This window comes from Salvelinus fontinalis, chromosome 5 (genome assembly GCF_029448725.1).
Source record: "Salvelinus fontinalis isolate EN_2023a chromosome 5, ASM2944872v1, whole genome shotgun sequence".
In the NCBI taxonomy this organism is placed as follows: Eukaryota; Metazoa; Chordata; class Actinopteri; order Salmoniformes; family Salmonidae; genus Salvelinus; species Salvelinus fontinalis.
This window is the reverse complement of record NC_074669.1, coordinates 25,831,795-25,903,883: the sequence shown is the minus strand read 5'-3', so window position 1 is coordinate 25,903,883 and position 72,089 is coordinate 25,831,795. Positions and strand designations below refer to the sequence as shown.

Below are 72,089 nucleotides of genomic sequence, written 5' to 3'. Positions count from 1 at the left end.
CTCCACAGTGTGAAGACAGATAAAAAAATTAAGAAAAGTGTCAGGCCTAATAGAACTACCAGGACCAATGAGTTTTACTATCAGTAAACGGTAGCCATGTTGTTTCTCTGAGGACTGAGAAGAAGGCAGTGGACCTGGAAGGAATTGGAAAGGGGGATAGTTTTGCATTCCTCGTGGATGAGAAGAAAGAGCACGTGGATGAAAGAAGCGCCTGGAGCGTCTTCTCAGCCCATGGCTGGTCCAGTGCTAAATCACTAAAGGTGCTGCAACACCGGCACTACTGCCCAGACCAAGGTGCCAGGTCAGTCCAAATGATTCAACTTGATCTTCAGGGCAAATTTTTGTTTGTGTTAACAATCCATTTTCCCTCAACCAAACCCTGAGCTAGAGGACACAAAATGCATGGGTTTGGGGTTTAATTGGTCTCCCGTACACGTTAATACATTTCCTAGAGATAGAAATAGATTTCCTAGAAAGAAAATATTTACAATATGTTTGAGCAGGCATCTTAACTACATGGTGTAGAACGTTTATTTCAGTGTTTCAAGAAGATTAAGCATCCACCCTCAACCTTGAACCCTTGGGCCAACCCCACCATCACTAATCACATGAGCAAAGGGGTGGCATCTCCAGGCTACAGCTCAACACAGAGAGAGCACATGACTATGGTGCGTACAGCACACACGCACGCACGCACGCACGCACACACACACACACACACACACACACCCTGGGAAATAATCTGTCATGCTCCCAGCAAACATGGGAGGGAAACAGGTCAAGGTTCTTCTAGTATTCAACAATAAGATACTGTTCTTTAACAAAGAGCAATATGGCCAACAGAGACACAGCTGAAAGGAACAGGCCAGACTCTGTCGAGAAGCTCCCAGGATGCCTACACCCCTGCTGGGGTGAGCAGTTTGCCAGTTATGCCCTCTGGGGTCCCATCCCCCAGTTAAACATGGAAAATGGTTTAAGTGCAAGTCTTTTAATATAGAGCTCCGCATACCGATATATGTGTGTCAGTGACTGATGAGTGAACATCTGACTGTATTTGTCCATTTGTGTCAGATAAACTCCCTGACTTTTATTTGAGCAGTTTATCATCAGTGAGAAAGAAAGAAAGAAAGAAGCATTGGGGCGATTCCACGCCAGAGTGACCGGAAATATTTTTGGTATCTCAGATTGTTCTGGAAATTCTCACAGAAACTTCATTGAGAGAAAGGTTGTTTGACATGCTTTTTACATTTATATCACACTTTTTAGGAAATCCTTATGAAAGTGACCATTTTAGGCCCATTAGACCTATACGTGCCTCCAGTAAGACCCTGTGATCTGTGAACATGAGGTAGACAACATCCTTGGTGTCATTATGCTCCTCATAGGGAGCTCTAAAGTATGCCTTGATTCTGCAACATATATTTATTTATTCAACATAGAAATTCTCAAAAGTACCCTTTTTGATTGCTTCTTTTTAGACATGTTGTCTGGAACAATATACTCTTCAAACACGTTGAATTTTGAAAGTGTGCTCTGTGGTACCTTTTTATACATAGACAATTGACATGACATGTCATTAACTGATCAGCCCTCCTTTAGGATTGCATATTCAGCAAATCACCAGCTGAGGGAGTTCTCTTTGAATCCATTTTCCCATTCACTGTGTTGATAATCTCGGTTTTTTATTTTTATTTATTTATTTTACCGTTATTTTACCAGGTAAGTTGACTGAGAACACGTTCTCATTTGCAGCAACGACCTGGGGAATAGTTACAGGGGAGAGGAGGGGGATGAATGCGCCAATTGTAAACTTGGTTCTTGGTTAACCAAGAACTAAAGTTTCAAGTAATTGGTCAGCTGCTCAATTAAGTTCAGGGTTCAGATGTGTTAAGAGAAGGGATTAAGAGATGCTAGAACGAAGAGCAGAACCCGAACGAGGAGCTCCACCCTCTCTCTTTTCAAGTTATGGACCAAATACCCCCCCCCCCCCCCTTCTGAAATTGGAAAGATGCTAAATTGTGATTTGCCCAAATAACCAGTGACAAAAAATCCAAACATCGGAACTACTGCTCCTCGTTATTCCACAAATCTCATTTCTTCCCAACAGATTCTACGATACCAGTTATGTTTATGTAGATCTGTCCACGGAGATTACTGTGTTGGTGGTGAATAAAATGTATTACAACTTGAAAATAAGCGGAGCCCGCTCTGGAAATGTTATGTACTTGTAGAGTATATTGTTCCAAACAATATGTCTTCATTCCAGACAATGTCTTTGTTCTGTTCTGAGAGCAAAACGGGGTGCAAGTCAATATTAGAAAAGTGTTCCTGATGTTTTGTGCACTTAGTGTATGTCTGATTGTGTGAACTTTGACCTCTGTTACATGGAATTCATGGAATAACACATCTGACGAATAGAGGAACTGTGTTCTCAGGTGAACTTCAGATGATCAAATGCTCACCTGATTTGTGAGGCATAATTTGGCACTTGACCTCTGACCTTTAATTCCACCAACAAATAGCTGTTGACTGACTCATGTCGGTCCATGTTATTTCTGAGGGAACAGCTACTCATCACTGTTTGTGGCATCATAATGAGAACATGATCTATAGGTGAGGTCAGATATATTCTATGTATAACATGGAAATTACATTGTGCTGTGGTAAATAACTAGTAAATGGGATTTGCAGCCAAAAACAATGGATATACAGTAACTGGTCCTAGAGAAAGAAAATATCTGACTTTATTCACAAATGAGAAATATAAACTGTAAATGATAAAGGGAGGTTTACGTTTCACAATTGGATATTGTTATCATCTGATCTGAATACAGTGCTAATTCTCTTACTGCTGGCACTCCATACAGCCAAAAATGGAGTTGATACCTGGAAATGTGTGTCTTGAACAAAGGGAAATATGTTTAGGCATGAGTTTAAGGATAGAAAGAGGTGTATGGCAAATATAGCCTAGATAAGGACAAAACTGTACTTTGTCTAATGCCTGAATTGTCCTGCCCAGAAGCAGGGTCTCACATGATAAACCAAGATAGGGTTTTACACCAGTCATAAGATAAGCACTCTTTCTCATCTGTTTATATTAGGTTCTACCTCGCAGCAATATGATGACAAATATATCACTGTACTAAATCAGCAGTTCTCTCCTCTCCTTCTCTCCCTCTTCCTCTCTCTCTGTATAGTTGTGTGTGTGCCTCTAAGAGAGTAAGAGAGAAGAGCACAACTTTAGTTACATTTACAACAAATCCTTAAATAGAATCTCAAAATGATTTTACATCATAAATGAACTCAAAGTCAATCCTACACAATTATCTTTATCTAAACTATAACAGATATGAGTAAACTTTTTGGATATGGTCTTAAAATACTTTTCTGTTTAAGACTAGTCTATAATTTTCTTTCCATCGGGCAACTGGTTATTGCTTCAGGCCTACTGCGTATGTTCCAATCCCCTTTTGTGTCTAAAAATGCATTATTCATTAAGTGAGCTAATATAATAGTGTATAAATCCTGAAATTGTTATTTTGATATTGCCAAATGACTTAAGAAAGTGATAGGCCTATGGACACTCCATCCTCCAGTTGTGAGTGGTTTTTTATTTTGTTGGGGCAGAGGTTTTGATCTAAGTGATAAATCAATGGAAGTATCACTTACAGAGATGGTGTTTTAATCTGGAAATGATACCTCTGTTAAACAAAAGCCTGGCAAAGCACCGGTCCACGGAGACGCATCTGTAACAGGATACGCGCCTTGAGGGACCTGCCGGGGCCAAGAGACGAATCCATTTTACAGCAGAGCAGTCCAAACAGTAAGTAGGCTCTCCTCACGGAGAAGAAAAGTGCAGGACAGTGGAGGCCGGCCACAGTAGTTTACTCAGCCGCCTGGCTTCGAGTTTCACAAGAGAGACTGATGTTACATATCAAACAAGCCAAAGAGATTAGTAATCTAATTGTCTGGCACTCGCTCATATGGCCAAATACATAAAAATCTGATTCCCTCTCACTCTCATAAAGTAAAACATTATACAATCAAATTTCCCTCTATTTCTTTCCCTCTTTCACCCACTTGGCCAGCTGAGTTATGGTCTGTAAGGTGTCTCACCAAGCATTGCTTACTGTTAAAACAGATCCATATTTCTCATTTTAAATCAGATCCAATACCAATTCAATAATATACATTAGAGGAATGACGTTGGTATCTTCTGGTTAGTTTGCCTTTGGTTTTGTTTCATTGACAGAAATGTATGAGAGCTGCCAAATTATTTCATAGGCCTACCATACAAAATCCAGAATGCTGTTCATTGACAACAGTTCAGCATTCAACGCTTTTGTTCCCCCAAGCGCATCACCAAGCTCAGGGTCCTGGGCCTGGACACCACCCTCTGCAACTGGATCCCGGACTTCCTGACAGGCAGACCGCATGATGTGAGGATTGGCAACAACACCTCTTAAGTCAGGGGCCCCCCAGGGATGCGTCCTCGGCTCTCTGCTGTACTCCCTGTTTACCCATGACTGTGAGGCTAAGCATGACATAAACTTACTGATGACACCACGGTTGTAGGCTTGATCACTAACAATGACGAGTCCGCCTAAAGGGAGGAGGTAACTGAAATGGCATTGTGGTGCCAAAACAACAAACAACCTCTCCCTCAAAGTCGGCTAAACAAATTAGTTAATTGTCGACTTCAGGAAGCAGAGGAGAGGACACGTCATGATCCACATCGACGGGAGTGCAGTGGAGAGAATCAGCTGTTTTAAGTTCCTCGGCGTCCACATCACCGAGAACTTGTCATGGACCAACATGTCAAGAGGGCGCAACAGCACCTCTACTTCCTAAGGCGGCTGAAGAAATTCGTCATGCCCCCCGGTCCTCTCCAAATACTACCACTCCACTATCGAGAGTGTCTTGACATGCTGCATCAGGGCCTGGTAAGGGAGCTTCTCAGCCAACAACCGCAAATCCCTCCAGCGGGTGGTGAAGACGGCCCAGTTCATCACTGGCGCCATGCTCCCAACTATTCAGAACATCCACTCAAAACGATGCCTCACGCAGCATAATTAAGGACCCAACACACCCCAGCCACGGACTGTTCCCTCCCTTACTATCCCACAGACGGGATCGGAGCATCCGGTCTCGGATCAACAGGCTCAAAGACAGTTTCTATCCACAGGCCATCAGACTGCTTAACACTTGAACTGGATTGACCACCGGCACTGACTCTCGGTATCTTAGCAAACATGCAGTCACTCACTCCATCACGCCTGCACGCGCACGCACGCACGCACGCACGCACACACACACACACACACGCCGTGATTGACTCAGTGTTCTATCACTCATGGGAACACTACGTCACCACCGAGTCTAAGGGTAAAGCTCAAAATTCTAGCCCTTTGGGTGCTGCCATAGAGTTTCATTAGAAGTGCCCATCCAAGAAGGCTCAAGGTTATTGGCCCCAGATAAAATGACATCAAATCACGTTATATCGACAGTAGCTTTGATTTGACAAAATCTTAGCCAGCAGTCATCGTCATGAATCAAGTCGACAATCTACTGGCAAATCCTTTTTAATCCTTGTCATATGAAGAGAAATTATCGATATAACGTATCGGTGCTCATCGGCCATTGGAAATTGCAAATTCAACAATGAGTGGTTTGGAAGAAATCAGCGGCTAACTGCAAGCGTTGCAAAGCAATCATTAGCCTGCTATTCAGTGGAGTGGCTGTGTGCTCTCAAATCTAAGATGAAGGGTCTCTTTTCCTAGTTTAAAATTATAAACATTCAGCATTGGCCATGGTGTCAATGAAGCATAATTTGTGCTGCGCTCTAAACAGCTATTGACTCGGAACTGCAAAATCTGACCTTAGTGAGTTCAAGACAACTGGGAACTCAGGAAAACGAGCTACAACTGGGAATTGTAAATCGGGGACTCTGGCCTCTTCTAGAGCTACGACCTGAAGATCACTGACGTCATCATGATTCAACCTTTTTTCGAGTTCCCAGTTGTCTTGAAAGCACCATAAATCCAGAGAATGCCAAACTTTGTTGGCAAAGTTTGATGACAAAATTTGCCCCCAAAGGATCCTCGCGCCACCTTCTTGTTCAAGTCAGCACAGCACAACAAGGTGAGTCCAAACTTGTCTTGTATGCTGCTGCATAAATTATCTAATATGCCAGGGAGATATGTATGCTGTAGCTAATTAAGTAATACTAAGTGTATGTTGTGTAGTAAGCTGTTGGTATGTGCCTCACCCTAATAATTTGGTATATTTTAATCTCTTAGTTTTGCCTACTTATCTGACTTGATGGTGCACATGTAGTCTATAACCTGTTTTTGAGAAATGTAATCATCCAATATTGTAAGAGCTTTCATTGTCTGCTTATATGCCCCCTTTATCCTATGGTTCTGACTTGTTGTGCAGGGAGAACACTGTAAGAACGGCCCATGTTCTGAATTCTGTCGCTGTACATTTGAAACGTGCTGAACAAATGGTTATATTGACTACGCCCGTCCTAGCTCGCTCATTAATGTCTTAATCGAAATTACGGATTGCCTCTTATCCGCTCGTCGTCCCCTTATGCCATAGTTTGTACATCTCAATTGTCAGTAGACACCACATTTAAGCAAGTCAGCCATATCAGCTATGTTTTTTTAAAAGACAGTAAATGAGGCTGAATGAACTGTTTCGCTGCCATTCAAGGCTCTGCTGATAGCCAGGTTTTGTGTTATAGTGCAATTAATGTATTGTTTAGTGTTGTGTTGTGTAGTGGCCTTGCTGGCATGCATCTCATATTATATATTTTTTGCCCCACCAAGCTTTAAATGTTAAAACCACCACTGCACGAGAACATTAATTAAATCACCTAAACTTCTCAACGTAGTTATTTTAACCAGTTAATCCAATAGTAAAAAAATGCAAGTTAAGTTTAAAATTTGCCCTTTTAATATGTTATATGCTACAGTACTGTAAACTACAGTACGTTAGGTTTTTTTTTTTTACATTTGGCAATACACTTGCAATACGCATCAAAATTGACTGATAATCTAATTTCCGTCATTTATGTACCATGTGTGATTAATTAAAGGTTTGATCACTGAAGACATCTTTCACAATCATTGATGCAAAAAATAAATGTATTGTTCAGATATAATTACAACGTAGATGTACTGTAATCAAATGAAACAAATTAAATTAAAGAAACATAACGTTTAGTAGGCACTAGATTACATCAAGCCTGTCTTGAGTATTTGTCCTCATCCATGGTCTGAAGGAGGAAGGCACTTCCATGGGGATGGAAATCATGCACCTTCCACCTGTATTGTAATCATGAATTGTATTTACAATATAGTACTGCACTTATGTATTGTAGTCATCCTGTGTGGCCCACACGAGTTGTGGGTTTGTTTCCCACTGGTCATATATGAAAATTTATGTGGACTCACTTGTCACTTTGGATAAAAGCGCCTGCTACGTAAATGGCATATGTTACTGTATTGGCCCCACACAGGAATTGTGGGTTCGTTTCCCACTGGGGTCACCTATGAAAATATGTGGACTGTCACATTCGCTGGAATAAATGTCGGACCAAGGCGCAGCAGATGTTCCACATTATTTAGTAGAAAGTGAAACTAAGCAAAGACAAAAACAAATCAACAATTAACTAACAACGAACCGTGACTACAGAGATGCTACGTGCACTAACTCAAAACAATATCCCATAAACACAGGTGGGAAAAATGCTACTTAAATATGAGCCTCAATTAGAGACAACGATAGCCAGCTGCCTCTAATTGGGAATCATAGCAGACACCAACATAGAAAAACTAAACTAGAAAACCCCCCAGTCACACCCTGACCTACTATACCATAGAAAAACAAAGGCTCTCTATGGTCAGGGCGTGACAGTACCCCCCCCACCCCCCCCACCCCCGCACCCTCCTCCAAAGGTGCAGACTCCGGCCGCAAAACCTGAAACAAATGGGGAGGGTAGGAGTGGTGATTAGTGTCGGTGGCGGCTCTGGTGCAGGTCATAGCCCACACTCAGCTTGTGGATCCGCCAGCATCGGGGGCGGCTCTGGTGCGGGACGAAGAACCCGCTCAGCTCGCGGAGCCACCATCTTCGGTGGCGGCTCTGGTGCGGGCCGAAAAACCCGCTCATCCCATGGATCCAGCCATGGACCTGGGCTGAACACTGCCTGGACTGGACCTCGGTATCAAGGAAGGCTCCTGCTATGGAGCGGAACTGGACGCCGTATCTGGACTGAGCACCGGCGCAGGAGAAGGCTCCGGCCATGGAGCTGGACCGGACGCCGTGCCTGGACTGCGCATCGGCGCAGGAGAAGGCACCGGCCATGGAGCTGGATGTTCCGGACCGGGAATCGTCTCTGGAGGTTCCGGACCGGGAATCGTCTCTGGAGGTTCCGGACCGGGAATCGTCTCTGGAGGTTCCGGACCGGGAATCGTCTCTGGAGGTTCCGGACCGTCGCCTGAAGCTCTGGACCGGAGACCGTCGCCTGAAGCTCTGGACTGGGAAGGCGCACTGGAGGCCTGATGCGTGGGGCCAGCACAGGTGGCACCGGACTGGTGACACGCACTTCAGGGAGAGTGCGAGGAGGAGACACATGACGTACCGGACTAGAGAGGTGCACTTGAGGCCAGAAGCGTGGAACCGGCACAAGTTGCACCAGACTGCTAACCGGATCCTCTGGTCGGATGTTGTGCAGAACACACTTGCACAACATCTCTCTCATCTCACTCTTCTCCCAGACTGGCTCTGGTTCACTCCTCGGCTCCGCTGACCACCCTTGGAGCCCCCCCCCCCCAAAAAAAATATTTTCGGGCAGTTTTTTTATTTTTTTATGTGGCCGCGAACCCCGGCGTCGTCGCTGTCCTCCCTTCTCTCCTGTCGTCTGTTTCCACGGCAGGCTTTCGTGTCTTGCCAAGACTTCCTCCCAAGTCCAGGATATTCTCTCCTTGATCTCCTCCGAAGACCAGGATGCCATCTCCTCCCGGGCACGCTGCTTGGTCCCGTTGTGATGGGATATTTTGTCACGATCGCTGGAATAAATGTCGGACCAAGGCGCAGCGGATGTTGAGTTCCACATTATTTATTAGAAAGTGAAACTAAGCAAAGACAAAAACAAATAAACAATAAACTAACAACGAACCGTGACTACAGAGATGCTACGTGCACTAACTCAAAACAATATCCCATAAACACAGGTGGGAAAAATGCTACTTAAATATGAGCCCCAATTAGAGACAACGATAGCCAGCTGCCTCTAATTGGGAATCATACCAAACACCAACATAGAAAAACTAAACTAGAAAACCCCACATAGAAAATAATAACTAGAAAACCCCCCAGTCACGCCCTGACCTACTATACCATAGATAAACAAAGGCTCTCTATAGTCAGGGCGTGACATGGACTCTCTAGTGTCACTGGATAAAAGCGCCTGCTACGTAAATGGCATATATTACTGTATTGGCCAATGCAATTTTAATAAAGCTGTGTGAAAAAAGACCCCATCAGTTAATTTTGTAGAAATGTTTACTGTATAGGGGATGCATTTGGTACATACAGTACATCTCTGATCTTGTCACTATCAGATTTTTTTTAAATCTACTGTAAAATCATAATAGTCATCATCATAATAGTGCATTACAATAAATACCATACTTTATATGTTTATACTTTACAAACATACATTTTCATGTAGTTCTCAAACTCTGTAGTAGACAAACTAATTTAAAATAGATAGGTTTACCAAATTCACATAGAGATATGTGTTACAGATCTGTCATTCTCAGTCTAAGAAGCTGTAGATCTGTTTATATATGTGCTATTTCTATGCTTTCCATGTTTAAGTTTGTCTATTACTTTTGGTTTTGTAAACTGGCTAGAAACAGCTAAAAATACACTATTTTTGGTTATAGAAAATATATTTCACAGCGGTTTAGATGGTACATGGATTCTCTTCACGATACTTGCTATTAAAATTTTTGCAACCAGGAAATGGTGGAGCGATTTCTGCATAGTGCATCTTTCAGTAATAGTAAAATGTATTTTAACAAGTGGGAAGACAATCATATCAAAAATAATGTGACCATTGCATTGTGATGAACAATTACTTTATATAAACATGTATTGCAATGTGAAACATGTATGTCTAGATGAAACACTGATTAAGTTTGGTGAAAAAGGGATTGTATGATTTTGTGTGTTGTACTTAGTCAGTTGAAAATGTGCTTAGAGTTTTGATGCAACTGCCTTTTTGATGATCTGTTTTGGGTTTTGTACTAAGTGTTTGGAAAATGAAACACATACTTATGAAAATTGCACCAAAGCGATACCATATTTTTTTATTTCTCCAAGCAAATCAGCTTTTGCACCTAGAAAACATAAACAGTATAAACATAAACATTATGGAGAAAAGTACATTTGACCAAAATCAATTTGAGATGTTCAAAAGTTCAAAACAATACTTTTTGTGTGGCAAAACAATATATACCACACACATCAGACACACAACATACATTTTCTGAATTAGGTGTCTCCTTTCCAAGAACTGACCATTCACTGACAGTTCATTTAAAAACATACTTTTAAATGAGACCCCTGGTTCTCAAGCATTAAACTGGAAATGCTTTTTGTATCTAAGAATGACTTATGGAATATCTCCCTCTGGTGGAGTTACTTGACATTCACACATTATATATAGTATTAACACAGATAGAACAATAAGCCAGATGTTTTACCGGATGTATAAATCTGAAGCTATCTGGTTGGCGTTTCCGAGGAAGCCCAGTGGCCGGCAGTGGGAGAAGATGGAGATAGTTGGATTTTGGCCTACAATCTGCAAATTGTCTCAACGATTGAATATTTGATCTCAATACAGTTTTCTGTTCCCAAAACTAGAATATGTTACGAACAGAGTGGACTACATTTTGTAGACTTTACCCTTTACCAAAGTTTTTAAAAAGTGTGTTGTTTAGGAGTGCAAGAGCGAATTGAGTTATTGCACACATGTACATCACAGAAATGCAAATACAAACTAGAATGCACCAATAGGATCTCACTAGCTCACGCTGGGCTCTGCCCACCTCTTCGCTTGTTCTGCCCACTATGAATCATTTGCTCCCATTGGAAACAACAGGCTGTGGTATATATTTGGTTAGTTATTAAAAAAAAACTTTGGTATTAATACCGATTGTTGGAAATATTATTTTGATAAATAAACAATACAACAAAAATATATATAAGAAATGACACACTACATTTTTTTCCCACAAATCATGCAGTTATGATTATACATAATCGGCATGACTATAACTATGGATTTTATCCCTGAACTCAATGGTGGGATTATCATGCAACCTAGTGGCCTTCTCTGAGACTGCATTTAGTGTAGCTATTCTGTTTATGAAATTGTGTCATGGGGGTTTATTATGGGGTGGAGACGACAACACTACTGGGCTAATTAATAATCAATGTCAGTTGCACCAGAATTGTGTGTTGGTTGTTGTGTTGTGTAGCCTAGCCCTAGTAGTCTATAGTTTGTCTTTGTATAGGAGGCGACGAGAGGAAACGTGGAGACAAATATGTTTGTATGAAATGAGACTCCTCCAGTCGTGCATCATTAGGAAAATTACGTTTACTGGGGTGGAATCCCAATTAAATGTGTAAAGTGATAAAAACGAATTTAGCTAGTCGTGCAAGACATTTTATAGATAAAAGGATAAGTAGCGTACTGTTTTTAAATGTGTGCATGCTTTCTCCAATCGAGAAAACAACATACTCTTGTGCATCCTCTCTCATAGTAGGTAATGAGGCAAGCATACTCCTCCACCTACTAACGAATTGACCCTCGACCACTTGACCACTTATCGGGTTCTGAGTTAGAGAGAACAAGCACAACTGGTGGCAAGCCGTTAGAAAATCGGAAGTGACGTCAGCCAGGTAAACTAACCCTTGACCCCTTCTCTTACCTACCAAACCATAATTAGAAACCGCCTCTATAAAAAGGTATCGTTTAGTTTTACCAGTTTTTATCATGGAGAATGTTGTGTGTGCGTGTGTGTGTCAAACAAAAAGAAAGAAAGGGAAACAGATTTCCAAACAAGAGACACTATTAAATCATTTATTGAAATATAAATCATCTGAATGTACATAATGCATAATGAAACATTGAAACAGGAGGATCATTTCCGGGTATTGGTGATAACTACCTATAATTACAGATACTGTACCGTGGATTATACTTCATACCTGTCTTTCACCAACTTCTTCCACTCTACATTCACAACGCTGTTGCCATAGAGAGGGAACCTTCCAGAGCCAAACCAAGCCCTTCTCTCAGCAAAAAGCCCAATCATTTCACACATCAAATACAAGGAAAATACAAAAAAAGTGCTACAGTTTTAATGTGATCACAGAGAACATCACAGTCGACGGTAGAGACAGACGAAAGCAGTGAGGACAGCTGGTAGGAAATACTACAGGACTAAACATTAAACATACACGTAATGATGTATGTTGCTGACATCACGTTATGTGTTGAAAACTAGTGTATTTAACATTGATACAACACATGTACTTTTGTCTTTGTACAGGACAGCAAAATGGCTGTACATACGACTTCAGCTAAATCACTGCTACCAATCAGAGCAACACATGCATAACGTCCTCTCTGATTTGGAAGATGTACCAGCTCCTTGGCTTTGAGAATCATGAGATCTGTCAAACTGTCAAATCAGACGACTATGGTGTTTTTCCTCACTTGTTCTCTTCCTTTATCTGCAGTGAATAACGCTCTGTGTTTATTATTAACATCAATTCATTACTATTATTACAATGGCATAAGCTTGAAAACAACAATTATTCTTGCATACTGTACTAATGCACATAAATGTACTTTGGCCCAGGTTCAATGCCACTCATACTTAGCATGAGTTCATTTTACAATTTGAATAAACAAATTCCCATTTCATAATTTACATAATGTAATGGATTATGTTCTATGGAGTCTAGTTTTGGAAGATAGTTGTATTCTTAATTTCAAAACCCATATCATCACCTTCTTCGACGCAGTATTAAAAAAATACATATTTATATATATATATGCGTGATAAAAAGTTTTTTTATTTTTATTGAACTGCTGCACTTATTTAGCTATTGACAACAAATGCTGTATAATTGCATATAAAAACATATACATAGTCCAGATGTTGTGCTTTTTAATCAAAGTATTACTACTGATTGTGCCAGCATCAGATATATTGTAGTTATAGATCATATGCTGCAGGTAGGTGAGTTGTGAAGTAAAGCTGTCTGCTGTGTAGCTGGCCTCGTACTGCTCTGTTTGCTGGCACTGGTGTGATGTGGTTTAAATAGTGGGTCTGTCTGTAGTGGTTCTGCATGGCCGAGATAAACTGCTGTTCATTCGGGGTCTTTGATTTTCACGCCTGATCCATTCTGATCCCTCCATCCATCCTTGCTTATGTTGCTGTTCGGAATGCCCATTACAGTAAGGTTCTATACATTTATATAAAAATCTATCTTCCTCCGTATTCTCCTCATGTGCTCTTAGTCCCATCCAAAACTGACCTTCTATCGAGACTCAGTAACCACAGGATAGTGGCGAGTCCTCAGTGTCCCAACTATCCATCTATCCATCTATCCATGCACGTCCCTCCAGCCCCACAAGGGGTGCTTTCTGAGGAGGGAACAGAAGGCATACCATGATCTAGCCACAGACTCATCCAAGCAGTGAAGTGGTTTTTCTCTGTCCTCCTAAGAGGACTGGAGGTGTGTGGGGCGGGGGATGAGGTGGGTTTGAGATAGGGGTGGCGAGGACGAGTGGGTGGTTTAAGGGTCTATGTTCAGGTGTCTTTCCCCCCAATATCCCTCTCTCTTTGGCAGGCTTTAGGTTTCTCCAGGCCTGTCACAGAAAGCTGTCCTCCACCAGCTCTGAGTCCAGACACATCTCATCCAATAGGGTGATGTCCTCCAGGGTCTCTCCTTCTCTCTTGGCCAGCGTGGAGCTGGAGCCCGTCTCTATGGCACTCTCCTCAGATGTCTGAGAGCTACACAGGACAGAGAGGAGCAGGTTAGTGTTACTAAACAGCTAATGGGAGTGGATGGGGTATAGTATACAGGAGTGACCATGGGTTAAATAAGACGTGTATCTCACTTGCTGGATTTGCTAGACAGGACTAGCACATGTTTTGGTGTAAAACAGTGTTATCAATCTGTACCACTTATAAGGGTCTGAAATGAAGATAGACATGTCTGACACTGAGGTGGTAGCATACCTGTGGCGATTCCTCTTGCAGTACTCGTCATCAGACAGGGGGTCCAGGTCAGGGAGGGGGATGATGTAACCACTGTCAGAGCTGAGGCGCTGCTCGTCGAAGCCACTCTCCCTGTCTTTCGACTTGCCCTGGTTCTTATAGGTGATCCCAACGTAGGTGTCGTCATTCTCCACCTGGACCCTGGTCACTGCCGGGTGGTCACTCTTCAGGAACTCATGGTTCACCCTCTCGAAACACTGCACAATCAGAGAAAGAGAGGGCACAATGAACATCAACCCATCTAGCAGCATTGGAGCAGAATGTCTACAGTACCATGCAGAAAACGTCGCTATACAGCTAGCTGTTTCTAAAGCCAAGAGCACTGTGCATATAAAGGAAATACTTTTGGCCTGTACTAGTCAGAGTTATTTAGTGCTCTGGTAACTCCCATATAGTACCTCCAAAACAGCTGCATCAGCTTCATAAATCACAAAACTCAGAAATCTGATGAATCCTAAAACTGATATAACACGTGAACCAGTTCAACCAGCTGTCATTGGTATGTGTGTTCTCACTCAGTCAGTCTGTTAGCCTGGTGGTGAGACCCATACAGTGAACCACATTTCCCACCCCACCCTAGCCCAGCCAACCTCAATCCGAGGTGCTAAAATGGGAGCCAGCTTCTCCACTCTCCTGGGCCATTAAAGCAGAGTAGTGGGGAGAGGAGGAGGTTTGATGTGCCACGTGTGGCGTGCTGTTTAATATGCTCGTTACGGTTAGCCTAGCCGGTGGACGAAGGCGAGACCTGGGAGCTGGGGCTGCTGTTGCTGCGTCACTACAGTGGTTGGGGCTGGCCACTGACCGCCAGCTGAAACATTAGCATTCTAATCACCGCCAGGGCTGGGCTTTAACACAGCGGAAATGCACAGCGCCCACAGAAAAACACTCGACTGGCAGAACCCACAGAAACACACTCGACTAGCAGAGCCCACAGAAACACACTCAACTGGCAGAGCCCACAGAAACACACTCAACTGACAGAGCCCACAGAAACACACTCAAATGACAGAGCCCACAGAAACACACTCAACTGGCAGAGTTCAGGGGAAGTGGTTGGAGTTTGTGAGTCTGGTTTTAGATGAACTTCTACACTTTATTAGTAATGTAGCACTATAACATGACCCAATGCTGGGGGAGGAGAAAGAGGATGGTTGACACACTTACTCCGCTCCTGGTGAAAAATAGGATCGGTCAGGTAAGGTAAAAGGGGGATGAGACTGATAGAAAGGAACATAAATGATAAGAGTGAAGAGTAGGTTCTAACTTCATAGGTCAGGGTCAGAAATGAAAGAGACAGGGAGATTAGAAAGCAGGTGTGAGGAACCCTGTTAGGGGCCGTTAGGTCAGAGGTCATACAGTAGAGACACCCACCCTCTTGTAGCCGGAAGGCAGCAGTGAGGCCACGCTCTCACTCAGGCTGAAGAAGGAAGGCCTCTTCTCAGGCTCACTATTCCAACACTTCATCATCATCTCATACCTGGAGGAGGGAAAACACACTAGTTAAACAGATAGAGCAGGACAAACAGTGCAGGGAGGAACAGCATGGTATCATTTAGTTAGAGTCATGCCATGGCATTGTACATCACAGTTTAGTACTGTGCGTTCGACTTTTACAGCAGTAGTACATAGCCTTCCGAAGTATTTTCATGTTATCTAATCCAGTGTTTCAAAAAGTGTTTTGTCATAATAATGTACACAACACAACATATAATAATTATATAAAAAAATATATGTACATACACATCAGCGGGGGCGTGCTCAGGTTTGGCCATCCTGTAGCCACTCTTGATCTTGTTGTAGAAGCTGGAGTCCACTACCATCCCTGGGTATGGGGTGCCACCTTTAACACAAACACACTGCCATCAGTACACCAGCAAACACCAGTACCACTGTCAACACACTGTATCTACACACTGATCTGGAGTCAGCCGTCTCGCTAACATGCTGCTGTTAACGTGTCACTGAAAAAGGTCAGGGGTCAGCTGAGCTTCACCTAGAGAGAAGATCTCCCAGAGGAGGATGCCGTAGGACCAGACGTCACTTAGGGTGGTGTACATGTTGTCAAAGATACTCTCAGGAGCCATCCACTTCACTGGCAGGAAGGTCTGTGGTCAACACAGAGCGCAGACGGATAAAACACACTGCACTCATATAAAGGACAATACAATAGTGGACCATACTGGACTGCTAACATGAACAAGCAGGGGACAAACCACCTTCACAGATACATGTTTAAGCTCATCAGGGTACACAAACAGCCAGTATCGTCCTAGAGGAATACTCACGCTGCCTTTGGAGACGTAGTTGTTGTCGTGCATGATGTCTCTGGCCAGGCCAAAGTCACAGATCTTTACTATCTTCCCCTGAGAGAGCAGGACATTCCTGGCAGCCAGGTCCCGATGCACACACTACACCGCAAAATTCCGCATTTCATTCATCTCAATTCAATCAAAACACACATCCTTTCCTTTAATTCTCTCTCACCTCCTTGTGTTTGAAGGGTGGCTTTATGGCAACAAGCCAGCCTAAGACACGGCCTTGACTGACCACTCCGGCCCAGAGTATATTCAAGGATAATAACTAGGAGGCTGTTATGAGGAGCTTATAGCTGCTTTGTACCCAGTGTAATTCCAGGGTGTTCTATATAAAGACCTGGCCTGTCTCCTGAGCAGTGAGCTCAGCCTTCACAGGGCCGCTTATCACACAACCCCTGATTTAGCCAACCTCTTGGCTTTCACAGCTGTCATCAAGCACAACAGCAGCCCACAACCTGCCTGCCATCATTACCGTGGTTACCCATGAAATGTACAGTGTTGACGTGGCAACCGACCTACTCCCTGCTGTGTACCAACAGACAGGACAGAACCAGCTTGCCAGTGGCTCCAGCTTCTGCTAAGCCAATGGAATCATGTCGCCACCACTTCCTTCTTTAGTTGCTAAGTCAGACCGTTAAAAGATGGATATGGTTTCCTAGGCTCACCTCTGTGTCTCTAGTTGATATCGTTACCTGTCTGTTGGGTAGCTATTCTATTGTATGACATCATCCCCAGCCCACCGCACTGAACTAACATCATGTTACCAGTCCCTCTGATCTACAATCATTCCCAGCCCTTGGTCACTCACGTTCTTAGAGGATAGGAACTCCATGCCTCTGGCCACCTGGTAGGTGAAGCTGAGCAGGTCTGTGGTGCTGAGGCCCTCGTTACCATCCCCTGACAGCATGTTGTCCATCTCACTATCTGGATCAGGAAAACACACAGACACACAAACCCATTTAACTTTAGTCGGTCTATGAGTGAGTGAATAAAGTGTTTGTATGTTTATGTGCATGTAAATATAGAACTGGTTGCTGTAACCTGTTTATTCCTAATGGCAGGGAGAACGATGCATTATTATGTGTGCTACAATTACCCGCTCTATATGATTACAGGCCGGCCCAGGCAGGCCTACATACTGAGAAGGGTGGACTCCTCAACACAACCAGCACTGACTTAAACCCTGCACGTCAGCCAACGCAGCCAAGCCACACGGCGAGAGGGCAAGGAGAGTTAGATTAAGAGAGGAGGAGCAAAAGGGAAGAGAAAGAGGCTGTCAGACTGTGTACTCACCACCCTTCTGTGATGGCGGGTGGTTGTATTCGGACCTCTGGATGTCGGAGTACTTGGAGGCATCACTCATCTCCAGCATGGGCACATACTGCGTGGTGTCTGCCTGCTTCATGTCCATGTAGTCCCCTTTACCACTCTCAAAGGACAGGATCACATAGCTGCATGGTGACAGGGAGGGAGAGAGGGAGAAGGGGAGGTTGGGAAGAGACCAACAACAGCCATGTTGGTTCTCTAAGAAGGCCCAGTGTACTGTATGTCGTGAGGTTCCCTACATAGAGGGTGTGGTTGATGGTCAGGGTGGTTGAGATTAAATCATGGTGTGGTCACACTCTGAAATGTGGTCATTGTGAGTCATCCGTCAACACAGATCAGCAAACACAGACGAGCTGAACAGAGACCATTAACAGGTGCCAAACAAGAGTAATGTGATTAGCCTGAAAGCCGAGTACCACTTCAGACACAAATTTGATTAGTGGAAGACGCCAGACAACCCCCTCAGCCATGAGAAAGCCTGGGGTAGGGTTACGTTATGTTACTGAGCGAGTGCAGTAAAGTGTGCAGTAAAGTGCTGTGTCAATGAGACAGAATGACTGAGTGGGGTAAAGGAGGAGCAACTGAAGAGAGGGACACACGACAGAGGGGTGGGTGTGTGTCTGTGTCTGTGTTTCCTGGCCTGTGTGTGAGTGTGCGCTCCTGTGTATGTTTTCGGAGCTGATCCTATAGCCCAGCTAGCACACAATGTTCTGAGAACCATATGATTCTTAGAGCTTGGTTGAGAGCGTGGTTGTCCTATCGTTAAGTTGCATACAACCTTCTGTGATTGGTGCAGAATACCCAGCTAGCACATAACATTCTGAGAACCATATGTTTCTTAAGTGGGGATTTCAGTACTTCAGCATAACGCTTCCTACAGGTTTCATCATGGTTCTATTTAAAGTGACGTTCTGAAATTGTTCAGAGAATGTTAAGAAACAATGTTCTTCTGTGAGAATTTCAGTTATTCAGCATAATGTTTTCTGCAGGTTTCCTCATGATTATATTTAAAGTCATGTTCTCTGAACATTAAGAAAATGTTCCATAAAAAACACAAGAAACCATTAGTAATGTTCAAAGAACATTCTAAGAGTGTTATTTAAAACATATACATTCCAATCTCAGCGTCAACAAGACTCTCTCTATCCTCTGTGTTCAGGAGTGTTGGCCCGCCCACTAATTGGCCACACCTAATCTTAATGAGTGCTTGTTTCCTTTGAAATGGGATCTGTTTGAATAGACTAAAATGAACAGCTTTGTATGAGTAAAAAAAATGGCATGTTTGCGCCATCCTAGTGGCGCAGTGACTTATTCCATGGATAAAACACACAAGATCATAGGTTTGAATCTCACTGACGCCGTGCCACAATAAACATTTTTATGTGTTTCCATGATTAATACCTAAGCAAATTAATTTCCATGTGTCTTATCTGTTCAAAACCGTTAACCTAACCTAGCAAGGTTATTAATTCTTATTGAAACATGTTCTCAGAACGTGATTTAATTACCTTCAAATAACCCATAATTTATGTTCTCAGAACGCTAATAAAATCTCCCAGGAAAACTGTCAGGGAATCACAGTAAAATGTTCTCAGAACCTCCCTACAACTTAAAAATCTACATTCCCAGAACTGGCTAAATGTTCACTTTCCTTTCTCAGAACGTTAAAAAACATTCAGTTTTACCAGTCAGGAAACGTATGGGTTCGTTCCCAGAACCAATGCGAAACCAAAAAAGTAGGTTGTCACAACTTCCAAGGAACCAAATGTGCTAGCTGGGATGTCTGTTTACCTCCTGCTGCTCTCGTCTGCAGGGTTGATGCCAAAGATGTCCAGGTCTTTCTTGGTCTTCTCTGGGTGCACGCTGATGAAGTTTTCTCTGTTCTTGTGCAGGTAGTTGACAAGGTCTCCATAGAAGCAGTACTCAGTGATGATGTAGGTGGGGCCTGCATGGGAACAGAACAAAGAGATAGAGACACAGGCGTCAGTCTGCTGGCTAGTCTTATCAGAGGCTCGTAAAGGCTAAAAGCAACGTCAAGAGGGCAAGCTTTAACACTCATAAAAATCCTATTAAAATACCACATCCACCATCGGCTCGGAGAGAAATGGCAACTTCCCTTCTTGGCTATCAAAACTGTGTGTGTGTCTGTGTGTGTGCATGTGCGTGCGTGCCTATAAGCATATGTGTGTGCGTTCATTTGTGCGTGTGTAGTCACCTGACTTGGTACAGGCCCCAAGCAGGTTGACGATGTTGAGGTGAGGGCCCAGGTGAGTCATGATCTTCAGCTCTGACATCAGGGCCTGTTTCTCACTGGAGCGGGCCGTGGCTGCAACGAGAAACAAATCAATCACACCGCAACTGTCAGTCCATCACACACAATCAATCAACATCAACAACACCCATCAATGCCTGCAATTGTTTCATCAATCACAACGTAAGGGAGCACACACACCGCACCGAATGTGGATCTGCCGTGCAGATGTGTGTGTTTTATGGACCACCCGCTGATGGACGTCTGACTGACAACATTTTCATGTGATCCTACGTGTAGAATCGGTTTGCACTCAGTTGACAAATTACGGCCGGCACTCCGTTCAGAGGTGCTAAGTACTCTCGGCCGGCAAAGGCTACCGGTGTGTCTGAGCCTAAAGGTATTGTTGTGACTCTGATGGTGTTCAAGGACACAGCTCTCTCCAGGCAATCTCCACAGGCCTTAATGATCCTCTCTATAGCTGTCTGTATAGCTGTCTGTGGTCAACTCACGTTTCAGCATCTTCACGGCCACCTTCATGACAGGCTGGGAGCGGCTGAGTCCGTATGCAGTTCCCTCCACCACCTTCCCAAACGCCCCGGAGCCCAGGATACGTCCTGCGGACACACCCAACATGGCATACGATCAGTTAACATGGAGTGTAAACAAATACACAAACGTAGACAGGCAAGCAAACAACAACAACACACACACACACACACACACAGACAGACAGACAAAAACACACGTACACACGTCTGCCTCTGCCCTCTCATCAGTGACTTCCCCAGGTCCCCAGTGGTTGAGATTCTCTTTGATCAGTGAGTCACAACCCAAACCCTAGGCAGCACGTCCCAGCCACCCCTGTCTGCCAGGCCAGATGGCCTTATCACATCTTCACTTCAAAGACCAGAGGGAGACATCCAGACCACAGCCTGACCAGAACACGACCATCAGACCATGGTGCTGTGACACTCTGACCACCCGAACATGGTGATGTGACACTCTGACAAGAACATGACCACAGTAAGATCACAGAGAGAGGAAGCAGTGCAGCCGACTCACCCAGTACGAGCCCATCGCGAGAGAACTCCCATCTGGAGTCATAGGGTAGCTGCATGGGGTCCACGTAGATGTACTCATGGCCATCAGGGCTCACTGACTCTATCACCCTCCAACGGATCTCATAGCGAGGCTTCTGTAGGACAGAGGACATAGCAAAACAGATCAGTACCTAAGTCTCTAGGACACTTAAAGTGTAGATGAATGATTTAATGATTCGGTGAGTGAGTGAGTGAGTGAGTGACTGAGTGAGTGAGTGAGTGAGTGAGTGAGTGAGTGAGTGAGTGAGTGAGTGGGTGGGTGGCTGGGTTTGTGCTTGTGTGTGAGGGGCATTGATCATCTGCTGTACCTGTTTCCAGATAATGACCAGAACAATGAGTGAGATGATGACAAAGACCAGCAGCACCAGGGCAGCAGCAGCTACAGTCAGCTCTGAGTGAGGGTCTGTTCAGGAAGAGAACCACCACACACACATGAGATGGAGAGCACAACATGGAGAATGCCACAGAGAACAAAAATAACATGGAGAAATCAATGTAAGTCAATATGGGAATGTTAGTTTGATGAATTGAAAACCCCCAAATGAGGTCAAATATGAAGAACTTCAACATGGCAATCCAAATACCCTATTTAAATGGTATAGTTCAGCATGCAGTCTCACATCCAATCAGCCAAGCCAGTGGGGCTTCAAAATATGTGTTGAAGGGATTAAGGAGATGGGCAGGGTTGGGGAGGGGGGCACAGCTGGAGGGGCCAAATGGCTTAAACTACTGGAGATTCACTTTTCACAGTAAAAGTCTCCCAGGCTAACACACAGCTGCACAATGACCGTGTGGGACACGCTGCCCCACCACAGATAGCTTTACCAGACAGCTGCCTCAACACTGACAGCCCAGCAAAGTCTCTTCAATGCTTATCACTTTTAAAGTGTCACAAAGGGAAGCAACTACAGGAAGAAACTAGCTAGTAAAAGAGGAGACTAGCGGAGGGAGAAAATATATCGCAGGCAAAATGGCAATCTAAGATACTGTAAATCTATTCACCACTCTGCCAACCGTGTTTGTTGTTTAACTGAAGGAGGAGGTAAGTGTGACTTGATGAGTGTATGTCTCACCTTGTGACACCAGTTTGACCTCCCTGCTGACGGCGGCCATCTCATTCCTGGCCAGGCAGCGAACGGCCAAGGTGTTCTCCAGATGCCCAAACATCACCCGACTCTCCAGCTGTTTGTCCTGGTCCATGTGCGCTTCCACAGTGATCTCTGTGTTGTTGGTAGGCAGGGGCACCCACTGAGACGAGTCATTGGCACAGCTGGACAGGGTAGGGAGGGAGGGAGGGAGAGAGGGAGGGAGGGAGGGAGGGAGGGTAAAGACATGAGACCAAATGATACCATGACATTGTCACATTGGGCATAGCACCATATGAAGTGGCCAGGTAGAGGTGAACAATGTACAGTAGGTGTATGTGAATTGTAAGAAAGAAAACGGGCTATTGTTGGACTGAAAGAGATAGAATGGAGAGATGAAGAGGAAGAAGGCAGGGTCGTGAGAGTGGGCCCTTACTGTTTTATGTTCATGCAGATGAACCACTCCACCTTAGGAGTGGGCATGCCTCCAGCGATACACACTACAGACTGGCCTGTGGCTGAGCCATGGTGGAGGTCCTTCAGGTCCACAATGACTGCAGGCACTGGACACAGACAGAGGGAACAGGGAGTCAGACCACAATACAGACACAGAGAGAGGGGGAGCGAGAGAGAGAGGTGGGTAAAAGAAAGAGTGTCAGGGAGTATGGAAGCCCTGTTAGTCAGGAAAATAAAGGTAAATCCAAATGAAGTGATTGGAGCATTCCTCTGCTTCACCTTTGACCTGCAGGCTGAAGTTGTGGCTGTGGGTCTGGTTCCCGTTCTGCACTCTGATGGTGTAGTTCCCACTGTCCTCCTCTTTGGCCCGAATCAGGGTCAGAGCACTCTGGTACCTACAGAGTCCAAACAACATGTATGATTACACTCTAATCATGGCAACCAGAACCAAATCTCATGAGCACGCTGTTAAGTCTGTCACGAGAGACTAGTCCCACTAACATCGCGCAACAACACCAGACCTTAATATTAGCCATCTGATCATCCTAGGTGAACTGGGAACCTGTCATTGGCCACAGAGTGTTGTGTGCAGGATGGTGGTATATCCTATCTCTTCAGTCAGTGTTGAATAAAGTCAGAGGAAGTCTCACCTGATCTTGCTGACCTGGACATGTTATTAGCCAATGAGTGTAGTGTGCGAGTATTTAGGTGTTGTTGAGTGGTGTCAGAAGAAGTCTTTCTCACCTGGTCTCGCTGACCTGCCGGAGGCTGGTCGTTATCTCAGCTGCCACGTCGTTGAGAGGGAGGCCATCTTTGAGCCATGTGACCTGAGCGCTGGGAAAGGAGTCAATGTCAGCCTGGAACTGTCTGACCTCATCCAAATCTGCTGACTCCTGTGAACTGAACGCCGGGCGCAGCGACACGAATGGCCTTTCTATCAGGACAGAAAATGGAGATAGAACCATTAATACATTATGTAAAGGTTACAGGTAGTTAGAGCAATCTACCAGTTATAGCAAGATGTTGAACCAAGATTATTGCCTTGATATTAGGTAAATAAACAGTGACACAAACGTACCATAGACAGTGATGGCCAGCTTCTTGGTCTGGTTCTCGTTGCTGATGATGTCAGTGATGGAGCAGACGTAGATGCCGCTGTCTTTGGCTGAGGCCTGGGGGACAGTCAATGTGTACTGGATCTCCTGGTCCCTCTTATTCTCACGCACCGACTTCAAGCCCCGGGCCGCCTGACACACACACAGACACACAAAAGTTAGACCCATTTATAATCAAACAAACAAATGCATTTTAAAATGAGTCAACGAATTTCCTCTCCAATAAGAGAAAAATAATTATGTATGTGCTTTTGTTTACCAGTTTTCCAGGGTACTTCCAGTGGTCTTCCAGTATCTCAGACCCCCGGGCCACACAAATGACAGTGATGGTGTCTCCCACCAAGAGGGCTGTCTTCTGGGCCTTCAGCTCCACACGCAGCTCCGACCCCCCTGCCCAGCCGTGGACAATGTACTCCTCACTGAGGTGCTCCTCTCCGTTGACGAGGGCCTTACAGACGTAGGTTCCTGCGCTGAAGAAGCCCACGGCACCCCTCTTGCTGTCGTAGACCGCCATGGGCACGGCCTGCTGGGTATCAGCGTTGACCAGGGTCACATTGGCACCGGGGTCCGACACGCGACACGGGATCTCCATCTCATCGTGACCATTCAGGACGTGGTTGCCATAGGGCACAAGCAAGGGTACGAAGGGCACCTCTGGATCTGAGGAAGTGAGAAGAGGGCATGGTAAGTTTCCTATAATTCAAATTGCTAGCACAGATTGAACTCCAGCACCACAGTGCTGTCTTCCCTATACCTGGAACATATATGTAGATGCTGCTGTCCTCTCCCTCCTCAGTGGAGTTCCCTCCTTTGTAGGAGCAGATGTAGAAGCCAGTGTGCCCTGCTGTCGCGTTCTCTACGGTAACCGTGGTGATGAACAGGCCGCTGTTGTCCTCCTCGGTCTGCTCTGATAGGTAGACGGGCGTGTCCCAGGCCAGCTCTGCCTCGCCTCTGCAGGTCAGGGTGAAGGGGGTGTGGAGGGGAACAATCCACTCCTCTCTCTGGGGGAACAGCACTGGCGCTGAGGCTGGCTGGAACAGTACTGGGCCTGATTCTGGAAGACACACACACATAGTCAGACATATTGTCAGATATAGGACGATACTGAGATAATACACACACACTGACGCATTCAGTTGCTAACACATTTGAAAACATAGAAACATAAATGCATGTTCACACACATGTAGAAGTGCATTTTCACTTGGCTTGAGGTTATTCTCACCTTTCACTTTGAGGGTGAAGGAGAACTGGTCAGTGTAAGCGCTGCTGAGGACTATGATGGTGTAATTCCCACTGTCCTTCTCTAGTGACTGCCGAAGAGTCAGAGTGCTCTGATAGCTGAGAGATGGGCAGAGAACCACATAGCTCAGTGCAGCACACACCACACAGAGCTCCATAGACACACAGACGCACAAACACCGGCGTTGTTATATACAAATGTTATGATCTTACTGGTTGCCCGCCAGACGTCTGGTCTTGGTGAGGAAGTAGCTGTTCTCAGTGATGGTGATACCGTCTTTCAGCCAGGTGACTTTAGGAGCAGGGAAGGCTTCAATACTGATGGTGAACTCTGTCTCCTCCATCATACTGACAAACTCCACCGCTCCGATCCCACTGTGGTCCAACATCACAAAGGAGTTCTCCTCTACAGAGAGGGGTGCAAAAGAGAGGAAGTAGAAGAAAAAGAGAGGAATAGAGGGGGGACACCCCGAAGGAAGGACAAGAGAAACCGAAAAAGAGAAATGAAAGTCTGGCACACATCTGTTGAAGCCATCCCATAAAGCATCGGGGCTGATGATGAAAGCAGAGGTGTGCCTCGACTCTACTGTAGGGAGACTGCAGAACCCCTTCCCTCTAGCGCCTCATACTGACACTGACAGGCAGGATGAATTAACTCTACGCATTAATGTGAATTCAATGAGACTACTTTCAAAGAGTCCAACCAAGTAGCAGCTGGATTCAAATACATCTTAAAAAATCCCAAGTCGTTTCTGTTTAATACATCTACAACTAAGTGGTATTGGTAATAAATATAAATGTTTTTGAAGGATAGGCAATGTCTTAAGACAAAATGTCTACAATGCATGGTTTGACTGGTGATAAACATCACTCATATTTTTCCAATAAGAATTTTGGATTGGCCATAAGGATGAGCGAGCGTACCGAAGACAGTGACAGCCACCATGTTGGCTCTGATCTCTCCATTGAAGTTGTTGGTGATAGAGCACTCATACACCCCACTGTCCTGAGAGGAGGCTGCTGGGATACTGAGAGTGTAGACCACTCTATCAGGCAGAGTCTGCTTCATCTGGACTGCATCCACAGCCTAGATAGAGGAACAAGAGGACAGGAGATTAAAACCACTGTAGACACAAACACACACACACACAAACACATGCACACATGCATACACACAAACACACACAATCCCCATCTCTAGGAAATAAAATATATTGTCTCTACTCTTCTGCGCCTTTTTACAGGTTTAGTGTTAAATTCTGTATGTCAGAGCAGCATGTCTCTCTATCTGTCTGTGAGCTGATGGTTAAAACACGTGCTGGTCCACAGGAGATAAATCAGGACCCAAGGCTTTTAAAAGCCTGTAATTGCAACTGAGACTAAAGCCAGGAGTCAGAAGTCCTGAGTTCTAGTTACCCCAACTGTCTCTGGAAAAGGGCTTAGAGTAATCCCACCACTAAAACAGACGCTCTGTCACAATGCAATGCAGGGATTACCGAACAGTACACACAAAGAGAGTGTTGCACACGTACATTTTAATCCACATAGACACTTCAGACAAAGTCTCTATCCACTACCCATACTACTATCATATACACTGGCACACAAACTTAAATGAACTAAATTACGCATGACTATACACACGAATGGACAAACTCGCATTACCTCATATAAACATGCCATTGACCTAACACACACTCAATGCTCAAACACATCCACACACATCCTAAGTTCACTGGGGTTACGAGGAGGTGGGGCGCATATCTGTTCTACACATCCAGAGGTCACAGATGTCACGTGATTCACTGTTTCCCCTCCTTTGAACTTCCTCCTTCCTTCTACCCATTTGCCCTGTTTTTTAACAAACAACTGTCTCACTCCTTCCCTCTGTCTGACTGAGAGAGAGCTGGGGTTATAGTACCATGATGCACCATTTGGCTCCAGCCCTGGTAATGGACACGGCGCTGAGATACAGCTGTACTTAGTGACACATACCTTTAACAACTAAGGCCCATCCATCCTCAGAGTTATGTTACGCGGACCCACACTGTGCCTGAGCCCAAGCCATTCATCACTACAAGAAGACTGGGGAGATGAATCAGACGTAGTGACACCAAGAGGGATAAGGGATGAAAAGAGAGAAGGAGAGCTGGATCGAGAGCCAGAAGGAGACAGACTAAGGAGGAAAGAGAAGTGGGCTACGGAGAACGGACGACAAGGAGATATAGATATTATTAAAAGGGAGGTAAGAGAGGAGGCTAACACGGGAGAGGAAGTAGAGGAAAGAGGGAGGGTGTGGGAGGAGTGACAAACACCGACAGACAGAGAGAACGAGTGAGACGGAGAGAGGGATAAGGTCCTTGCCTGTTTCCTGGGGTGAAGCCACTGCTGCTGGTAGGGCAGTCCTGGAGGTGCCACACAGGTGATGTTGAAGGGTTCCCCCAGTCTCACTGCCTCCTCGCTGGCCTTCACCTCCACATGGAAGTCCTCCATCTCTGTACAGACCACCACAGGAACAATACGGTCAACGGGGACAATATGGTCATCTACAGGTCCCTGCATGGTCAACTGCTCCCCCTGACAGCCATGAGGTCATCCCCCTCTCAGAGTTCACTGCAGGGTGATGCCATCACACTCTCTCCGTCTGTCTGACAACAACCCTGTGTAGTCATCTCCCCTGGTACTAATGACATGATGTCATTTCTTCAATGCAGTCAGATCACCCCACATCTCTCGCTCTCTCTCGCTCTCCCTCTATTTCTCTCTCTTTGGTAAACAAAGACAGTTTTTGAAATAATAAAATATATGCCATTTAGCAGATGTTTTTATCCAGAGCGGCTTATAGCCATGTGTACATACAACCACTGTGATATGAAAACTAAGCAGCGCAGCCAAATCATCCACATCTGGACTTACGTTTGTTGTCCTTCACGGTGTAGATGTCACTGGTCGTGGTCACGCCGTTCACGGTGGTCTCACAGACGTAGAGTCCAGCGTCCAGGTTGCCAATGAAGCCGATCTTGTTGTCATAAGCAGCGTCCACCTCTACTCCACTGGGAGCCCTCTTCAGGACCACCGGGGAGTGAGGGTCTGACACCCTGCATGGGATGATGGTTTCACCAGGATAGACTAGAACTACCATGCTACCTGGCTCCTCAGGCACGAACGGAACATTGGGATCTGCACAAGGCAAAACAAGGTTATTCAGTCAGAAAACTGCAAGCTATGGGAAGTAGAATAGAATAGAATAAAGTGATGGTGCATGGAAATGACAACCATTTCCACCAACTTTACCTGGGACAAAAACGTATATGACTGCCTCATTGTCTTCATCATACTCTTCATCGCCCTCTTTGTCTTGGTATATGCAGGTGTAATATCCGGTGTGTGTCACGGAAGCGTTATAGATGAAGAGCGTGGCCGTGTAATATCCAGGCAAAACAAATGTGTTGACGGGTAAGGGCTCGACCCAGGCAACGGTCCTTTTACTAGTGCAGCTGATGTTGAACACGGAGAGCGGCTCGAGAACAAACTCATCTTCAGTTGATACAATGGTCGGTGGCATCAGTCCGCAGGTAACTAAAGGAAAGGGCAACAGTTCACTGAACGTCCATAGGGTAATCAATACAAAACAATACAGGTTTTTAACAGTGATAAAACTAAAAGGCAGGTTGTTTTGATTTGCAACGGAATCTGACTAATGAACACACCCAGGGGTGTATTCATTACATCTTGGAACAGAAACCATTTACTGTTTAAGAACCAAAATGAAGCAAACAGATCAAACGGAAAACAAAATGAGGAGGGACCTACCTGAATTTGTCCCAATATAAACTCTAGTTTTCGTTGCAAAACATTTTCCGTTTGGAGTAAATGTTTTAATGAATACACCCCCAGGTGATAGAAAGGTTTTTACTTATTTAAATTAGCTTCTTACCTGATAACAACCCAAACAAGACCACCCCAATGATGAGACATGTCTTCATTTCATCCATGGTCACGGATGGTTAATTCAGCTAGAAGAGTGGAAACACAGGCAGGTCAAACATGGTTCCACCAGATGTTGCAAAAACAAAACTATCAGCCTAAGCGAAGAGAAAATACATTGACTCATGGTAGAAGATACCTTTGTCTTTTTGGAAAACATTGCAATTTGATCAATTAAAATCAATAGGTGGACTTTTATTGCTCCAGCACATCATTTAGACTGACTGTCTTTCTCCTTATTCCAGTTGTAACTGTGGCATGCCAGGTCTTGTAAAGGGCACAATGAGTCAATGATTACGCTGGTTTGTTCTTGGGAGATGTTTATTAAAACGTTGGATATGGTTGAATAGCATAGGGGCCAAGGTTAAAAATAAATTCAGGCACTGAAATCGCTAGGGGGCGACATAGTTCACGTTTTGCTTGCATCAGGCATCTTCTGGCTGTAAATCCGTTCTCCAGCAGGAAAGTTCCTTTGTTCCATGTCATCTAGAGGAATATTATATTTGTGTGGCTAGGTAGGCTACAACCTTGCAGACTGTATTTGTCTTCTCCATACAATGCACATTGGTAGCAGCAACATGAGCTGGATGTGCATTAGGCTATATAGAACTACAGAAATTGTGTGCTCACATTCTCTTCTTATTGCTTTGAAGTTTTAAATCTGGCCTTCTCTATTTTCCATTTGATTGATTTACCTGCCTAATCTAGCACCCTTAATCAACACATTGAAAGCACTACAAACGTTTTCAAATAGACCTATATTTGTTTGTGTCTACAAATAGGCTTGATTTCTTCACTGCAACTGAAAATCTAGACATTACCACCATACACTCTTAAAAATAAAGATGCAAGTGGGAACTAAATAAGGTTATTGAGAGCGATGCAATAGGGGAACACTTTTTGGGTCTCTGAAGAACCATAAATGGGATGGTTCTTTGAAGAACCATAGAAAAATCCAAAACCAGAAATGTTTCAGCTCTCCAGAATTGGAATTCCTGTCGGGGTTTAAACCTTATTTGCATATTTCCCAGGGTGCCTTTCAAGGGAATTTTAGAGTTACCAGTACCACCCATGAATATGTTTGCTAGTGACAGAGACATGGTTGTTGCATTCATTCCTTTTCAGGACTGTGGCTTTCACTAATTGAAATCCTAAGTAACTATGTTATCATTAAAATTGTAATAGTTAAGATAATTAATATTCATAAGGCCTTCTTTAGAGGGCCTAGTTTTCCCCTAACACAGCAGCATAAAGCTCTTAGTTTAGAGGCTGCATCAGGCCTGCATGTTACATCATGATACCTTGCAAAGAGATGTGCAATTCCTATTAGAATACACACAGAATGGTGATATTTTTTGTTGTTTTTATGACTGCTAGGGTTGGATAGACTTAGACATGACATTATGAGACTACTACATCTAAACTGTAACAACCATTTCAGTAATGGGCGTAATAAATACAAGTAACCGATTAGAATAGTTTAGAAAAATGTATGTTATTCATATTTGAGTAGAACAAGATTAATAAATCAATCAATGTACATGCAAAAACATAGATATTGAAGCAAACAATTTGAAAAATGAACCTGCAATATAGTATGCTGGGAAATATGATAATGATGCGTGTGGTTTTGGTTCAACTCTGTATTGTTAACACCAACACCAACACTCTTCTACGCCACTGAATGTTAATTTAACCCTTTACAGTGTTAATGTAACTCGTGAATTAACACTAGGAATGTTACACTGACAAATCAACACTAGTTAACACTGGCCAATTGTCTGTGTGCTATGAAAGGGACACATCTGCAGGCTTCAGTATATTTAAATAACATTTTAGAATTCCAAAGAACTGTAGATGCCACGTCATGAACCCCACACTTAAGTCAAAGGTTATTTATCGTGCAAGAGTTTTCCAAGGAACCTTAAGAGCTGAGGAAGAACCATTTAAGAACATTTATTTGTTTCAGTGTTGGCTTGTAAACCAAGCAACTCGACCAATATACGTTTTATGGCTGTTAAATAACTAATCTAGGTTTAATCTAGTTTGCCGTTTGGTCATGTTCTGGTCAACAGACATTTTCCTGGTCTGTGTGTTATCTGTCTGTCTGTCTGTCTGTGATGTTCGGACCCTGAATCCCATCAGAAAATGATCCGAGACAGACGCAACTCCAAGCTCTAACACTGAAAACATTGGAAACATAAATGCAGTCTACCAGTTTTACTCTAATCTATTCTTTGTTTTAAACAAATTTGTGACTATAGGATAATTATTTAAAATGATCTACTAATTGTTCTAATCTCCCATTGGGGCGATTAAAATAGTCTACATTATTTTTTATCCATTATCAAAATACCATTTGTCTTATAACAGTTTGCTGCTACTTTGACTGTAAGAGAGTTGTTTGTGCGAATCCGCTCTGTCTCATCCCGGACTGGCTAATTATGACTGGCAAATCAAACCCAGGGTTAGAGGGCCTATAATTAAGAGCCCCCTCTGAAGAGAAGTCTGTAAGACAAACATTAGCGTGGGAATCCTGACTAATATACTTCCGACACTTTTGCGCACATCGTTGGTGTAGGACATTTCCTATCCAGCCTGTTGTGCAAATGTGCCGCTTGTCCGCTGGTTCTCCTCTCCCCTATTTTCCTCACCCCCGCCTACAGTACAGTCCCAACAAATGTGCAGCCTACCAAACGCGCCGTTCTGGGCTTGACACTTTGGAGCAACAGCTGAGGGAGGGATGTTCAGCTCACTGTCCTCCACAGACACTTAAACTGTTAAATGCAATCCCACATGTGCAGAATTGATTTCCATGGGAATATAGCAGAGAGATGTACAAAGATAGCATTTCGAAATGAAAAGGGTGGTTGGGGCATTGAGGCAAGCAAGGCAGTGAGTTTCACTGATGAAACACTTTAACTGTTCAATCTGTTCTAAATTTGACTTTCGTGCAGCGCTCAACTCAATTATTTAAATCTTAAGAAATATAGTGCATCATTCAATTGTAATCTAATTATGAATACTTTTCTTGGTGGCAATATGCGTGTAGGCTATTTGCATTTTGTTGTCTGGCGCACTGAAATTACATCCAACCAGGAATGGGGTCCCCATTACACTACTTTTTTTTGTAGTGGGTCTCAAAATGACTCTTGTGTCTAACTTAAAATCCGATCGGCTACAGCCTGCTTCCCATCTCATCAAGCAAATCCCAATGCACATTATTCCATTTAATTCCACACATTCCAAGCGCAGAAACGAAAACAACTTGAAATCCACTTTCCAATGTGTTTCCCATTAGATGAGAGGGCAGGCAGCGCTGTCCCACAATGGAGGCTCAGTTCTCGAGGTGACACCTCCAGGAGTAAGGCCGAAATTGAGCGCTTTTATCCATTCGAGTTTGCAACATTTCTCCGCTCGTCTTCCGGAGGTGAGACCATATGTTGCATGGTAAACTGAATCCCGTTCAATGATGAAGTAACACATAGCCTGCAAGCTAATGCATCTTCAAAGTTTAAACACGAATTGTGAAATGTTTCCTCGTAGCGAAATTAGGATAATGAAAGCCCCCAAAGTGTGATGGATGGATCCGGTCTGATGAATAATTTCTTATCAAGAAAATTGTTCCCAATGTTGTGCCATAATAAAAAGCTAAGCTATTTTGTGAAATTTCACAAAGAATGACATATTCAACTAGACGAAAAGTGGTCCGGTTTAGTAACTTTTTCATTTTTTCAGTAAAAAATTATCTAAATTAATAGGATTCTTGAGAAAATTAAAGTTTGCAAAAATGAAAAAGATTAGCTAATGTGTCTAAAATACAAACCTTTTAAATTCCCTTGGACTTTTGCGTCTCGATGATAAATCCCAGTAGAATTAAATCAGGAGCATAAAATCACTCCGGTGAGGGCTCCTCTCAGTGAAGGCTCCTCTCCTCAAGTGTGTAGTAGTAGTAATCCTATGGCCACGATCCTTCACTCTGGGAGCTAGCATATGTGCACCCCTCCGTCTGCATCCACGACCGCGCTCACAAATGCGCTTGAGCTACAGCGACCTGTAATTGATTCAACGTTACAGTCCATCCTTCCCAAAAAAAACTAATCATCTGGCTCAAAGTAAATAACTCTCAGGAAATGACCCCCTCTACTCCGCTCCAGCATGGGGTTCCTTTCAAAATAAGAGTCCTAGCTGTTTTCTCAGTAAGACTGGAGCGGGAGTCAGATTTCTCTGCTATGTAGTGATGTAGGAAAGGGGGAGAAATAAGAATCCGGTATAAAGACTATTATAGAAGGAAAGCACGCAATATACATTTGAGTTATCAAGCGACATTTAAGGATGTTTGCGCAAAGACGCAAAGGGAACAGACTGTCAAATGTACAAATGTGACCAGGGTTGTTTTATGAATTATTAAGATGGCCTATGTTTAAAATAAGTCAAATAAATGTGATTGTCATACACATCTAATTAAATAGTAACAATAGTATACTAATAGTTTGTATTTGGAGAGTTGCGGTCTAACATTAGTGTAGCCTAGAGCTCATCGGCACTTTTCAAAACCCGAAACTTGGAAACATGATCGTCCAAGCCTCCATAGCGCATAGGGGGCGCTCCAACACCATGAACTACACAACTCAAATCTCTCTCTCTCTCTCTCTCTCTCTCTCTCTCTCTCTCTCTCTCTCTCTCTCTCTCTCTCTCTCTCTCTCTCTCTCTCTCTCTCTCTCTCTCTCTCTCTCTCTCTCGCTCTCAACCACAAATGTGCTTCATTTAACTCTCAGATAGAAAAACTTCCAGTCATTCTTATTTTTTGGGGCAATAGCTTATAAAGAAAAACAACAAAATTATAGTTGCTTTGTTGGCAGATTTGGCACACCATTGCCTCTGTTTACGGACTCTGTGAAGGTGATATGTGACTCCCTGCCTCACCCCCGAACATGAAGCTCTCCTAACAGACACACAGGATAAAGGGTCATTATGAATTTATATCTCACTGCACTCAGCGATACGGAGCCAGGTCAGATGACCAGGCCGGCTGACCTGGCTTCTCTCTCAGCGGCACTTCCAGCGGTGCCCGGCCCGCACCGCAGCGCTTCCCTTGCAGAGAAACACATCTCTCCAGCCGCTCAGCACGATGACTTCCACATGTTCCTGGCTTAGACGAAGAATCGCAACAACAAAAAAACGGTGTACCTTTTTCTCCAAACAAAGAAGTCAATATTTTGTGCCTAAAACGTGTAGAGATCCTTACTGTTGGCTCTCATTTTCTGTCACACTCTACAACAACACATTCAAAACGTCAGTCCATTAAAATAGTAAGTTAATTGGGATTTTCGGAATTGTGATTTGTTTGAAGCAAATTGGCTATATAAAAAAAACTGAACCAATGGATTGCTGCACAAATCAGTTGGATACCTACACTATTAGGGTTCATGTGTAGCCAATTGCTTTCAAACATTTTCATGCGTAGCCTATATGGGCCAGCCAGAGCTCACTTTCTGACAATCTCTCGTCTAAGTTATTCATTTCTTTGATCAAGATTCAGAGACAGTATCATGGCTATAACCAGTGTTACTTTTTCCAACTCTGTAAAAGGTCAGCTGACCCTTGAGGATGCTGTTTGTGATAACTGTTTCTTGCATCAACTCATATCTATCAAGTTGTGTTTGTAAACAGGTATAAGGGTGTTCTCTGGATATATGATTACATTTAGATGTTGATTCAACATTCCACATTTCTAAACAGGAGTGGAACGTCATGTATGGCACTAATGCGCAACTGTCATGTCACACACAAACACACACACACACACACACACACGCACACACACACACACACACACACACACACACACACACACACACACACACACACACACACACACACACACACACACACACACACACACACACACACACACACTTCCCAGCATTACCTAATACATAATCATTATAGTCTACACTTAGTACACCAAACATTAGGAACACCTTCCTAATATTGAGTTGCACCCCCATCCCCTTTTGCGCTCAGAACAGCCTCAATTTGTTGAGTCATGGACTCTACAAGGTGTCGAAAGCGTTCCACAGTGATGCTGGCCCATGTTGACCCCAATGCTTTCTACAGTTGTCTCAAGTTGGCTGGATGTCCTTTGGGTGGTAGACCATTCTTGATACGCACAGGAAACGGTTGAGTGTGAAACACTCAGTTGCAGTTCCGGTGCGCCTGGCACCTACTACCATACAGTGGTGGAAAAAGTGCACAATTGTTATACTTCAGTAAAAGTAAAGATACCTTAATAGAAAATTACTCAAGTTTTATTTTTTATTTCACTTTATTTAACCAGGTAGGCTAGTTGTGAACAAGTTCTCATTTACAACTGTGACCTGGCCAAGATAAAGCAAAGCAGTGCGACACAAACAACAACACAGAGTTACACATGGAATAAACAAACATGCAGTCAATAATACAATAGAAAAAGTCTAAATACAGTGTGTGCAAATGAGGTAGGATAAGGGAGGTAAGGCAATAAATAGGCCATAGTGGTGAAACAATTACAATATAGCAATTAAACACTGGAGTGATAGATCTGCAGAAGATGAGTTTGCAAGTAGAGATACCGGGGTGCTAAGGAGCAAAATAAATAACAGTATGGGGGATGAGGTACTTGTATAGGCTATTTACAGATGGGCTATGTACAGGTGCAGTGATCTGTGAGCTGCTTTGACAGCTGGTGCTTAAAGTTAGTGAGGGAGATATGAGTCTCCAGCTTCAGTGATTTTTTTGCAGTTCGTTCCAGACATTGGCAGCAGAGAACTGGAAGGAAAGGCGGTCAAAGGAGGAATTGGCTTTGGGGGTGACCAGTGAGATATACCTGCTGGAGCACGTGCTACGGATGGGTGCTTCTATGGTGATCATTGAGCTGAGATAAGGCAGAACTTTACCTAGCAAAGACTTATAGATGACCTGGAGCCAGTGGGTTTGGCGACCAATATGAAGCAAGGGCCAGCCAACTAGAGCATACAGGTCGCAGTGGTGGGGCTTTGCTGACAAAGCAGATGGGACTATAATAGACTGCATCCAATTTGCTGAGTAGAGTGTTGGAGGCTATTTTGTAAATTACATCGCTGAAGTCAAGGATCGGTAGGATAGTCAGTTTTACGAGGGTATGTTTGGCAGCATGAGTGAAGGATGCTTTGTTGCGAAATAGGAAGCCAATTCTAGATTTCATTTTGGATTGGAGATGCTAAAATGTGAGTCTGTAAGGAGAGTTTACAGTCTTAGACACCTAGGTATTTGTAGTTGTCCACATATTCTAAGTCAGAACCGTCCAGAGTAGTGATGCTGGACGGGCGGGCAGGTGTGGGCAGCGATCGGTTGAAGAGCATGCATTTAGTTTTACTTGCATTTAAGAGCAGTTGGAGGCCACGGAAGGAGAGTTGTATGGCATTGAAGCTCGTCTGGAGGTTAGTTAACACAGTGTCCAAAGAAGGGCCAGAAGTATAAAAAATGATGTCATCTGCGTAGAGGTTGATCAGAGAATCACCAGCAGCAAGAGCGACATCATTGATGTATACAGAGAAAAGAGTCGGCCCGAGAATTGAACCCTGTGGCACCCCCATTGAGGCTGCCAGAGGTCCGGACAACAGGCCCTCCGATTTGACACACTGAACTCTGTCTGAGAAGTAGTTGGTGAACCAGGCAAGGCAGTCATTTGAGAAACCAAGGCTGTTGAGTCTGCCGATAAGAATGTGATGATTGACAGAGTCGAAAGCCTTGGCCAGGTCGATGAATACAGCTGCACAGTATTGTCTCTTATCGATGGCGGTTATGGTATCGTTTAGGACCTTGAGCGTGGCTGAGGTGCACCCATGATCAGCTCAGAAACTAGATTGATTAGCGGAGAAGGTACTTTGGGATTTGAAATGGTCTAGTCTGTTTGTTAAATTGGCTTTCGAAGACCTTAGAAAGGCAGGGTAGGATAGATATAGGTCTGTAGCAGTAGAGCGTCTCCCCCTTTGAAGAGGGGGATGACCGCGGCAGATTTCCAATCTTTGGGGATCTCAGACGATACGCAACAATTTCGGCTGATAATTTTAGAGAGGGTCCAGATTGTCTAGCCCGGCTGATTTGTACAGGTCCAGATTTTGCAACTCTTTCAGAACATCAGCTATCTGGATGAAAGATACATTTTATTTTACCTTTATTTAACTAGGCAAGTCAGTTGAGAACAAATTCTTATTTTCAATGACAGCCTAGGAACAGTGGGTTAACTGCCTTGTTCAGGGGCAGAACAACAGATTTGTACCTTGTCAGCTCGGAGATTCGAACTTGCAACCTTCCAGTTACTAGCCCAACGCTCTAACCACTAGGCTACCCTGCCGCCCCAAATGGGGGAGGCTTGGGCAAGTTGCTGTGGGGGGTGCAGTGCTGTTGACCAGGGTAGGGGTAGCCAGGTGGAAAGCATGGCCAGCTGTAGAAAAATGCTTATTGAAATTCTCAAAAGTAAAAGTGAAACTCACCCAGTAAAATCCTCCTTGAGTATAAGTGTAAAAGTATTTGGTTTTAAATATCAAAAGTAAATGTAATTGATAAAATATACTTAAGAATCAAACGTATGAATCATTTCAAATTCCTTATATTAAGCAAACCAAACAGAACCATTAAAAAAAAAAAAAGTACATTTACGGATAGCCAGGGGCATGCTCCAACACTTAGACATCCAACACTCCAACACTTAGACATCATTTACAAATTAAGAATGTGTTTAGTGAGTCCGCCAGATCAGAGGCAGTAGGGAAGACCAGGGATGTTCTCTTGACAAGATTGTGAATTGGACCATTTTCCTGTCCTGCTAAACGTTCAAAATGTAACAAGTAATTTTGTGTGTCAGGGAAAATGTAAGGACTAAAAAGTACATCATTTTGTTTAGGAATGTAGTGAAGTAAAAGTAGCCAAAATATAAATAGTAGAATAAAGTACAGATACCCCAAAAAACTACTTAAGTAGTACTTTCAACTATTTTTACTTAAGTACTTTACACCACTGCTACCATACCATGTTCAAAGGCACTTAAATATTTTGTCTAGCCCATTCAGCCACTGAATGGCACACATACACGATCCTTGTCTCAAGGGTTAAAAATCCTTATTTAACCTGTCTCCTCCCCTTCATCTACACTGAATGAAGTAGATTTAACAAGTGACATCAATAAAGGATCATAGCTTTCACCTGGATTCACCTGGTCCGTCTGTCATGGAAAGAGAAGGTGTTCTTAATGTTTTGTATACTCAGTGTATACTGTAGCAGTGTTTCCCAAACTGTGGGGCATGGTCAGAACGGGGCCCGGAGTTAAAATAAATAATACACGTTTTAAGTTTATTTAAGGAACTCAATCAGACTTTCAACTTACTCTGGACAGTTGTAATAGTACAATGCACAAGGTGCAATTTCGAAATTGGATAGTGCATCATCAGTTCCTCTTGTCATGTCAGTCATTGCAGACCTTAGAGAGCTATTTATAACTTTTCAGAAATGTCTAGATCAACTGACTTATGTCAGCTAATGTTTTTGAGATAAGTGTTTTAGCCCATTGATTTTGTTGTGATGTTTGAGTTACTCAGATATCACACCGAACACACATAAGACATGGCAAAAGTGTTCAATTGCAAGAAATAACCTTTAATACTGCAAAATCTTCTCTCCAACCCATGGAAAAGTGTGTAGAATTGCAGGGAATGAGCTTTAAAAATGAAGAAAAAAATCCATGCCATGGCAAAATGTAGGCCTATGGAATTCGAGGATATAAGCTTCATTAAACCTGAAAATTACAGATGTTCCCCAATGATGGGGCCTAGGTGAAAAAGTTTCTGGACCCCTGGTCTATAGTAATAATTTGGAAATGTAATTCATGAATTGTGTCACCCAATAACCAACTGGGGATCAGGACGATAACATTAATTGACTACCAACAAGAAAAGATTGCATACTGTGAAATAAAGGAAACACCAACATAAAGTGTCGTTATAGGGCATTGGGCCACCACGCGCCAGAACAGCTTCAATGCGCCTTGGCATAGATTCTACAAGTGTCTGGAACTCTATTGGATGGATGCGACACCATTCTTCCATGAGGAATTCCATCATTTTTTTTTTTATGGTGGTGGAAAATGTTGTCTCAGGCACTGCTCCAGAATCTCTTGAGATCTGGTGACTGACACACAGAAACACACACATTCGCACCCTTTAAACCCCCAATGGTCCTTTGAGACCCCACTTTCAAAGTCACTGAGCTCTCTTCTAGCCATGGTAGCCAAAATAATGGGCAACTGGGCATTTTCATACATGACCCTAAGCATGATGGAATGTTAATTGCTTAAATAACTCAGGAACCACAGCGGTGTGGAAGCAGCTGCTTTCAATGTACTTTGTACCCCTCATTTACTCGTGTTTCCTTTATTTTGTCAGTTACCTGTAGCCTACTGACACTGAGAAGCAAGCATCCACAAGGGGGCATTCAAATGGTTTTGGTTTCAACTGGAGGCTTTTTGGTCAATAATTGACCACAAACTGTTTTTCCAGACCTGTTTTAGTGTCTGAACCCAGCATCAGTCAAAATGACAGTTTCAATAGCCTGTAATACTGTAAACCCATAGAAATGAATAGGAATAAGCTATCTATGGATGTGCCATGTGAGACTTCTAAACAGCAGTTTAGGAGAGCCCTCTAAGTTCCAAAGAGATTGCACTACTTAGGCTATATGAAGACAAAAACATTGTTATATAGAGCTATATGAAAGGTCCTAATCAGTGATATATAAGGTCAAATGGATATTTGTGTTGTCCCTGGGCAGAATATATGTCACTTAAGGCATACATCTGCATATTTTGAATTAGGATAGGCCAAAAATATGTATCTTAATCACCACAGAAATGTGAAGATACACACCCTGTTGAAATCGACATTGCCGTCTTAAAACGTAATGCCAGAGGAGCAATCTGCAGTTGCTACATCCATTCTTGGACTTAGAAATGAATGATATGTAGTTGCCTACCCATTGATTATTGAAGAATATAACTTATAAATTCCCCATTAGCTTAGTTCAACTGTCGCACCCCAACAGAAACCAAAATATAAGTTTGTTTTAATCCAATGTTTGTTAACAAAGGACATTTAAACAGATACTACATAACTTAAAAACATGGTTTAAACTATAATTTTGATATCATGGTTGGTCAGTCCTTACATCCATAGCTCTGTCTATGAATTTGAGAGTTGTAACATTTCTCCGACCCAGTCCCTCAGATTTTTACCGATACAGGGGGGGACGCTCTTTGTTATTGTTTCAACTGCTGGTTGCCGCTTTAAGCTTTTTGTAAGGTAATTCGTAGATAGACCAACAAAACTCATCTAATCTTAGGCTGTTTCAATCAGCAATGCAACTTCACTTTCAGACATTCAAACACATGGCTTTTCCGTAAAATTAGGCATAGTCTACTGTCTCTAGAGCATATTCAGTGGTCATTGCATGGTATAGGGTTATCTGTCCCCTCGAGCGCTGTCTAGCTTGCTGAAACGCGCCCTTGCGACTGTAGGGGCTTTCTCGTCGTTTCACACAGTGGTCCGCACCCAAAAGGTGCAGCCCATTCCATTCCACTCCCATTCAAACACAAATATCCTTATCTTAGTATTCTAACAACATGAAAATGACTTGTGCATACGTCATATTTAGCTTAAAAGGTTGGTCCAGATGACCTCAGAGTACACAATGAATGAGTCAAATAGAGATTTGAATAACTGAACTTCAAATTACAAGAGAACCTGCTAAAAACGAATATAGTCCTGATGCAAAATCGACCTCAAAACGTCAAAGAATTACATTTTCATATCAGCCAACATTGATGTTTAAAAATAGCCCAGGATTTTACAAAAATACCATGTATTTAATCCTACCCCTATTGGCTGAAAGTAAAGTCGCTCGGTTGTGTTGATTTGTGTTGATGAGTGTTGCTGAGCAACCTGCATTTGCACAAACAGTGGAGGTGACACAGTGACTTAATTGTTTGTTCAAACTCGGGGGGGAGTCATACTTGTTCTGGGTATTTGCCATCATTCTGCTGGTCCCTTTTTCTTCTTTTCACTTTCTCTGAGTTAGGCTATGACAGGGCCCTGAAAGAGAAAATGTTGCAATATGCATTGTTCTTCATTTTGAAAAGGTATTTTGTTATCTTTAGCCGCAGGTTTATAAAAATTGTTAAGAACAAATTCTTATTTTCAATGACAGCCTAGGAACAGTGGGTTAACTGCCTTGTTCAGGGGTAGAACAACAGATTTTTACCTTGTCAGCTCGGGGATTCGATCTTGCAACCTTTCAGTTACTAGTCGAATGCTCTAACCACTAGGTTACCTGCCGCCCCTTTCAATCACCCATGTGGGTATATGCTCTTAAAAACCAAGGAGTAGATGCCAAAAACTTGGAGCGTGTCAAGTGTCTAAAATAGAACCAAGTTTTATCCCAAGTTCTATTTTAGCACCTGGCTACGAAGACGCCCGTTGACACGCACAAGCAGTTTGGATTAAATGACTGAATAACATGTATGTGTACATTTATTTTGCAACGCTTGCACACACATCTTGGGCGGTCTGGTCAGCATGTAAGGGTTAAGGTTTGGGTTAAAACCAAAAATAACAAACCAGTGTCCACGACTAGGAGTGCAACAAGCTATCACAGTCTCATGTCAGATTTTAACATTCATCCATGTTTCTCAAACATCAAATTCCAAATGTCAAAAGTGAAAGTGTTTGGCTTCTTCTCTGAATCGTTCCAAGGTTAAGGTTAGGCATTAACTCTGAATGACTAAGGTAAGGGTTTGGGATAGGCTTAAAACAAAAATATCAAAAACAACTGTCTATTGCTGGATTCAAATATGCAAACATAGGCAGATGCTTGCACCCATCCACCATGCCTACTTGAAGGTAACAGCACTCACTGTTGACCCTAGTGTCTGGTTTCCATTTCATCTCACAATGTCCTTTAAACATGGATGGACATAGAATACTGAGTTGTATCATGGGTAACCTGCCTGGGGATCAATCACACAACCTTCTGAACCAGAGTCATGGGATAGCGCCCTTCCACCACCCCTGCCCACTTGATGGTAATGGCACTCATTGCTGCCCCTAGTGGCTAGTTTTGAAGGCATTTCCCAACGTATAACGCAAACATCTAGCAACCCAAAGGTTGCCAGTTTGAATCTCATCACGGACAACTTTAACATTTTCGCTAATTAGCAACTTTTCAACTACTTACTACTTTTGATCTACTTTGCAACTACTTAGGCTGTTAGCTAACTCTTCCCCTAACCTTAACCCTGTTAGCTAACTCTTCCCCTAACCTTAACCCTGTTAGCTAACTCTTCCAATAACCTTAGCCCCTTTAGCTAACCCTTCTCCTAACCTTAGCCTGTTAGCTAACTCTTCCCCTATCCTTAACCCTGTTAGCTAACTCTTCCCCTAACCTTAACCCTTTTAGCTAACCCTTCTCCTAACCTTAACCCTTTTAGCTAACCCTTTCCCTAACCTTAACCCTTTTAGCTAACCCTTCCCCCAACCCTAAACTTAACTATTTAATCTAACTCGTAAACAACCCTAACTTTAACCCTAACCCCTAGCCTAGCTAACATTAGTCAGCGAGCTAATGTTAGCCACCTAGCCACCTAGCTAGAATTCTTAACATATCATACATTTTGCAAATTCATAACATGTAGTATTTTGTGAAAATTCGTAACATATAATATGAATTGTAATTCGTAACATATCATATGAAATGGGTGATGGACATCCACAAATGAATACATACCATATAAAACGTAACATATACTAAATGGAGTGTTTGTGATTTATGTACAGATTAATACGAAATGCTCTGAGACCAAGTTGCCTCAGAATATGGATATTCTTCCAATTTCGACTTCAATCTATTCAACACAATCATTAATTGATTCATATCATACATGGATAATTAATTAATGTAGGCCTATCATGCTTTTAATCATGCAAGTTTAGAACCCAGTAAACAAGTGATTAATTTATGTAAACTGTTGTATGTCTAAAATAAATTAGACAATAAATTCCGAGTGAAACAAATGGGTGATTTTATCCATTTTAATTAAAATGTGAGATATTTTAAATCAATGTGGCAACTACTTAACATATTACTTAGATATGCACATTAACTGTATAAATAACTTAATAGCTCGCAACTTCAAATTGTAAACTGTTCATTGAACCTCGGAATAGGCCTAACGTAGGCTATAAAGTTTAAGGACATACAGTATATGATTTAAAAGGCAAGAGCAAAAAATTATCCGGCATGGTTTTCAAACCCAGGGTCATATGCTGCTCCAAACGTTTTAGAAATTGTTATTGGAAGGCTCCGGTTCGTGGTGGTCAGATGTTTTTTTTTCGTTTCTTCTTTTTTCCACTTCATCCGCCGGTTCTGGAACCAGATTTTAATATGTCTCTCCGTCAGGTTGAGTGTGGTGGCCAGTTCATATCTGCGAGGCCTGGAGATATACTTGTTAAAGAGGAACTCCTTCTCCAGCTCCAATAACTGAGCCCGGCTGTACGCGGTGCGGCTCCGCTTGTGTTGGTCTGAGTTCTCGGAATGACCACCTTAAAAAAGACTATAAAAGGTTACAAGGAGTGTAGCTATTTTTTTCAGTTAATTTATCTCGATTTGTACGCATTTTTACTCTTATACTTTAAAGCTATTTATTCTAGGTTAGGCATAGTTCTGATGCCTTGTGAAACCTTTGCTCTGCTCCCTCATCTCTCATTTAATTTCACCTGTCAGACACAGAATCGATTCAAAACATAAGTGTAGGCCTAATAAAAATCAATAGAAAAACAATTTCACAATTATGACAAGCAGACAAAAAAAAATATTGTAATAATGAAGTAGCCCCAAAGTAGCCTGCTCACCTGGGAGTGATTGATACGAATTAACTCTGGAGCTCCTCATCCAGGAGAATGGCAAGTGTCCCAGGGACTCTCCCCCCACTACTGGGCCGTCTCCTGGATGGTAGTCGTCCGGTACACGACCCTGGCCTGTCATGTATTCCTGGTCCTGGGTCTGGGTCTGAACAGGGCTCGAGTACTGACAGGGAGGTAGATCGTAGGGCAGTAAAGTCCCCTTACTCTGGTGTTCGACAGAGGCACAAGCGGGAATGGGGATCCGTACCTGCTCGGTGTCACAGCTGTAGCGGCAGGAGGGAGGGTTAGAGTCATACTCCTCCAGTGACGGCAGTTGGAAGCGCCCACCATCATAAATACCCGAGGTATCCATTATTGAGCAAATTTCCCCCAGCGATAATGTTTAGGACGTTTATGTACGTCCCTGCAATATATCCTTCAAGTGAGGCCACAACCTGGAGTGCACTTATGAGTGCATACCTGACCCTAGTCACGTGACTGACACTAAACGAATAACTGTTCACTATGACTTGTTGCATGAAATGTAGGGCTACTTCATCCACCTTTCGTAATCAAAGGGGTGTTTAATTTATTTCCTTTGTAAATACTGTATGTAAAGCTGTCATTCACCATGACTGGTTTAGCTGATAAAATAACACCATCTCCATTTATGGAACAACTGGGAACATATGTAAGTACACTCTTAAAAATAAAGTTGCAAGTTGGAACCAGGTTATTGAGAGTGATAGGGGAACCATTTTCGAATCTCTGAAGAACCATAAATGGGAGGGCTCTTTTAATCCTATTGGGATCCGGCCAGAGTGTGGACAGCCAGCGTTTGGAATTTTTATTCACCCGCAACCTGCCTTTTTAATGACTGCCAAAGCTGAAAACTATTACAAGAGACTACCTGAAATATATAAACTGGAGCAACCATTTCAGTATCGGGTGCAATAAATCCATGTAACAGATTGGAATAGTAATTTAAATATATATATATATTAAGTAGCATAAGATTAAGTACTCAATCAATGTGCATGCAAAAACAAAGATATTTAAACAAAGAATTCTAAAAATCAACCTACAATAGAGCATGCTGGGAAATACAGGTAACTGCCAAAATAAAGGAAACACCAACATAAAGTGTCTTAATAGGGCGTTGGGCCACCACGAGCCAGAACAGCTTCACTGCACCTTGGCATAGATTCTACAAGTGTCTGGAATTCTATCGGAGGGATGCGACATCATTCTTCCATGAGGAATTCCATAATTTGGTATTTTGTTCAGCCAGGTCACGTCGGGAGAGGGCGTGGAAACTGGCCACTAGGGGCAACAGTGAGCGCTGTTATCTTCAAGTACGTTTTGGTTTTGCTAGGGAGTTGACATGGATGGCAGATAGCCATAAGCATTCCAAAGTTTGAGTACAGGGATAGAAAAATGTTTTTTATATTTTTTTTTAAGCCTATCCCAAACCTTAACCCTTACCTTAACCATTCAGAGTTAATGCCTAACCTTAACCTTAAACACTTTGAATATTGATGTTTGAGAAACATGGATGAACGACTAATTCTGATGTGAGATTGTGAGAGCTTGTAGGTTTTGTTGATGATGGTGGAAAACTCTGTCTCAGGCGCACTCCAAAATCTCCTATAAGTGTTCAATTAGGTCGAGAGCTGATGACTGAGACAGCCATGGCATATGATTTACATCGTTTTCAGTCTCATCAAACCATTCAGTGACCACTCATGCCCTGTGGATGCGGGCATTGTCATCCGATAGGGGAATAGCCATGGTAGCCAAAATAATGGCCTGCTCAGCATTTTTATACATGATCCTAAGCATGATGGGATATTAATTGTTTAATTAACTTAGGAACTACACCTGTGTAGAAGCACCTGCTTTCATTATACTTTGTATCCCTTATTTACTCAAGTAATTTCATTATTTTGGCAGTTACCTGTATGGTAATGATGGTTGCGATTTTGGTTCAACTCTGGTTATTAATACCATCACTGGGGTTATTTTACACCACTGTGTGTTAATTTAACTCTTTACAGTGTTAATTTAACTATTGATTCAACACTAGAAATGTTCAACTGAAAAATCAAGTTAACACTGGCCAATTTGCTTTGTGCTATGAAAGGGACACATCTGCAGGCTTCCATACATTTCAAGAACCTTTTAGAATTCATAAGAACCTTAAATGCCATGTCAAGAACCCGACACTTAACGCACAGGTTCTTTATCAGTCAAGGAAAAACCATTGAAGAACTTTTACTTTTTTCAGTGTAGGGCAGTGATTAGTAATTATGTTATACACACACACACACACACACACACACACACACACACACACACACACACACACACACACACACACACACACACACACACACACACACACACACACACACACACACACACACACACACACACACACACACACACACACACACAAAGAAATGTGCCATTATGATCATAATACAACTGAATATAACAATTGGCCTATGACATCTCTATTCTGGTGGTAGAGTTATTCATAAGTCACTTGAGCTAAAGTACATCACTCTGCAAAATAAGGTGTTATCATTATTATGTTGCAGTGGTCTGCAATTGGGTCTTTCTGAAATGTATTTAATCGATATCATCATATTCAGTTCATTGTCCTCTGTTTTGTAGAGCTATATTAATTAATTCAGCCACTAAATGATAAGAGGCAACTCTAATCCAACAAATGAATGGACACTTTAGAAAAGGCATATTATGAAGAGCATGGCAAAAGTTACTGGCACATATTGTGTGGTGACCGGGATACCACTAGACTAAGTCACCAATGACAGCATTGGTGGGACAGTGTCCAGAATTCACAGTTTCATCACCATTTGAAACAAGCAAGCTCCTCACATGACACTCCTGGCCCCTATAGGCTACACAGGGCAGGATGATTCGTGGTCACTCGAAGGCCTTGGACTCAGAAGAGAGGGTTGTCACATTTATCGAGTGCCAGAATTGTACTTCAAATCTAAAATCCAAATCAATTCAAAGTTTACTTGCAGATTCATGACCAAACCAGAGGTTTCCACGGGCAAAGAGAAAACGGTTTATCACGGTTTATGATTTAGGCCAATATGCAATTTTTTTTAAAGTAATGCCACAGGAATTTACACAACTGCTTCATGCTATTCCTTTTCTTTGATTGTAGCCAATAACTGGACTGGCTTACACGACTGTGATGGGGTTTTTGAGAGTTTCGTTTGTCTCCCCAGATAGTCTTTCCATGGCCTGAAGGTATAATAAACATGAGCTTCAGGCTATTATAGTGGACTGACAGTTCGAGGTCAGGGCCGTCGGTCTGAAAAGGGGGAGACTTTCTCAAAACTGCAGTTCCTTTGTTAATCAGTTTTAATGGGCCGGTGGTCTTTCACTCTCACACCTGCAAGGGGTGAACTCTAATTCGATTAATAGGAACTTCAATATATATTCATTAGGTGGCTTTCCCTCAATAATATATGATCACCAGTGGGATGTGAAAAGAGACCATTTATTCCTGGTCTGAATGGACCTGCGTGGGACCAAAACTTCACCTGCTTCCCTTCTCAATTAGGAATGTACCCCAAACGTCGACTCAAACGATTTAAATTAACCGTTAGATCATTTCCTATCGCCTTTCCTACGTAATCCTTCCATTTACAGCGTGCCCCCTCAATTTACCATAAACTGAAAGGTTCAAATAGTGCTTAATGAAACAGTGACCAAATCGTTCTCTCGCCCTCCGAGGAACCCTGTAGCTGTCTCTTCAAAGCCCTCAGAGTCTGCAGCCGTCGGGGGTCCACTGCTAAATGCGAGTCCCAAGGCAGGACAATCTAACCTGTCAAAGCCTTTGCCCAGTTCTATGTATCCTTGTTCTGTGGTTTCGAAGAAATTGCAGCATAATCAGCCAACGTGGGACTGAAACAGCAATTAAACTCCGTATGGACAAGCAACATAACATGGACGATAGAGGCCTAGCTAGTTTAAGATGAATGCACTAACTCTACGTCGCTCTGGATAAGAGTGTCTCTTAAATGACGTAAATGTAAATGTCTATTATCCCGGGGCTTAACCGGACAGGGCGTTGTGGTCAGGATCAATTATAGGCCTAGTACTTTATGTAGCTACTGTTAAAATAAAGCCCAGATATCAATAATAACGTAATAATAATGGTGGTGTTAATAATAATAATAACAATAATAATGAAAAAATTATTAATAACGAATGTAGGTCTACTTAAATGGAAATATAACAAACATATTTATTTAGGCTTTTGTTCACTTTCAGATGACCAATTTGAAATTATATTAGGCTTAGGCCTGCCTATGTATTTGAGTCTGAGTTGAAATAGGTCAGTTTAGGTTACATGTTAGTTTTCTCTAATGCTTTATATCATAATTTGCCATTTTTTTAATTTGTCTTATATTTTTTATAATGGGAGGGGGTTGATGAGAATGTGTGTGAGTGAGTGAGTGAGTGAGTGAGTGAGTGAGTGAGTGAATGAGTGAGTGAGTGACTGAGTGACTGAGTGAGCGAGAGAGTTGTTAAGTATAGACAACAAGTGAACTCTCATTAAGTGCCAGTATAGTTCATTAACAGTGAATGAACTCATTATCAACCTCCTCAGAGAGGGACACAATAACATGGTTAACCTGAGTAGGAGCACCCCCCTGTGGGATGCACACTGCATACCCTAGTCCAAGGAACATACTGACATTTTTAAGAATTTTAAACCATCTATTCTTGATCTTCTTAAAATGAGTATAGATTACACCGAGTGTACAAAACAGTTCTTGACACAAACCGGTGCACGTTGCACCTACTACCATACCCGTTCAAAGGCACTCAAATGTTTTGTCTTTCCCATTCACCCTCTGAATGGTACACATCCATGCCTCAATTGTCTCAAGGCTTAAAAATCCTTATTTAACCTGGCTCCTCCCCTTCACCTACACTGATTGAAGTGGATTCAACAAGTGACATCAATAAGGGATCATAGCTTTCACCTGGATTCACCTGGTCAGTCTATGAGATGGAAAGAGCAGGTGTTCATAATGTTTTGTACACTCAGTGTACATAATGGAGGGTTTCCCAACTAGCAGCCCTCGGGTAGTTTTATTGGGCCCCCCAGGTTTTCTGAGCAAAAAAAATAGAATATAAAGACTATAAATCAGCTCAAATCGATTTTAATTTTGGGAAACTGTTCCCAAGTATTAAAAAAAAAGAAAAAAAGGGCTAAAAACAAGAAAATCTGCTCCAAGTTATTTTAATTTTGGAAATCTGTTCCCAAGTATTCCCACGCTTAATAGAGAGACGTGATCACATAAAAATGTTAGCAATGGTTGTGTTTTAATCAAACATTCTGTTTGCGTTTCTTGTGGTCAATTTGCAATCTACACATTCTAAAATTATGTTCCCACGACCATCCACTCAAGAAAACAAATCAGCCCGTGACTGAATAGTTGATGATCCCTGTACTAGAGTATCTTCCTCAGGGTGTAAATTAAGGTTAACGTGGATGGGAATCTGATACTGTTCATTTTAGCGTCTCTGGTCACCTGCCTGTGATGACGTCCAATATGCTCTTTGAAATGGTCTCATGATAAAATGCGTGTAATTATTATATTAAATAAAAAAATGTAGTCAAAATACAGACAAAACATCAATTTCTTGACAAATATGTCAAACCCAAAAGCTTTACAAATATGCTAAGGGATTGCAATATGCCTGTTAGGATTGCATCAGAGATCCACCATGCCAACCCTTAAAATACAAACCTTTTGTCTGAGATACAACTCACCAATGTTTTATTAGAATAAATACAAATATACATATTATATACACATAGTCTACTATGTACATACAATTTCACGTGGGAAAATAAGAAATGAAACAGAGTGGATCAACGGCCATCATCTTTACACTAATAAGAATGATATCAAGCATTGTATGACAACCACTGAGGATGTACAACTGACGTTTGACGTTGGGTTGAACCCTGAAGGATTTAACGTCACTTGTTTTTTTTAATGTTTCAACAAATAAAACATGTATTCACAGTTAACATAAAATGAACATACAAATAGGCCTACATCATTTAACCAGGGGAAACCAAGGATATTTCCAGTACTTCTTCTCAGACTGAAAGTAGCATCTCATGGCCCGGATGTCGTCTGGTGTTGCAGAATTCGTGATGAACCATGGTAGACTAAGTGCCAGTAGTGTAATGGAAGTCTGTGCAGTGACAGTCTGAGATGCCCTCAGACTGGGGAGACATGTTTCTCCTCTGACGCTGATGCAGGGGATAGAGATTCCTCGTCCTCAGACCTTGGGTAATCCATGTGACCGCTTGCGCATTTACAACCGTTGTGCGCGCTCCTCTGTGTGCCCTTTCCCTCCTTCTTGTGTTTCACCCTCCGGTTCTGGAACCAGATTTTCACCTGTTTCTCCGAGAGGTTCAGATAAGTTGCTATTTCAATTCTTCTGAGCCTGGAAAGATACATGTTGGAGGAGAACTCCCTCTCCAGTTCCAATAGTTGTGTGCTGGTGAAAGCCGTGCGCATTCTCTTGCCATTCTGGATGTGACTGCTCTCAGAGGCGCCTGATGGAGACAGGACAACAATTTAGCCAAACATTATAGTTCTATTCCAAATTTCTAACACTGCAGTACATGTTTTATGAAATACATTGCATTGGTTTTACTGTGCGTAATTGGATAGACTAACGAACAAACAAACATTATGTAGTGGTTCAATTAAAATGTGTCGCTCTAATTTCAAAGGTTGAATTGACAGGTTGTTATATTGCAGATACAGGTGGTCAGAGAGCACATAGTCTTCTTACCTATGGAGAGACAGTGGTAACTCATGGGGTCTGTGACGCTGTACATGGGCTTGTAGACAGGCGTGCAGACAGGTCGTGCAGACGGGTGCGCCAGTGGCGGAGACTGTTGGTGGTTTGATATCCTCTGACAATATTGGGGCTCCGCTCTCGGGAACTGACTCTTCAGCATCGAAATGCCGCTGCGGGGAGAGTGGAGGTGGGACGTGACGCAAAGCGGGCAGACGCAGAAAGTGCCGCTTTTCCTGGACGGGCACACTGGCGCAGTGACCGTCATCATGGTGGGCGAGTGCATGCTGATGGGGAAGAGGAAGTCTTGTCGGGGATGCTCGTTAAGAGGTATGGGTCGCACCGTGTCCTTGATAATCAAAGAGTCGACATAAAATGACCTAGACATGGCTGCAGAACGATAGGCGGTCAGTATTGATCCTTGCACAAGAAGTTGGCCGTTTTGTCATCTGAAGCCCTCGGGATCTCGGAAGGTGCTTATGTTTGATAGTTAAACAAAAGGGACCCCGGAGAGGGCTGGCCCTAGCGTCACCCACGTGCGCACCCGGCTCAGTATGCTCTTCTGCAAAACCACGTGATGCCTCAGAGAACTTCCAATCAAAATCTCCACATTCGCTAATTTTACCACAAATGAAAAGCCATGTTAATAACAAGTCACACAAAAACATAATGTGATTGTGTGAAAGTTGGTTAGCAAAGTGATATTTCTCTAGTATCATCCGCTGCCTTGGTGACGCATGGGTGACCCATTTCGTTGCACTCCCAATAACATATGCTAACCATGTGTATGTGACCAATACAATAACATATGCTAACCATGTGTATGTGACCAATACAATAACATATGCTAACCATGTGTATGTGACCAATACAATTTGATTTGAATAGTGCGCACATCTGCAATGTTTCCCCAAAAATTGGCTGTAGGGCCTACACCTGTTCACGCTCGATTCAAAGGTGAACTTGACCGATAGGTTACATCTATTCATATAAGAGTAGGTCTATAGGTAAAACTTAATTACAAACATCTGAAATAGCCTATTGGAGTTGAAAAGCCCCAACCACCATATCAACCTCTATCATCATATCAATCGTCAGTCTCTAAATATAGCTCTCAGCAAACTGAGATACAAAAAAACGCATTATCTTCTAGAATGTGAGCAGTTGCCTTAGAGCTATGGGTGAAATTTCCAAACGAATTATAATTCTGGTACTGTATAACCACAGACTTGATCGTTCATAACACTGTAAACAATGAGCTCTCTTTTAGCCGGGATCCAAACCATCTTAATGCCTCTGGTGTCGGTTATTCGTTTTGTAACAAAATTTCCATTATTGAGCAAATTATGATTAGATATTTACTGTATAATTAACATAATTGTATCGCCCATTCCTTATATATGGTGACAATAAGCGTACGTCTACGTTATATGTGAAAGTTTATTTGTGGAAATTATATTTAAGCTTGTAAATCTCGTGACTACGCGGACTAATAATTGCAATATAATCATACACTGCATGCGTCCTTTTGGTAAAGATTTCGGGTCCAACGTTTAAGAATTATGAATACCTGCCGTCCGGGTGGTGCCTATATGATAGTTATTAGGATTCAATTAGAAAGTGTTTGTTATGGTGGGTTTCTGCCGGGTAAACAGGCAGCTATTTCAGAAATATGTTAATCCCTTATCTTGTGACAATAATTATCGAGTTTGATCTCCAGGCGGGTGAGTCACCAGTGGGTTTAACTTCTACTTTCATCTGCGGACAAACGCCTCGAACCTCCAGACAGAGCGCAGGAAGGCGAGCCGCGCGCCCTTTGCGAGTTTTAATGGCGCAAACATTACAGGCGCAAACATCCATTAAGCCTTTTTGTCAAACAAAGGATAAGTAGGCCCACAAGCTACAAGAGTTCAGTTTAAGGATTACAATATTGAGGTCAAACTGGACTGACTATAAACAGCGCCACGTTGGCTGCACATTTTCCAATTGAACTATATCTCCACGATCAAACACTTATATTTTTGTGGGGTTTATAACTGTTTTGTTCTACGTGTAAATTAGCTTTATAGGGGAAGGGAACATGGTAAATTCGTTGTCTGTGTTTTTCTGCTAATTTGGGGGAGCAACCAGTGGGTGACCAGTGCTGATACGAATTGAATTGGCATCTTTAAACGAATTAGAATATGACTTTAAGATGGAATAAATGACAGAAAACAAACACGTCTGTCAGCCAGACTGTAATTGCTATAATAAAGTGAACACAGCGTATGACACGAGAGGCGCTCTGGGTTGTTAAGGTACGGAGAACGGTTTCAAATGAGAGAGTGAGAGTGAAAGATATATATATAGAGAGAAGAAAGAAAGATATACAGAAAGAGAAGAAGATAAGAAAGAAAGAAAGAGAGAGAGAACAAACCAGCCGGAATGATGTGTGGCGCGCGCCCTCATCACACCATCTTAGCTCCAATATTATTTTTCCAGAATTCTGCAAGATAAAATGTCATTGTCTATTAAGTAATCCCACAAATGAGATCCTTTATGAGTCTATAATGAGCTCTAATTGCCACGACTAGTCGAGCCACGTGGAAGGGTTTAGCAGGCATTAAGCCGTTAGGTACAGAGAACAGGCTGTTACCTTGCCATTACTTTCATAATTCAAGGAGAAAATTAGTCCATTTAAGGGAAAAATCCTTTGATTCTTTTTATTCTGCTCGGGGTGACAGGACTACCTACAGCTTTGTCCGCTTCAGTTAAAAAGCGGGTGCAACAAATGGGACCGTTACCAAATTGCCCGCTTAAAAACGTCAGAGTGAAAAGAATGTCAGAAATCCACAAAGCTCCAAGAGCCCCACTGCAATAAGTTCCCTCTCCCATGTTGTGAGGTAACTATATACATAATCCAGCAGCAGTTATTGCAGACAGCCCCATTCAAGTCATGTTAATGTGGCAATTAATCATGTACCCATTCATTACAATGAAGATCAAATGAGTATTAATAAATCACACTTCAGGAATTAATATACACTGCTTAGTCCTACACAGAGTAGCTGTTGATATTTTCCTCTCAGTGGGAAGAAAAACCACGTATTTGCTTGTGTGTGTGGAGTGGACACAGCGCTTTGAGTTTCTCAGGAACAAAAACACACAATGTTAAAGTGCAGTGCTGCGGCAGCCCCTCTCATTCGCAGTCTTATACCGTGAAGAAGTCCATTAATGTTTTGTTGAACAAGCGTCATTAACTTGTATTAACGCCTTTTTACAAAAGTTGCATTGTTACACAGGGCCGGTTTGCGGCCCATCTTGGCCAATACAGTGGGTGATTTCCCCCTTTATTAGTAACCAGGCAACAGATCATGAATAGCAACACTCGGGTCCTCAATATAGTTTTCAATGGCGATGGGAAAATGAACAATGATCCTGCGGACAACATAATGGCGCGCAGTGACTTTTCATTAACAATTACCTCGTAAATGTGAATAGCAGCTGCAGTGGCTACGCTCGATCTCATGGGTTTCAGAGAAAAGAGAGAGTGAGCGAAAGAGCCAGTAGGAGGAAATTCAATAGGATTCTGCAGGAGTCCGGTCGCACTGAATGTGGAATCTAATTTATAACTCAATGAATAATTCGATTTCTATGCAAAAATGAGTTATACATAATTCCACAAATAGCGTGACAACCAAGATTAAATAAAAACTTTTCTTTGAGCGCATCAGACCATCCATCAGTTTATGCCATGAGAGAGAATTTGGGATATTTTTGTGCACAGAACATTGGATAAACGTTATTAGGCCTACATGTGGAGCAAAACCTGGGAGAACAACGGGCCCCTCGCATTGAATCCATGGAAGGTCAAGGCCGACCGCGGTACTGCAGGCAGGCAATGTTTTATTATTAAATATATTTTTTCGTGGGTAACTGAAGGCATTGTTAGCAGAAAACGGGATCCCCCATTATAGTGAATGGAAAAAGTGTAATTTTCGTGGTCAATATTCATGTGAATGCAAAGAACTGAACTAAATAGTGTGTGAAAATGACATACAGGTGTGTGAACAACTGATCAGAATTCAGGTCATCGGGATCTGGAGAGTTAGCTGCGTTCAGGGGATCTACGTGTTTGAGAGTGAGTTGGAAGCAGACGTTACACAATACACCAGAGGGGTAGCCTACACTTTTTAAGTAGCTAGATGTACTGGGCAAAAACGGGTGGAATCAATGTTTTTTCCACGTCATTATATCAAACAAATTAAATGCGATGACGTTGAATCAACTTGGAAAACTGATTGGATTTTTAAAAGTTATGAAGGCAGAACGCATCTCCTTCTTGAGCGGTGTGACGGCTGCGTGGTCCCATGGTGTTTATACTTGCTTACTGTTGTTTGTACAGATGAACGTGGTACCTTCAGGCATTTGGAAATTGCTCCCAAGGATGAACCAGACTTGTGGAGGTCTACAACTTTTTTTTTTCTGGTCTTGGCTGATTTCTTTGGGTTTTCCCATGATGTCAAGCAAAGAGGCACTGATTTTGAAGGGCAGGCCTTGAAATACATCCACAGGTACACCTCCAATTGACTGAAATTATGTCAATTAGCCTATCAGAAGCTTCTAAAGCCATGACATCATTTTCTGGAATTTTCCAAGCTGTTTAAAGGCACAGTCAACTTAGTGTATGTAAACTTCTGACCCACTGGAATTGTGAGAGTGAATCATAAGTGAAACAATCTGTCTGTTAACAATTGTTGGAAAATTACTTGTGTCATGCACAAAGTAGATATCCTAACCGACTTGCCAAAACTATAGTTTGTTATTAACAAGAATTTTGTGGAGTGGTTGAAAAATGAGTTATAATGACTCCAACCTCAGTGTATGTAAACTTCCGACTTCAACTTTGTTCTTGACCCTATTATTTGTTTTTAAATCGCACACAGAAGAAGTTATAAGGATCATTTAGCTGCTAATGGCTGTCAACTTGAGTTACTCAAGCACTAAGCTGGTCTACATCATCACTTCCTGAAGTAGCTCAAATTGTACATGTTATGTTATGTCTCTATGAGACAACATCTTAACCGACTTCATTTGGCTTCATTGTGATATTGAGTCTTCACCTAGGAATGAATGGTGTCACGTGATCAATGGCTTTGTCTACTTATATATACAGTCTTTAAGCAAATTCAAGAATTCAAAATAAGGGTTTCACTCCTCATTCGGAATTGTCAAACTTGGAACTTGATACTCTGGCAAACCATTTTTTATAAGCCCTATAAGGCTTTATTCAATATAATTGAGCATATTTTAATTGAACAGGGAAGCTATTTTGCCCTAAATTCAATAGAAAACACCATTCCAGACAATCCTCAGGACACTGACACCCACAACAATGGGTGAGCCTGGTGAACAAAGCCACTTACAGGCCTCCATTGTTGGGCCGGAGAGATGCGCTCAGCTCCCACTAATTAGAGAGACGTTTCTGGACCTCAGTGAGCTGCTCAGCTGAGGTACTCGAGACTGAAGTGTGTCGGTCCAGCAAGAAGTGTCTGGACGGGCCCTGGTCTCCCCTTTCTGCCTCTTTTCTTCCTTCCAAAAGACTAAGCAAATAATCATTAGTGAGCTAAAATGAGCTACAGAAAATAAAATAACCCTTATAGCAATCTCCTCTTGCTTGAGTTGCCAAAGAAACAATCCGTCCTCATTTTAATAATAAGATATTTCAGAAGTTGCCCTGTGACGCATCTCTGTTCTGTCCTCAGTGTATTAATGGTTATTGTTGTTAGGGACAATATTGGGGTCATGCACTCTCTTTCTAGTCACTCTGGACGTCAATACCCTGTTTTTTAATGGGTGGTATTTTACCATAATAACTGCATTTTTGTTCACCATACACCAAACATTTAATTTGAGATCCTGGTCTCTCCTCGCTACAGATGGCTATATCGGTCCACTAATACAGGACTAGTAAAGGCCCAGTGCACGATCTTTGTGAAGAATTGTTATTTCCCCTCCAAATGTTGTATTTTTTTATTTAAAAAAAAAATTAAGTCATATTTGTGACTCGTTTCAGAAAACTAGGCATATGTCGCGCGTCACTACAGGAGCGCCATTTAAACGGATACTTTTTTTTCTATCGAAATGCGTTTTTTTTTGGCAGAAATGCCTTCTGGAACATGTGAACTTTCATGTGTCTTAACAAACTTTTATGCCATTGGTAAATATAAAAAAAATGTGTTTAGCCACAGAAAAAGAGGCAACCTTCCCGCTAGCCATGATTGACTGAGATAATTTTCTCTTTTTGCCTCTGTCGAAAAGAGAACATAGAAAGAAGCCTGTTGTATAAAACACCTGTCTCCGGATTACTTCTTCAAACTAAGGGTAACCATGGCATCCGTGACAGAGAGGTAGAAGCGCTCATCCATGTATACGGGTAAGAGAGTCTAGCTAGCTACGTTTTCAGATATTACACATTTCTAATTTTGTCAGAAAGTCATTTTTATTTCAAGTGAGATTTTATTGTTAGCTAGCTAGCTAACATTAGCTAGCTGGCTAGCTAGCTAACATTATGTGTATGATCTGTGTAGTAATATTATTCGTATCTCAGATTAATTTGCATTGCTAGTTATAGCATAATGTTAGCTAGCTAACGTTGAACCTGTTTGATTAGCTACCTGCAGATTCCTGCAGTGTAGTAACGTTATGAGTTGGGATTATGGTTAATTGTTTAGCTAGATAAACAAAAGACTCCACTATGCAAGTAACTATTTTAATAGAATGTTTATGATGTCACTGTGACAACTGTACATAGACGTAGCTGGTAAATCCGCTCTGGCTATCTACTCCGATTTCAGAGCACTCTCGTCTGAGTGTTCCAGAGCACAAAATAACTGACAAATTTACGAACACTCAACACTTGTTGAATTTGGCCGGTGTCAGTAACTGTTTGCAAAAACGAAAAATTTAATTGTTGCCAGCAGCACAGTTGCAATCACCAACGCTCTGGATAACATAAAAACAGCCTAACCAGCTCTGCTAGGGCGAGTAAAATGATCAGAGTGAACTGTTCTCTCATTTGTGTCTTGAAGTGGCTAGCAAACTAGCCAACGTTAGCCAGTTAGCTTGGGTGCTTGACTGATGTTTGTTCAGAAAGCACTTATCAATCCTAATTTTCGGCAGATCATCCAGTGTGCGCTCTGAACGCTCAGAGAGCGAAACGCTCTGCATTTATGAACGGCCAATCTGACAACGCTCTGAGTTTACGAACGCCCAGTGCACAGTCTGGCACTCCAGATTAAATTTTACAAACACACCCATAGTATAAACCAGCCTTTAGTCTTGAAGTCTTTGATTGTTCAGTACATAGCCTCACATGTGAATCCTTAAAGATATGGGTGGGGTTAAGCTTAAGAGGATGTGAACGATGCTGAATGGGTGTAAAGAAAGAAGAGCTCTCCATTAGGTACCAAAACATTCAAGGGACATTTTCTCAACAGTGAGGTCACAAGTTGATCAACTTTCAAAGCAGAATTACTTTCCCATTGTTCCTCAACTGTAGTGTATGATATATAATTTTCTAGCTCTGAGTCTACTTTTATTCGATGTAAAAAACACAATTTCAAATTTTGCTACATAAGACCGAATCGAGGCGGTCGGTCACATTTTAGGGGGGCTGCAGCACCCGTACTACCATCAGCTATGCCTAGCGGGCTAGTATTATTGAGCCATCATAATATTCTACAGTGGGTCTGACAGAGGAGGCTGGTGGGAGGAGCTATAGGAGGACGGGCTCATTGTAATGGCTGGAATGGAATATATGGAACTGTATCAAACCACGTTTGACGCCGTTCTATGGTTTCCATTCCAGCCATTACAATGAGCCCATTCTCCTATAGCTCCTCCCACCAGCCTCCTCTGATATATGAATTTCACCCTTAAAGTTTCTCATCCCGAAAGTTGAATTGTTTTGCATTTTAGCTAACCCTAATGCTAACCTTTATCCTAACCTTAACCTAATTCTCTTAACCTGCAATGTTCATTTTTCTAACATTCCACGTAAGATGTCCTAACCTGCTATGAAAAGTAAATACTGGTAAAATCTGACATAAGCTGTATGCCATTTAGTCAACCCCCCACAACAAGAGGATGATACTGGTAGAAAAATGCAGGAAAACTAACATTTGCTTTTTGGTCTTAATTTAGGGTTAGGCATAAGGTTAGCATTGTGGTTAAGGTTAGGGTTATGTTTAAAATTACATTTTAAGAAGATCAATTGAAGAAATAGGTGGGGTTTAGACATAATTATGACTTTGTGGCTGTGGAAACTAGTGACGACCCTTGTGAGTGCTAGCTCTCCTATCCAGCTAGTTACCCCAGCCATCTCTCCCAGGACATAAAAGAGGTGATATTGTAACTGTTTTCTCCTTCTGAAAGGGGAAATCCCAGGATTGAGCATGTGTGCTGGGGCGGAAGTAGCCTGGAATGTGTGGCCAGGCCATGTCTTTTGTTACCAGACCTGATGTGAATAATTTAGTCCGGTCATATACAAAAGGTTTCCTTGATCAGTCAGTTATTATTATTATTATAATGCTGGGGTATTTTACAAATAAAAGTACAAAATCATTGATGGGAATATCATATCTTCCATTTATGAAAGATTGTAGCTCATGCATTTCCACCTAAAAACAGATTTTCATCCCCTATAGTTTATCGTAGGGAATAAAACACCCATTACTGGGATTTAGAGGATGTTTTCAAGGGCAGGGGAATGATCTGGTAAGTGAGGCTCTTGTGACATTTAGCAAATTGACACAACTGACTTTATTTGAGCATGTTTTATTTATAAATAAATAATTAAGCTTTTTTTATGATTTATTTCTCTCTCAATGCATCCTCAGACAAACTATTGATTGGATAACATGTCAGCCCCTCATCCAAAGAAGTGTTTGTCATTATGTTGATGTTCATCATTGCCAGTTAGTGTCCCCTACCATGTTCCTTCATCCCAGGCCTTCACACAGGCACGCAACACTACTATATTTGTGGAAAGGAGAGGCTCTACATCCCTAGTCTCCTAATGACCCTTTACCCCTCTGGATGAGCAAAGTCACACATCTCTTGATTGAGACTATGTCTGCATTTTTACACCCATTATCCACTGTGTTCTTCTAATGCGACGCTAAGCAAGATGTGCTGAGGAGAACAGGGTTGTTTGAGAGGAGGAGGGGGGTTAGCTGTCAAGATTCAGCCCCACACTGGGCCTTCGCCGTACTGTGCTCATTTTGACAATGATGAGTGCATCAATTTGTTTTTTGTTTCCATCTTCCTTTAAGCTGTTGGCATTTCACTGCTTGTGTGTATTCATTTGTCAGAGCTGCTAGCGCAAGCAGGCATAATTGAAATCTTCTGTGTTTTATATCAAACGAAGCACAGTTCTACTGTTACATCTAGAAAGGGTTTTTCTGCCATGTAGAACTCCGAGAGAAATGATTCTCTCCCTGTCTGTAAGAGATGACTATCAGCCAAGCTCATCTCCAATGATTAATTTACAACCGTTGCCATATTTTAAAATCAAGTCATTTTATGGGCCAATTTGAGGTCTGAAAGTTCATTACAGTACTCTCTGCTTTTAAGTGAAATTTAACCGCTTATAGTTGCCAAAGAACACTCGATAGGACCATTCCTATATAATAATACTTTGCATATCAGAATAAATCAAGCAGAATCAAACGGCCATGTGATTTTTGTTAGAGGAGTGTTCTGTAAAAAAAGAAAGTACATTCTTTAAAATACAGGACATGTATTTTGTTTATCATCACTACCTGTGAATAATATAGTTTTGTTACAATTGCAAGACTATTTCATGAGCATTTATATTCTGTGAACTGAACCTTTTTTATATTGCATTTATACACATTGCTAATACATGGTGAATCTGTGTTCAAGGAAATAACTGTGTTTACTTAATTCTTTACATGGTAACTAATGATCAGATTTTTCTTTAATTGGCCAATGCTTAAATTGTGTTGAACAAGCTTTAGTGATACAGGAAGTGACAGAGAGTTCTAGAGTTGTGGCTGATGGTGATCAATGTTATTTCACCATTAAAGCTGCTAAATAGTTATCCGTCTCCATCTAGTCATTGTTGTTACAGAAAGTAATTCATCAGCCTCTAATCAAACCCTCAATTTACACAATTTACAGTAAAGTTAATTCCTGAGTTGGTGGGTTACAGTAGCTGAGGGTGTGTTCCCAGACCTAGAGGTACATAATCAGGTCTTATTGTTCCTCAAGTCAGAAGTTTTATATGTTTACATACATTTCAGCCATTGCATGCTCTTTGTGTGTTCCCATGCTCCCCTTTGAAAAATATCTTGAGTTTCGTTAAAGAGCAATTCCGCCACTTTTCAACCTCATATTCATTGTCTTCAGCACCATACCAGTGTCTACATATGTGAAAACAGCAAGTTTCTACATATGATCTGTGCTTACAAAGATAAGAAGAACGGTCCTAAAAAACACTTCTGTGACATCACAGGGTAGGATTAAAAGTAAGAAAAACAGTGATTTTCAAACCCTGCAAAAAGGTTCTAGCCGGAGGGAAGATATTTTCTTGCTTTTCTTGCTCACCGTGAATCTCATAGTGTTTGAAAATCTCAGTTTTTAAAATGTTTAAACTTTTGATGATGTCGTCGGGTAGAACTTTTTTTCTACAAAACGTAGAAATGCACCGTGCTGGAGATAATGAAAAAGAGGTTGAAAAGTGCTGGAATTGCCCTATAAGTAGTCTTTGAATGAACAGAGTGGTATAAATTAAAGTGTGATCTCAAGGAAAAGTTAGTAGATTAGAGTGTTTCAACAGGATGTGCTTAATACATACAGTACATATTATGTACAATGATAAGAGGCATAATGCCCCCCAGATGATATTGTAACCTCACAAATTTTAAGGTCCTGATGTTTCCCCCCCACCCCTACTCTCCATCAGTGAACCCACTGATTCAGACTGGACGGCCCAGGGTCTGTAGTGACACCTCTAGCATTGAGATGCAATGCCCTAGACCGCTGCGCCACTCAGGCAGCTTCTAAAAAAACTGCTGTGGATTCAGTTTTATCACAAGCACATAGGCCTACAGTCGGGAAGGCCACAATTTTGGCAGCACACATGCCAAATATAAAACAGAAATTTGGAAGGGTTTTGGAACCAAATTGACTGTTAAACTCATGGGTACGAAGCAATGGCTGTCCGTCCTGACTTGAATGGGAACTGCTGTCTATGGATTATATTATAGTGACCTTAACCCAACTACCTCATCAAGAGGTTCAGACCTCTTGGTGTAACGGTTAAGGTGTTGGCTTGACAGTCACTTGACCTGGGTTTGTTTCTCAACTGGCTAACCCCCCCCCCCCGAATTCACTGCAATATTTCTATGGTTGGTTGCAGCTGTCAGTTTGCCTCGCTCTCAGGAGCACGGGCACATAAAGGAGAGCGCCCTGAACCAGTTTCAGCTGGACCTGGCCGGCCTAAGCTATAAGCCTACGTTTTATTGAGTTGCAATTGGCTGACGCAGATAACAAGCTCTCGATAACAAGCTTGCGCAGTTCTCATCACCTCACACATTAAATTAACAGAGGACGGGGGTCCAAGCTGGTCCAGTCGGTAAATCATTTTTAAGTGCACATACCCGAGACCAATGGCAAAACTTGGGTCCTGGGTCGGATCTCTGACGACCTCTAGCCTACACTCATCTGAGGGCAAGGACAGTTACTCTTCAGTGTTTCAATCCATCACCTGTCATATTAATAGGGGGAATCTGTACATGCCGGGCAGGCACTCTGAAATTACCTCACAAACCGATACACTTTTAGTAGCCTAATACAATAAATGCATGTTGAAATATTGTAGCATATGTTGACTGGAGGTGTTGCTTTTAAAATATTTGTATGATAAGGTTTTCTCCAGTTTACCAGTAACAATCCTCTCATATTATGGTCTTCACCACTAGCTGTATCCAGTTGGTGCCAGTAGTGCTCCTATTCTGGAGTGTCAGACAGAGGCACCCAGCTAACAATTCTAAGGAGAGAGAATGTTTTTGGGATGTTACCCATAATGTTCACCTAATGTTTGAGTGTCCAGTTCTCCTTTAGTTAGGGAAACCTATGTTAGCAAAAACCTTCTGAGAACCTTTTTAGCCTGTTTTGGTGTTAAACATTCCCTTAATAATTAATTTCAAGCAGAACTTATCTAGAACGTGGTTACAACGTTCTCAGAATATACAAATATTAATGTTCTAGACACGTTTCATGAGAATGTTGCAAGAACATTCCTAGATCCAGTTTTCTGAGGGTTAGGGGAACATTCCATAAACGTCCCACCAAACATGCACAGAACATGATTGCCATGTTCTCACAATGTAATATATTAATGTTCTATACATGTTTCATGAGAACACAGCAAGAACATGCCTCCAAAAGGAAGGTGGATCATTTTAAGTATGCTATTGGACAATAAACAGTTTTGGCTAATTAATCTATATGATCCAAATAATGATGATCCACACTTCGAAATTATATATACAATAATCAATCAAACTCACAAGCAACAAAATACTCTATTATTATGGTGGGAGATTAAAATACAGTTTTCAGTACCCCAATGGATGTTAAAGGAAATCACACTACAAATGATCACCCGCATGCACTTAGGGAAATTATGAATATGATGGACACTTTAGAACTAGTTGATATATGGACACTTAAACATCCAGACTTAGCAAGATATACATGGAGGAGGCTTAATCAAGCTAGTCGTCTTGATTAATATCTTGTATCCTATGCCCTGCCACCGAAAGTAAAACATGTTTTAAATAGGGGGCAGAATGCAATCGGACCATCAAATAATTGGCATCCACAATACTCTTACAGAATTTCCAGGTAGGCGAGGATATTGGAAATGTAATCAAAGCCTACTGGATGACAACCTGTTTTTAACCAAGACAAAGGACTTTAGAGCTGACCTTTTTCTGCATAACATACAGTACCAGTCAAAAGTTTGGACACACCTACTCATTCAAGGGTTTTTCTTAATTTTTACTATTTTCTTTATTGTAAAATAACAGTGAAGACATCTAAACTATGAAATAACACAAATGGAATCATTGCAGGTCAGACCCTACAATGACTCTCTTTAGTGTCTACACAGTGGTTGTGTGCTACTGTAAAGTGATGGAAATACTATGTAAATTACAAACAGCCTACTTTAACCCTTCCCTGATACTATCTTGCTATACCGTATGTGCGTTGTGCTCGGAATGCGAATTTACTCTTATTCGCGGTAGATTCAGATTGGCTACTGCAATGTAGGAAATTTCACAGCTATAAAATGGAGAATCTGCACTTCATTTGATTTACTTTGCTTTTCACAAACTCCCACCAAAAATATTGTGCATCTGGAGAAGTGGCAGTTTGGCCTACGGTAAGTTACTCATTGCATAGTGTGAGTGGTCCAAGTACTTGGAGGTTCCTCTTAAGCAGAAAGGCGGAATAAACGAGTCAGGATCAGGTTCTTAATTGAACAAAGTTCTCTATTAGGTAATTTTTCCTTCTCAAACACAATCAAGGATGATATCCCAAGGAAAACACAAATCTTCACAAGAACAAGGAACACAAGGTGAGTATCTTTAAACTATAACATAAATCACGGGTGTGTCACCGCCTTCACGATCCTTCCATGGAGAGCTCCCTTCGGATGGTCGTCCGGATCCGGAGTGTCCCCTTCTTGTCCCTTCCGAAAGGTACGTCCTCTCCTCTGTAGAAGCAAACACTCTTTTCTTACTTCCCTCTCTGCCGGTTCCCTGCTGTCTCTTGTAGGGGAAAGAGAATAGCTCATTAGTATCGTCAGCTGTGCTTATTGCCTCTGATCACCTTGACTCACATGCTGGGCTACTGTCCGTAGGAGCAGTAGCCCAGCTACTGGATGACATGGAAAGAGAACGGTTGTAAAGCAAGAAACCATTTGGCTATTCTGTTGTTATTGTTTCTCTTACCGGCCATCCACATGAGGGGAGCATGGTCCGCAGGAAGGGAAAACCTACGTCGAGTAGGTAGTACCGGAGATAATCGAGGGCCCACTTAATGGCTAGGGCCTCTTTCTCTACGGTAGCATATCTCTGTTCCCGATCACTGAGCTTCCTACTTATAAAGAGAATAGGCCTCTCTGATTTGCCTTCACCCTGAGCTAGGATGGCCCCGAGCCCCGTATCTGAGGCGTCTACCTGCACAATGAACTCTTGGGAGCAGTCAGGAGCCTGCAGGACGGGATCAGAGCACAGACTCTCTTTTAGCAACTGGAAGGTGTCTTCCATCTCGTCCTTCCAAGCTACACGGTTTGGCAGGTTTTTCTTGAGGCAATATCCCGTTATCCACAGAAGGCTTGGACGTCCTGCTTCTTCTGGGGCCGGGGCCAGTCCCGAATGGCTCTGGTCTTGCCTGTGGGCATATTTTTCCGATCCCCACGGTGTATCCCAGGTATTCCGCTTCGACAGACCCAGGTAGCATTTTTGGGGATTTGCCGTCAGCCCTGTAGCCTCCAGGCTCACGAGCACCGACTGTAGTCGCAGGAGGTGGCAATCCCAGTCGTCGCAGTGGATGACCACATCGTGTATGTACGCCGCCGCTTATTCTTGATGGGGCCGTAGAATGGTGTCCATGAGGCGTTGGAAAGTTGCCACAGCCCCATGCAGTCTGAAGGGCATCCTCACATACTGAAAAAGCCCCTCCGGTGTGGCGAAGGCAGTCTTTGGGCGGTCCTCCAGAGCCACCGGCACATGCAAATATCCCTTCGTCAAATCAAGGGTGGTGATGAACTTGGCCTTTCCTAAGCGCTCCAAGAGTTCATCCACGCGGGGCATGGGATACGCGTTGAACATAGAGATGGCGTTTACACCCCTAAAGTCGTTGCAGAGCCTCATACTACCATCAGGTTTGGGGACCAGGACTATGGGACTGGACCAATCTGTCATAGATGGCTCGATCACCCTCATCCTCAGCATCTCCCTTAACTTCTCTGGGATAGGGGTCAGCATTTTCACGTTTGGATGAAAAGCATACCCAAATTCAACTGCCAGCTACTCATCCCCAGAAGATAAGATATGCATATTGTTAGTAGATTTGGATAGTATACTCTGAAGTTTCTAAAACTGTTTGAATCATGTCTGTGAGTATAACAGAACTTATACTCCGCGAAACCCCGAGGACAAACCATTCAGATTTTTTTTTTTAGGTCACTCTTTTCAATGGATTTTCATTGGGAATACAGATTTCTAATTGACCTTCTTGCAGTTCCTACCGCTTCCACTGGATGTCAACAGTCTTTAGAAATTGGTTGAGGTTTTGTCCTCTGTGTAATGAAGAAGTACGGCCATTTTGAATCAGGGTCACTTGAAGTGTCCTGTTAGATAGAGGCGTGTGACCAGTAAGCATGCTACAGATTGTTTTAATCCTGTATTTAACACAGATCATCCCGTCTTCAATTTTATTGATTATTTACGTTAAAGAATACCTAAAGTTGTATTACAAAAGTAGTTTGAAATGTTTTGGCAAAGTTTACAGGTAACTTTTGAGATGTGGATGGGGGCGTGCTCTCCCCTCTTTCTCCTGTAATCCATGATCAGCTCCATGGTCTTACTGATGTTAAGGGAGAGGCTGTTGTCCTAGCACCACACTGCTAAGTCTCTAAACTCCTCCCTATAGGCTGTCTCATTGGCGTCAGTGATCAGGCCTACCACTGTCGTCAGCAAACTTGATGATGGTGCTGGAGTCATGCATGTCCAGGGAGTACAGGAGGAGACTAAGCACACACCCTTGATGGGCCCCGATGTTGAGGGTCAGCGTGGCGGATATATACCATGCAGAACAAACATGTCTCTGATAAGGAATCACATCAGCTCTCGTCATTGCATTTCTATCTGTAACATTCCTAATTTGTTGCTGAAACATGGCCCAGGTGGTAGTGTTGCTTCTGATAGAAACATACCCGGAACATGGTTGCCATATTCTCAGAATATCAGAAATGTGTATATTTACAGTAGCATGTCTGTACTTCATCACATTTACCATTTAGGCAATGATGATGCCAGTTATACTAAAACAATACACAACACAGAGTTCTGTCTCCAAGTTTTAATGTGGAAAAATAGACAAAATGCAACAGAATCACTTGGGACCAGTGTTGAGGATAATACATTACTAACAATAAAATATTACTTTTAAGAGTAGCGGAGTAATATAACGAGTTACTGTCGTCAAATATTATAATATTATTAGTAACTTTTTCAAGTAACAGGTATATTACTTTCAGAAGCATATGTAAGTGTTAGATACATTTTCTAAAGCTTTGTCTCCTGCTAGCGGGATTCATGCTGTAAGCTAACTCGTTTCCAATAGGCTATTGTAAAGCCGATGACAGCTGTGTTGTTACCCCGCTTAAACCTTTCCTAGTATAAAAGCTCCTATTACTTTGAGTCAATCGAACAGAAAGATAAAAACATTTTAGTTAAATGCAAATGCTGCAAAGGCAGCATTGATCTCTTTGTCTAGAAACATATACATTTTGAAAAATCATCTGGAGGATGTGCACAAAGGCACAAAGCTGGTAGCCAAAGTTCCAACAATGCATGAATGAGAAGAAATTGAAACGCATTATAATAAGCAAAGATGCATAAGTAATATTTCCAAGTGTTCTAATGAAATGTACACTACCTTTCAAAAGTTTGGGGTCACTTAGAAATGTCCTTGTTTTTGAAAAAATGCCAATTTCTGTCCATTAAAATAACATCAAATTGATCAGAAATACAGTGTAGACATTGTTAATGTTGTAAATTACTATTGTAGCTGGAAACTGCTGATTGTTTCTGGAATATCTACGTAGGCGTAAAGAGAACCATTATCAATCAGCAACCATCACTCCTGTGTTCCAATGGCACATTGTGTTAGCTAATCCAAGTTAATCATTTGAAAACCCTTTTTCAATTATGTTAGCACAGCTGAAAACTGTTGTTCTGATGAAAGAAGCAATAAAACTGTCCTTTAGATATCTGGAGCATCAGCATTTGTGGGTTCGATTACAGCCTCAAAATGGGCAGAAACAAAGAACTTTCTTCTGAAACTAGTCAGTCTATTCTTATTCTGAGAAATGAAGGCTATTCCATGTGAGAAATTGCCAAGAAACTGAAAATCTCGTACAACACTGTGTGCTACTCCCTTCACAGAACAGCAAAAACTGGCTCTATGTCACGTTCTGACCTTAGTTCCTTTGTTATGTCTTTATTTTAGTTTGGTCAGGGCGTGAGTTGGGGTGGGCATTCTATGTTGTTTTTTCTATGTTTTGTTCTATTGTCCTTTTCTATGTGTTTGGCCTAGTATGGTTCTCAATCAGAGGCAGGTGTCAGTCGTTGTCTCTGATTGGGAGCCATATTTAGGTAGCCTGTTTTTCATTGTGTTTTGTGGGTGATTATTTTCTGTGTAGTGGATGTCACCTTACAGAACTGTTGAGTTTCGTTCTCCTTTGTTATTTTGTTTAGTGTTCTATGTTTAATAAATATAATGATGAACACTTACCATGCTGCGCTTTGGTCCTCACCTCATTCCAACGACGAGCGTTACACTCTACCAGGATTTAAAGAGGAGTGGGAGGCCCCGGTGTATAACTGAGAAAGAGGACAAGTACATTGGAGTTTCTAGTTTCAGAAACAGACGCCTCACAAGTCCTCAACTGGTAGCTTCATTAAATAGGACCCGCAAAACACCAGTCTCAACGTCAACAGCGAAGAAGCGACTCCGGGATGCTGGCCTTCTAGAGTTCCTCTGTCCAGTGTCTGTGTTCTTTTGTCCATCTTAATCTTTCTTTTTTATTGGTCAGTCTGAGATATGGGTTTTTCTTTACAACTCTGCTTAGAAGGCCAGCACCAGTCGCCTCTTCACGTTGACGTTGAGACTGGTGTTTTGCGGGTACTATTTAATGTATGATGCTACGAGCTTGGCACACCTGTATTTGGGGAGTTTCTCCCATTCTTTTCTGCAGATCCTCTCAAGCTCTGTCAATTGGGACGGAGAGTGTTGCTGCACAGCTATTTTCAGGTCTCTCCAGAGATGTTCGATCGGGTTCAAGTCCGGGCTTTGGCTTTGCCACTCAAGGACATTCAGTTACTTGTCCCGAAGCCACTCCTGCGTTATCTTGGCTGTGCTTAGGGTTGTTGACCTGTTGGAAAGTGAACCTTGGTCCCAGTCTGAGGTACTGAGTGTTCTTCAACAGGCTTTCATCAAGGATCTCTCTGTACTTTGTTCCGTTCATCTTTGCCTCAATCTAGACTGGTCTCACAGTCCCTGCCACTGAAAAACATCCCCACAGCATGTTGCTGCCACCACCATGCTTCACCGTAGGGATGGTGACAGGTTCCCTCTAGACGTGGCGCTTGGCATTCAGGCCAAAGAGTTCAATCTTGGTTTCATCAGACCAGAGAATCTTGTTTCTCATGGTCTGAGAGTCCTTTAGGTGCTTTTTGGCAAACTCCAAGCGGGTTGTCATGTGCCTTTCACTGAGGAGTGGCTTCTGTCTGACCACTCTACCATAAAGGCCTGATTGGTGGAGTGCTGCAGAGATGGTTGTCCTTCTGGAAGGTTCTCCCATCTCCACAGAGGAATTCTATAGCTCTGTCAAAGTGACCATCGGGTTCTTGGTCACACCCCTGACCAAGGACCTCTCCACCGATTCCTCAATTTGGCCGGGCGGCCAGCTCTAGGAAGAGTCTTGGTGGTTCCAGACTTCTTCCATTTAAGAATGATGGAGGCCACTGTGTTCTTGGGGACCTTCAATGCTGTAGAAATGTTTTGGTACCCTTCCCCATATCTGTGCTTCAACACAATCCTGTCTCAGAGCTCTACGGACAATTCCTTCGTGGTCTGACAGTCCTTCAGGTGCCTTTTGGCAAACTCCAAGCGGGCTGTCATGTGCCTTTTACTGAGAAGTGGCTTCTGTCTGGCCACTCTACCATAGGCCTGATTGGTGGAGTGCTGCAGAGATAGTTGTCATACTGGTACCCTTCCCCAGATCTGTGTCTCGACACAATCCTGTCTCGGAGCTCTACGGACAATTCCTTCGACCTCATGGCTTGGTTTTTGCTCTGATATGCACTTTCAACTGTAGGACCTTACATAGACAGGTGTATGCCTCTCCAAATCATGTCCAGTCAGTTGAATTTACCACAGGTGGACTCCAATCAAGTTGTAGAAACATCTCAAGGATGATCAATGGAAACAGGATGCACCTGAGCTCAATTTCGAGTCGCAAAGCAAAATGTCTGCATACTTATTTAAAGTTATTTTAGATTTGAATGTTTTTTTTTAGCAATAATTTTGAAGAACTGTAACGGAATTCCTCCTCCTCTTCATACGAAAAGGAGGAGTGGTGATTCGACCAAGACGCAGCGTTGTAACTTGACATTATATTTATTAAACAAGACGAAAAAACACGAAACGAAATACACTTGAATAATTAACGAAATAACAAAACGGAGTAGACAGACCTGGACATGGAACTTACATAAAACACGAAGAACTCACGAACAGGAACAGACTACATAAACCGAGACAGTCCCGTGTGGCGCGACAAACACTGACACAGGAGACAACCACCCACAACAAACAATGTGAAACAACCTACCTTAATATGACTCTCAATTAGAGGAAACGCCAAACACCTGCCTCTAATTGAGAGCCATACCAGGCAACCCATTAACCCAGCATAGAAAACACATAACATATACTACCCACCCAAAACTCACGCCCTGACCAATTAAACACATACCACACAACAGAAAACAGGTCAGGAACGTGACAGAACCCCCCCCTCAAGGTGCGAACTCCATGCGCACCCCTACAACTCAAGGGGAGGGTCTGGGTGGGCATCTGTCCGCGTTGGCGGCTCCGGCGGTGGACGAGGACACCACTCCACCACTGTCTTTGTCCCTCTCCTTCGCGTCCTTTGAGTGGCGACCCTCGCCCCCGACCATGGTCCAGGAACCCTCACTAAGCCCCCTCCAACATAGAGGAGACAGCTCAGGACAGAGAGGTAGCTCAGGACAGAGAGGTAGCTTAGGACAGAGGGACAACTCTGTACTAATGGCAGCTCCGGACTGGGTGGCAGCTCCGGACTGAGTGGCAGCTCCGGACTGGGTGGCAGCTCCGGACTGAGTGGCAGCTCCGGACTGGCTGGCGGCTCTGGCAGCTCCTGACTGGCTGGCGGCTCTGGCAGCTCCTGACTGGCTGGCGGATCTGGCGGCTCCTGACTGGCTGGCGGCTCTGGCGGCTCCTGACTGGCTGGCGGCTCTGGCGGCTCCTGACTGGCTGGCGGCTCTGGCGGCTCCTGACTGGCTGGCGGCTCTGGCAGCTCCTGACTGGCTGGCGGCTCTGGCGGCTCCTGACTGACGGACGGCTCTAGTGGCTCCTGACTGACGGACGGCTCTAATGGCTTCTGACTGACGGACGGCTGGCAGCTAGGCGCTGGGCAGACGGATGGCTCAGAAGGCGCTGGGCAGACGGATGGCTCAGACGGCGCTGGGCAGACGGATGGCTCAGACGGCGCTGGGCAGACGGATGGCTCAGACGGCGCTGGGCAGACAGATGGCTCAGATGGCGCTGGGCAGACAGACGGCTCAGACGGCGCTGGGCAGACAGATGACTCAGACGGCGCTGGGCAGACAGATGACTCAGACGGCGCTGGGCAGACAGATGACTCAGACGGCGCTGGGCAGACAGATGACTCAGTCCTGCTGAGGCCCACAGTAGGCCTGGTGCGTGGTGCCGGAACTGGTGGTACCGGACTGGAGACACGTACCTCAAAGCTAGTGCGGGGAGCAGGAACAGGGCACACTGGACCCTCGATGCGCACTATAGGCCTGGTGCGTGGTACCGGAACTGGAGGTACCGGGCTGAGGGCACGCACCTCAGGACGAG

The 72,089-nt window shown here is 42.8% G+C and overlaps 2 protein-coding genes and 1 pseudogene across 2 annotated transcripts; all 3 read right to left on the bottom strand.

Moving 5' to 3' along the window:
- Positions 1 to 12,147: 12,147 nt before the first annotated feature.
- pdgfra (platelet-derived growth factor receptor, alpha polypeptide) lies at positions 12,148 to 33,343 on the bottom strand. The gene is made up of 28 exons (XM_055923009.1): positions 33,080 to 33,343; positions 29,204 to 29,282; positions 28,561 to 28,845; positions 28,183 to 28,446; positions 27,631 to 27,761; positions 26,191 to 26,353; positions 25,480 to 25,672; positions 25,250 to 25,365; positions 24,779 to 25,078; positions 24,284 to 24,684; positions 23,988 to 24,156; positions 23,654 to 23,843; positions 23,189 to 23,304; positions 22,890 to 23,016; positions 22,442 to 22,638; positions 21,677 to 21,771; positions 21,331 to 21,463; positions 20,778 to 20,882; positions 20,230 to 20,340; positions 19,806 to 19,959; positions 17,982 to 18,139; positions 17,497 to 17,612; positions 16,659 to 16,781; positions 16,367 to 16,478; positions 16,114 to 16,213; positions 15,745 to 15,850; positions 14,335 to 14,570; positions 12,148 to 14,106 (listed from the first exon to the last, which is right to left on the bottom strand). The coding sequence occupies exons 2-28, from the start codon at positions 29,259 to 29,261 to the stop codon at positions 13,965 to 13,967; spliced, it is 4,401 nt and encodes a 1,466-aa protein (XP_055778984.1). The 5' UTR covers positions 29,262 to 29,282; positions 33,080 to 33,343; the 3' UTR covers positions 12,148 to 13,964.
- Positions 33,344 to 43,450: 10,107 nt separating this feature from the next.
- On the bottom strand, positions 43,451 to 44,603 carry LOC129854768 (pancreas/duodenum homeobox protein 1-like; annotated as a pseudogene).
- A 5,436-nt stretch (positions 44,604 to 50,039) lies between these two features.
- On the bottom strand, positions 50,040 to 51,531 carry LOC129854767 (GS homeobox 2-like). The gene is made up of 2 exons (XM_055921918.1): positions 51,093 to 51,531; positions 50,040 to 50,850 (listed from the first exon to the last, which is right to left on the bottom strand). Exons 1-2 carry the CDS (start codon positions 51,484 to 51,486, stop codon positions 50,510 to 50,512), a joined length of 735 nt encoding a protein of 244 aa, XP_055777893.1. The 5' UTR covers positions 51,487 to 51,531; the 3' UTR covers positions 50,040 to 50,509.
- Positions 51,532 to 72,089: the final 20,558 nt, after the last annotated feature.

Excerpts from the sequence above, each read along its gene's own strand:
- pdgfra (XM_055923009.1), bottom strand. The coding sequence starts at position 29,261 with ATGGATGAAATGAAGACATGTCTCATCATTGGGGTGGTCTTGTTTGGG. Across the intron at positions 23,844-23,987 it reads GCTGGCCATCACTGTCTATG|AAAGGCCATTCGTGTCGCTG; the intron begins GTACGTTTGTGT and ends CTGTCCTGATAG. Across the intron at positions 14,107-14,334 it reads TGCAAGAGGAATCGCCACAG|CTCTCAGACATCTGAGGAGA; the intron begins GTATGCTACCAC and ends TGTCCTGTGTAG.
- LOC129854767 (XM_055921918.1), bottom strand. The coding sequence starts at position 51,486 with ATGTCTAGGTCATTTTATGTCGACTCTTTGATTATCAAGGACACGGTG. Across the intron at positions 50,851-51,092 it reads TTACCACTGTCTCTCCATAG|GCGCCTCTGAGAGCAGTCAC; the intron begins GTAAGAAGACTA and ends TGTCTCCATCAG.